Source organism: Lissotriton helveticus, chromosome 8 (genome assembly GCF_964261635.1).
Source record: "Lissotriton helveticus chromosome 8, aLisHel1.1, whole genome shotgun sequence".
NCBI lineage: Eukaryota > Metazoa > Chordata > Amphibia > Caudata > Salamandridae > Lissotriton > Lissotriton helveticus.
In genome coordinates, this window is record NC_136069.1 from 1,617,816,331 (window position 1) to 1,617,888,419 (window position 72,089).

Sequence of the window (72,089 nt, forward strand, 5' to 3'; positions counted from 1 at the left end):
CATTGATAGTGCCATGAAAAGCCACATAAAGTTGCTTTACATGGCCTTGCAAATTTGTAGGAGCACATTGCGCCATCGGAATGTAAAAAAGTGACGTTCCAGTGCCGCAAGGTTCCTCATTTACGAGGCCCTTTATGTTAAGTTTCAAGAGTAAATTTAAAAATAGCAATCGAGCAACAAAACTTCATACAAATTATCAAGAACAACTTCATAAGTGGGGGAAAGGAAATAAAGGGTATTGGTAATACATAGTTACAATAGAATACATTCAGAAATATGTCTAAATGAAAGGTAAAGCAAGTTTGGGTCATATTAAATTTAACACAAAACAAAAAGAGGGTATGGTATTATTCCAATGTATTAGTATATAGATATTGCAGAATGAGATAATAAACAGTGAGAATCCAGTATAGAGGAAGTCAATCATGCTTAGAAACTTCTTGTAGTGAAGGTTGGGATGTAAAGGATTTTTTTGCACTATCATCTAGAAATTGTGTGATAGGATACCGTAGCTGCAATCGTTTCGTGGCAAGCGGTAGTGGATGTACTAGAGTCGTGTCCAATCTTTGGTTATGATAGATAGCATACCACCAGGCAAGAAGAGGCCCTTCGTGTTAAAATCCTCAGAAAGTGATATCTCTAAGAAACAGCGTTTCAAGAGGCCTGTCACTTAAGGAAAAAAAATATGAGTTAGAAGATAAGAAAACAAGTGGCATCCAAGTAATCCACTCACTGGGTTTGCGGATGGGCAGCAGAGAGGAGACCCTGCTAGGGTGGAAGATGTCCATCCACGGGCCACAGAAGAGATCACTAGAGAGGAGCAACGCCCTAGAGACGCTGAAGATCCACTACGGCGTCTACAATATGCACAATGAAATGACATTTTCGACTGGAAGGATCCCGCCATGTTGGCAGTACCACTTTCAGCTAAAATTCCCCATCGCAGTGGCGGAAAATACTAATGGGCATATTTACGAGCCCCATTGCATCGCTCAGACTAGACCATATGACATGATCAGTCACAACATGACCCACACACCGACTTGTCACACCAGACCTCAGCTACTGTTTGATTTGCCTATGAGTCGGTCAGGGCTAGCTTTTAGGGCTAGTGCTGCAGGGAGCTACTATCTTTTTTGATGGCCCCCCTAATGACCTCCTTCTCCAGGGATTACCATACTATCACCCTACAAGAGCACACACCATCTGTCCAAAGCCCTGATTTCACGTGCATATAAATTGTTCTGTTACACTACTCAGACCAGTATGTGGTTTTGAAACACTTTGCATCACACACATATTATATGGAGACACAGAATCATACATGTGTGAATCAGTCCAAAGACAATGTTGCATAAACTTTGAGGATTACAAGGTGTAGGAGTCACCCGTCATCCACTCTAGATTACAGTATATTTTAAGAGTCTTTGGTCTGGAAAAGCACAAAGTCAAGATTTCAAATGTATCACAGTGGTTGGGGCTGGCTTTACTAATAAGACTGTATTTCTACCCAAACAACCCGTTTTCAGCAACATTTGGAAAATGAAAGACTAGGATAAAATATGTCCTATAATATGTTGTTTGCATACAGCTGTTTGATGGCAGTTCATAGGTCACCGTGCTATAGTGAGATTGTCACTTATGAACTGTAAGTACAAAAAGGATCTCTGACAAAAGCAGTAACCCACTGTCATCTGCTTGGTACACGTTCTTAACTTCAGGCACACTAACCCTCTGCGCTACTTAATGATGGATCAAACCTGCTCTTTACAAAACTCCAGTCTCTTGCCAGCAGGAACATTCATCCCCAGAGTTATCTTGACATTTTTATTATTGGCTGAAAAGTGCAGGACACACAAGGAACTCTGCAGCAGGTGCTTTTACACCAATAAAATATTCCTAAACACAGCACCCCCCTCGACCTCCGTGCCAAGGGCAGCTGAACTTGTCGAACCTCCCTAAAGCCGGCCCTGGGGCCAGTCCAACCCTGATGTGAAATACTTATAGCTTTGGAATGTTAATATTTGTATTTTTGTATTAATATTTTTAGAGCAGAAATGGCAATGTTTTGTGGTTATGCAGGTTAAAATTCACTAGTTCCCTTCCCAATACCGATTTGACAATGTAGATGTCGGACACCTCTACTCAGCTTGAGTTAAGCTGGGATTTAAAAAAATAGTTCGGACTCCTCAACCTGCCACTGTTTCATTCCTCAAATGTGATTGCAAATCCCTCCTTTGGTCGCGTTACTGTAAGAGTAGCGTCTATGGCTACACGGTCTCTGTTTATTGTGCGATCATATTCAGGTGAATGAACCATATTTTTTGTTATTGTGCCGATTGATAGCGCTCTGGGGCAGCCTTGGCGCTACCTAGCATGCCGCCGATTGGGAGGAAGACCCTGCAATCGCTACCCTATAAGCAATCTGCAGAATACGCTTTACTGTTCACAGGCGCTATACATTTACTATACACATGGAGGAGGCATGACACATACCCGAAGGTAGCCGCACCAATACCGTGGGCCGCGATAGCGCCTCAGCATGACACGCAAGTCAGGGCGCTGTACAACATAGCACGTTACCGTTTAATGTAGATGCATCTTGGCATTCGTCATTTGAGTGCCGTTATTATTCTTGATAATATTAAGACTGTCGGTGCACCTGAAGAGAATGTCCTGTGCTGGAGCTTTATTGTGCATTGCACCTTTTACAAGTGTTATTCGTAAAATAAACGATGGCCGATGATTAAAAAGCAAACATGCTTTTGTTTTAGGAAAGATTGCCGCGTGAGTGAACTGATGATGTGTTTCTTGTGCAGAGACCGTCAATGGGTCGACCGAGGCAAACCACGTGACCCCTAAAATTGCAAAAGCGACCTCTCCCAGCCTCACCTTCCCCGTTGGATAAGCATTGCAAAGTGGGATTCTCAGATTCAATGCGCACAGATATCAGTCATGTAGCATGCATACTTTAAATCCTGTGGATGTGCGTGGATCTGTGATCACGTGCTGCTGGAGGCCAGTGGTGCAGCGAGTAACCAGAGACTGACTTACTTGTCGCAAACACGAGTTCACGCAGAGGGTCATCTCACCGCCATCCCAGTGGAGTCAACAGAATGTTATCTCAAGTCCTGCCCAATGGACGGGACATCTGGTGCAGTTCCTGTCGTATCTAAAAGTAGATTGGACTGAAGCACGTTCCTTGCAGTGAATCTATGAGTGTAGCATGTTGTGGTATTTATTGAGGGCCTGATGTGTCCCTGAGGTTGTCTTCAGCAGCTAACGTGTGCTGACAGCATCACAACTCTCAGGTGAGTTAACATTCACTTCCACTTCTGCAGCAGGTGAATGCAGCCTGCTCTCCTGGTCTCAGGGGAGTGATGTGCAAGTTTACAGCACATCTTGTGTTGCCCTGTCTTATCAACTATAAACACACTGTTATGTGGAGTAAATGTAAACTGCAAAGTATAAGTTAAGCAGAAACCCCTACTGTTTGCACCTGGCTGGTTATAAGGAGAGTTCTAGTTAAACAATTGTACTGGTTATCTTTTCATCCAGGATCAGCAGGGGTAGCCAGAGCTGCCACCTGCATTACTTGTCCTGACCCTGGTTGGAAGGGTCATGGAGTCACCAACAGGAGCAGAAGGGTTCTACTACTTGCCATACTGCATGCCTCTTAGCAACAAAAAGGGGGCTAAGTGTGGGACAAGGAGTCAACGTGGTGTCAGAGGTCAAAGGGTGCATGATTTCACGCCCCCCTACAACAGGTATTTTAGAATATTGACGTCCAAAACACCCAATCTGCATCACTCAGATTGACGTTCATTTGTTTCCTCTCCATGGTGTATGACTCCATAATTATCACAAGTCACTTGAGGTATTCAGAGAGGTGTTTGGGTTCTTGTCTGTTTCTCAACTCTAACGGCCACATGCATCATTGTAGGATTTTGCGATTCCTAAATTGCGAAAATTAAGGAATCGCAAAATCCTATGCATCAAGAAATCTTAATTTTTTTGGGGATTTCTTAATTTTTGGTATTTGCGATTCCTTAATTGCGAATCCCAATTAAGGAATGGCATTACATTTATTCCTATGGGCCTAGAGGGCCATAGGAATCAATGCCTTTTTGCAATTTTTTTTTGGGCGAATTGCAATTTGTTGATGCATTTCAAGGGTGCTGAGGGGGGTCCAAAGGACCCCCCTGCACCCTTGAAATGTTTTTTTAAGTGCAAGTTTCACACACACATGTCCAGCATTTTTGAAAGATTTCGCAAATTAACATGGGGGTCAACCTCGTGTTAATTTGCACCTCCTATTTCCGAATTCGCATTTTTTTTAACATTCATGCATTGCATTTAAGGAATCGCACGAATGCGATTCCTTAAATGCAATCGCATTTTTAGGAATTGCAAAAAATTGTGGTTTGTTTCATGCATACCAAAAAAGTGATTTTGGAATCGCAAACGGCCGAATTTTCCGATTCGCACCGTTTGCGACTCCAAAATCGTTTGATGCATGTGGCCGTAAGTCTGTTAAAATTGAGAAAAGTTAAATTTCTGCATACCATATGGTGTTATGAGGGCTAAGGAATTATTAGGGAATTAATTCATGCTTACGGAGCTTGATTCGTCCACGGGCCTCCCCTCCCTGTGATTTACTGACAACGCCGTGATTCCTCAGACCGGCGACTTTGATCATCTACACAACCCGGCCATTCAATTGCACAGCCCGTTTTTCTGGAGTTAGCTTCCCTAATCCAGATCTCCATACCCAGGATCTCGTGGACCCCCAGAGTGATTCAACCCCCGTGAGTTCTCACTCCGGACCAGTGTGCTCCTTAAAAGGATTGTTTTGTCTCTTCTGCCCTTGACTGCCTCCTCGTGTTGGACCATCTAACGCCCCCCTGGCCACCATGTGTGCGGCATCCTGCATTACTCCCAAATCAAGTGACCTTTGTCCTGATGATGACCTGAAATTTACCAGGTTGAAACGCCGTCGACTACTCAGCTCAGAACACTGGCACTTTTGTGGTCAACTTATTTCACTCAATTGACTGATATTGACATATAATTTGTTATCATTGACCACGTTAATATTGTTTCTATTGCTCCGTTCATGCTGTTTTTTCACCCTTGTGTCACCGCCCACTGTCACTTGCACGTTCAGTGCACACTTATATGGTACGGTAACTGTTTTATTTAACTATATTGTAGTGCTGATATAACTACTTATATAAAATAACCCTGTTCCCTGCACCAATCCTGTTGTGGTCTCCCTTTGTCCACCCCCCTTGTGATTTCTGCTACCACCTTAGACTTGCCTTCTCTAAATGTTTTCCAGATGAGACATTGTATTTTGATATAAAATAGGGAGCTGAATGGACTCCATTCTCAAGGTTTTGTGCACATAAATGGAACTTAGAAAAAACTAAATAAAAATGTATGATAGTAAACTCCACATCCTGGTTCGCAGGTGCAGGATTTGTAGAACTTTATGTCATGCATGCATATAACACTATCACTGTCAAAGAAAAGATAAAAATATATGTTTCACACAGGAACAAATTAAATCTACAATTTAAATGAGAAAATGCACAATTCTACATGATATACTTAAGCAGTTTCTTCTCTTTGACCCACATTTTAATTAAAATATTGTGTGGGAATACCAAATTGGCATTGCCACATCTGACATTACTGATAGGAGAGTTTCTGTTAATTTCAAGATGCAGGAACAACCAAGCACTCTAAATTTGTCCTCAAGTTTTTCTTCGAACAGTAAGAGCCTGATAGGGCAGGGTAACATGGTGTATCTTGGCCACATTGTAGGAGGGTGCAAAGTGCAGCCCCTCCAAGACAAAATTTAGATAATCCTGGCCTGGTAATCCCCAAGTCACAGACAGAGGTGAAGGCCTCTCTTGGCCTCATTTGATAAAACAGGAGGTCTCTTAAGGGATATGGCACCATTGTTACCCCCTTAACTGATCTGACTTCCAAGACGCTGCTCAAAAGGGGATCTGGATAGACGCTTGTCAGAAAGCATTTGACACCCTCAAGGAGGCCTGTGTACAGCATCTGTACTCAAGGATCCTGACTTCTCTAAAGGGTTCATTGTGCAGTTTTATGCTTCAGAGCATGGCGTAGGAGAGGGAGGATTTTGCTGCGGACTGGGCACTGAAGAAGATGAGACCATACCTGTTGGGAACACACTTCTGGGTTCAGACAGATGACAGCCCCTCAGATGGCTAATGCAAATGAGGGTTGAAATATCAAGCTGTTGAAGTGGTCCTTCTTCCTAAAGGAAATAGACTTCCTGGTGGAACACCATCCTGGATCAGACCACGCCAATGCAGATGGTCTCTCCAGGATCTTCCACATTAGTGTTGAGAGCTCCCTGGAGGTGTGGTAGTTCTTCCCATTTTCAGATGGGGGAACATGTGTTAGACCTGTCAGCCTGCGGGTAGTCTTTCCCAAACCTTTTGCTTTAGTCCTTAATTTTTGCTGATCTAGTTTTTATTGGCCTTTGGATTCTGTTCACTTTTCCATTGCTATCCAGTGCTAAAGTGTGTGTGCTCCCACCCAAAAACATGGTAACATTGGCTTACACCCAATTGGCACATGTCATTTATGTGTAAGACCCTAACGAAGTGCTAATACCTGTACCGAGAGCCTTCATATTAAATGCTACTAGAGTTCCTCCAGCACTAATTGTGGCACCCGCTTAAGAAGCCTGTCAAACATGTTGCAGGCCTGCCATTGCAGCCTGTGGGTAAAGTTTTAAACTACTTTCAACCAGGCAAAATAATCCTTTTGCCAGGCCTAAACCTTTTCCTTTAGGGTAGGTCCTAAACAGCCCATTGGGCAGTACCCAGAATATTTAAAAAGTTTTACACGTACTAGCAGTGAAAAACTCTTAAATCTTACATTTGTTTTCCATTACTGAAAAGCAAGCATTATGTTACCATATTACTTTAATAACGGATAAGTTCTAATTGGGAGCAGGTATGGAATGTCAAGTTTGGTGTCTAAAGAATTGTAATTTAAAACCCTCTTTAATAGTGAAGTCTGATAAAGGCACAATTCTGAAAATGCCATGCTTAGAAAGTTGCAAAAACAACAGTTGATGGACAGAATGCAGAACAATGTCATACATTCACCCCAGTACAAATATCTGGGCCTAAATCCATCGTTTTTTTGCTCACCACACCACCCCAATTCAGACATGGCCATATGTGTGCTCACACCCAAAAACATGGTAACATTGGCTTACACCCAATTGGCACATTTAATTTATGTTAAGACCCTAATGAAGTGCTAATACCTGTACTGAGAGCCTTTATATTAAATGCTACTAGAGATCCTCCATTACTAATTGTGGCACCCTCTTAAGAAGCCTGTCAAACATGTTGCAGGCCTGCCATTGCAGCCTGTTGGTAAAGTTTTAAACTACTTTCAACCAGGCAAAATAATCCTTTTGCCAGGCCTAAACCTTTTCCTTTAGGATAGGTCCTAAACAGCCCATTGGGCAGTACACAGAATATTAAAAAAGTTTTACACGTACTAGCAGTGAAAAACTCTTAAATCTTACATTTGTTTTCCATTACTGAAAAGCAAGCATTATGTTACCATATTACTTTAATAACTGATAGGTTCTAATTGGGAGCAGGTATGGAATGTCAAGTTTGGTGTCTAAAGAATTGTAATTTAAAACCCTCTTTAATAGTGAAGTCTGATAAAGGCACAATTCTGAAAATGCCATGCTTAGAAAGTTGCAAAAACAACAGTTGATGGACAGAATGCAGAACAATGTCATACATTCACCCCAGTACAAATATCTGGTCCTAAATCCATCGTTTTTTTTGCTCACCACACCACCCCAATTCAGACATGGCCATATGTGTGCTCACACCCAAAAACATGGTAACATTGGCTTACACCCAATTGGCACATTTAATTTATGTTAAGACCCTAATGAAGTGCTAATACCTGTACTGAGAGCCTTTATATTAAATGCTACTAGAGATCCTCCATTACTAATTGTGGCACCCTCTTAAGAAGCCTGTCAAACATGTTGCAGGCCTGCCATTGCAGCCTGTTGGTAAAGTTTTAAACTACTTTCAACCAGGCAAAATAATCCTTTTGCCAGGCCTAAACCTTTTCCTTTAGGATAGGTCCTAAACAGCCCATTGGGCAGTACACAGAATATTAAAAAAGTTTTACACGTACTAGCAGTGAAAAACTCTTAAATCTTACATTTGTTTTCCATTACTGAAAAGCAAGCATTATGTTACCATATTACTTTAATAACTGATAGGTTCTAATTGGGAGCAGGTATGGAATGTCAAGTTTGGTGTCTAAAGAATTGTAATTTAAAACCCTCTTTAATAGTGAAGTCTGATAAAGGCACAATTCTGAAAATGCCATGCTTAGAAAGTTGCAAAAACAACAGTTGATGGACAGAATGCAGAACAATGTCATACATTCACCCCAGTACAAATATCTGGGCCTAAATCCATCGTTTTTTTTGCTCACCACACCACTCCAATTCAGACATGGCGATATGCATATCAGCCTTGACCCTGTGCCTCATGGGAACAGTCTAGCCCGAACTTCCAAGCCATGTCTTCCTTGGACCGGAATCAAGCATCCTGGGACCGGTTTCTGGCTATCAGCCGTCTTCAGCCAGGATAGCTTGACTCCAGTAGCGTGGAGAGCACGGGATTCACGTCTGAGCATACCCGTCCCACTCGGGGTGACAATTGCAAAAACAACAGTTGATGGACAGAATGCAGAACAATGTCATACATTCACCCCATTACAGAGATCTGGGCCTAAATCCATCGTTTTTTTGCCCACCACACCACTCTAATTCAGACATGGCCATATGCAAATCAGCCTTGACCCTGTGCCTCATGGGAACAGTCCAGCCCGAACTGCCAAGCCATGTCTTCCTTGGACCGGAATCAAGCATCCTAGGACCGGTTTCTGGCTAACAGCCGTCTTCAGCCAGGATAGCTTGACTCCAGTGGTGTGGAGAGCACGGGACTCACGTCTGAGCATACCCGTCCCACTCGGGGTGACAATTGCAAAAACAACAGTTGATGGGCAGAATGCAGAACAATGTCATACATTCACCCCAGTACAGAGATCTGGGCCTAAATCCATCATTTTTTTGCTCACCACACCACCCAAATTCAGACATGGCCATATGCAAATCAGCCTTGACCCTGTGCCTCATGGGAACAGTCCAGCCCGAACCACCCCCTTTTTGTACCACTATGCTTGGAAAGTTGGCATTTTCTTTCCCTTACCATTTGCTGCCTTTAGCCTATATACAGGGTCACGTGACTAGATGTAGCTGAAAGTTGGTCATTGTGTATTACTCCCAGACACTGAGAATAATGGGAGATAGGGTTAGGCAGAATGGGCAATCTCTCACTTGATGGTGAGGTGGACCTGTCACCTACCACACATACACACCACAAAGGCTCTGCCTCAGCACATTCACAAAAAGTTTCCTACTAGTCTTTTGTGCCTCCAGACAAGCTGGGGTCAGGGCAGAGAGGCAGAAAATTCCAGGCACCTCTGGGGGAGGAAACTTCTATAATCTTCTCCCTCTTCAAAGCTGACATCACGTATAAATATTGAACTCTCAGACCCAATTCTTCGGTAAACCTCTGAACCTGTGGTAGTCTCAGAAGGACTGTTGTGCTGCTTTTTTGCATGCAAGAACTACTGATATTCTGCTGTCCTGCTACTCTATTGTACTGTTCCCTGAGTTAAGAGGACTAGATTTACATCTTGAATCCAGAACCACCAGAGTGACTCCAAGGGCTAGGTGGCTGGCATCCTGATCAGGACATTAGGGACACAAATTGCTCCAACTACCAGGAACTCAGCACCATGACTATGTCTCCTGTGATTTTTGCCCCCCCCTGTCAAATGGTGCCTGTCCAGTCATGGGTACTTGGAAATGAGCCTGAAGGTGCTCTGCCAGCCCAGCTGTAGTCTCTTGGACATAACCGACACAGTGTGATGCATCTCCTTGCAGCCTTGCACCGAAACCGCCGCTGCACGATGAAGCCCTGACACAGGGGTCCGCATTACAGCTCCTCAGAACTGTTGCTGCATAACACGTCCCCAGTCCAGGACTTTGCATCACAAGCCTTCATCACAGGAATCCTCGAAAGCAGAGCAGGACTTTGCATCGCAAGCCTCATAAACGGCTTCATCCGTACAGCCTCTGCATGACCCATCTCCGGCACAGGACATTGCATCGCCGCACAAAGTTTCTCGGATGCATTCTCAACCCGGGATCTTACAAAGCTCCACAACCAGGATGTGAAGTGCTTTGTTCAGCAGGCCTAATATTGGTCATTGTATCCTGCCAATGCTCAATTGTGGTCAGCTGAGCTTGTGAATTTGTCCTGGTCGGGCGCAACCAGATAACCCCTGTTGGCGCTTTGTGCTTTTAAGCGCTATTTCTATCTAAAATCTTTAAAAGGGATTTTTTCAGTTCTATCAATTGGAATTCTTTCATTTTGATCACTAAACATTTATTCAATTTTACCCTATTTTAAAAAATGAGTATGGGATTTTTTCTTGGATTGTTTTTTCACATTATTACTGTTTGAAGGGCATAAATACTTAATACATTGCCTCTAAGTGAAGCCTAACTGTGTTTGTGCCAAGCTACCAGACGGTTAAGCAAAGGTTAATATGGGGTTGCTTGTGACTTCACCCTGAAAGGAAGTGTGGCTTCTGCTTGAGTAGGATTTCACCCCACTCAACAAGTAACCAGTTTCAACACATTCCAAATATTGTGGCTAGAAACATTGTCCTTCAAATACCTGACTGTTGGAAGGTGGTTTATCAATAGGTGCAGGTAGGTACCTACTGTAGGAGAGTAGGGTCTGCTATTCTATGGTCACCCCAAATTTTTGCTTTTTGCTTCACTGGTTTCTGACTTAATGTGGCTGTGGGCCTGCTAATCAGACCCACAGCCTGCTGTTCTCTCTCTAAATTGTAAACCATGCACTTTCGGTGCATAACGACATTGGAACTGGTTCACCTTATTGGCCCCTGTAACAGTGTACCCAGGTACCCAGGGCATAGGTGCTTCCAAGGCCTACCAGGGGCTGCAGCACGTATTGTGCCACCCCTGGCCTGGCCTCCATATTTGACACAACTGGCTGATCACTCAGCTGGGGTAAGTCGGTGTAACCACCCCTTACTTAGGTGTAGTATGCCTATACCTAACCTAAAATGGACACATATGTTCCTATCAGCCACTCCTATGGAAGGCCTCATCAATCGTGGAGGCAGAGTGCTTGGAAATATGTGAGATGGTGCTCTGGCATGAGCTGAGCCCGTCTGCAGCTTTTGGAACCATGTCCTTTAGCTGTTTCATGATACTGCCATACCATATACTCTTAAGTGCATTATACTCCTCGCGGTTAAATGCTATCTTAGGTTTGGCTTTATGAAAACATGTCGAGTAAGGTGTCATACGAATTGGAATACTACCCCCTCGCCAGTTCTGGCAACGGGGGTAGCATTCCACCCTTCTAGAGGGACACGACATGTACCTAACCTGAACCCCGGTTAAAGTTAAACAGAGCCTCAGCACCACAAAATGGATGCTGCCACCACAGACACAAGTCTGACCTCCTGCTGCTGGGAGTCCTTCCAGCGAGGGCAGCTTGGACAAAGGGTTTCCTGCCTTGGGAGGTGCTAGCACCACCCCAGACAGGATTTTGTGTATTGGGTAGGACAGGGCTGAATAGAATCAGACATGCCTGGGGCACACAAGGTGTCCCTGTGCGTAGGCCAGTTCAAACCGGTGCTGGGGCTTTCCTGCCCCAGTCCTGGCGCAAAACTTGACAAAGGAAAGGGGGTGTAACCACCCCCCTTCCTGGTTCCACCCAGAGGAGGGACCTAGTAGGTGATCCGGCCCCCCAGATTCGAATAAGAGTGGGAGCTGTGTCCTTAGACTTCAGATCATCCTGAATCAACTTGAAATAAAGAAGAAGACTGGACTTCGACATTCTGCTGCACAGAAGACGGAAGAGAATCTCCCTTGTGGCCAAGGAGTGACCACCCTGTGAATACAGGCACCAACCAGCAACTCGACGTCTGCTTTGCCACCGCCTCCTGCCGGAGCCCGAGCCCAGAGCCTGACAAGACCCAGACTCCCAGACTTCTCACCGCCCGATCCACAGTCCCTGCAAAGAAGGGACCCATGGAGGCACCGAGAGACGTGGGACCGGACATCTTGGAAGACCCCCGAAAAGCTGACTGCGCAGCAACAGAGGCACCCTCGACTCTGTGCTTTGGGGTTTGAGAAGCCCGAACCTCGAGCATCCCTTGCACCGAAGATCAGCCCCCCAGCATCTCCACGATCTGCGTGGGGCCCTTTTGCACCGTGCCACTCGACGCGCCATCCTGGCCACTTGCCACGTGGCTAGCGGCCATCTTGGCGACGAAACCTTCAACTTTCACTGCAGGTCTGGTTGCTCCAGACTTGCCCTTGCTCCTGTAAAAAGGAGCACCCGCTCTGACCTTGCTGATCCGAGTGACAAGCCTTTTTTACCTCCTACGTGGCTTGCATTAGCCAAGGCCTGTTTGCTTCTATCAAGTCGCCGACACTGCCAACAGCGAGAAGCCTGCGTCGGACAGCTCGTGACCGACTCCTGGACGTCTTCGACCCCTCGTGTCCACGTGGCTGCAGAGAGAAGCTACACCTCGATGCCTGTTTGCACCCGACATCGCCTGGTTCCAATCTGGTTCCACGGTAGTCACTGGCTAGTGACTTTGAACATTGTCCCCTCTGCTTTCAGGTCTTCAACTCTTCAGATCCACCCTTGGATCCACCGGAACTCTTCACTTCGAGCCGCCTGCAGCCTCTTCAGCTCCAAGCACCAACGACCAGCGTGACGAAACCCGACACTACTTCGACCCTGTGCACCCGCTTCCTGTGGGTGAGGTAACTCAGCTCCACCGGTGTTACCACACTGGTACACACCTCTAGGGCCTGTGTCTAAAGTTTCAGCTTTCTAGGTCACTCGGAAGGTTCCTTTCTAACTAACTTTGTACTTTTTACGCACCATAGACTTTGCATTGGTGAGTGCGTGCACTTTAAACACTGCACCCGAGTCCCGCGGGCCTTTCCCGACTTCATCACTGTTAGTCTCGAACAGCTCCAGCGATTCCCCAGGCCCTAGGCCTCTTCACTTTCCCCATAGTGGTTCTTATACCACTATTTTAGTATATGGTTTAGGTGGCCCCTAGGTCTCATCCATATTCGTGCAACTTTTATGTATTTTAACTGTGTTTTGTTTTAACGCTTGTGCTTCTGTGCTCATAAAGAGTATCAGGGTTACTTGTAGTAATAAATCCATATATATTTTCAATATATATCTGTGTGGTGTCCTTTCATTTGGTATTCAAGGGATTGTGTATGGTAAAACAGCTTGCTTCACACGCCTTTACAGAGTTTAGCCTAAGACTGCTTAGTCCATGCTACCCCTAGGATAGCTTGTCTATAAGGTTGACTTTACAACCTGCACCATAAGGGTTGCTTGGCATGGTACAAGGTGATCACTAGAACTAGTGAGCATCATATACCAGGCCAACTTCTCACATTGGTGAGCAGCAGATTGGGATTTGAGCTTGCTGTTGTTTTACCATTACAATCTTTGAAAATATCATTTGAAAGATCATACAGGTACCTGATAGGTACACTAAAACAAGACTAGATATACTTAAGTTCTACTGAACTTAGTTGTTGTAGAGGGTAGGGAGTAGCACACCCTGACTACAACTACTAGATAGGTTCTGTAGGAAAACAGAAGTGTAGGTAGATTGCAACACATCCACCACACTAGAGCAATGTCTGGAGCAGAGGGATCCACTGGACCCATCTCTGTTGAGAGTGACCCTCCAAGGGCACCATCCAAATTTGCTACCTTTCCATTTAAGGAACTGAGGCAACTGTGTTCCATGAGAGGAATCAAAACAGGTCCTACTCCTACAGCAGGACACCTCAGAGAGCTATTAGACCAGTCTGAAGCTCTAAAGAACCCCAAACCAGGCCCCTCAGGGACTGGTGAGGAGGTTTCTCCTTCTGAAGATGATAACCCTGATGCCCCTGCCCCTGTCATCCAGATAGATGAGGAAGACCAGACCCCTGGGAATACTCAGCCTGAGGAAGAGGAGGAGGAGGAAGACAGTGATTCTGATGATGGTAGAAATAGCCAGGTGTTAGTCAGCAGGCTTAACCAGGCTAACTTAAGCTTATTTGGGACTGAAGGTGGGTCCAACCCATTCAGACCCCCAAATGGACTTAACCAGGAGCATAGGAGGAGGAGGAATCACTCAGGTGAATCCAATACTTCCCATGTTTCTAGAGGTTCTCATGGCAACTCCAGAAGGGAGTTGACTAGCCCTCAGAGAAGGGAACATGAGGCCAAAATGAGAGAGGCTGAACTTAGGATCCAGAGACAAGAATTAGAAGTTGCCCTGGCCAAAGAGAAACTTGCTAGAGCAAGGCAGCCTAGAGAGAGTGGGTTAGAACCCACTGGTGGCAGCAATATCCTTAAGGATAAAGACAGGTCCTATGACAATAGAAACCTGAGTAAGATTGTGCCCCCCTACAAAGTTGGGGATGATATCCACAAGTGGATGACTGCACTTGAGAGAGCTTGCAAAGTACAGCAGGTTCCTCAGGAGCAGTGGGCAGCAATCTTGTGGCTCTCCTTTGAAGGTAGAGGCCGAGACAGACTCCTCACAGTTAGTGATGGGGATTCTAGAAACTACCTAGTCCTGAAGAGTGCTCTGATTGATGGGTTAGGCTTAACCACTGAACAATACAGGTTAATGTTCAGAGATACCCAGAAGACACAGACTCAGGACTGGTCTGAATTTGTTGAATGTGCCACTAAGGCTCTGGAGGGCTGGTTGCTGGGAAGTAAGGTTACAGACTATGAAGGATTGTACAATTTGCTTATGAGAGAACAGATTTTAAATAACTGTCAGAACCAGCAGTTGCATCAACATTTGGTTGACTCAGATCTAACCTCTCCCCAAGAATTGGGAAAGAGGGCAGACAAATGGGTTAGAACCAGAGTTAAGCAAAAGAACCAGAACCAGAACCAGGGTGGTGACCAAAAGAAAACAGACCAGAAGGGTGGGGAGCAGAAAGCTAAAGACCAGAAGTCTTCAACAGGGCCCCAAACTAATACTGAGGGTGGGTCCCAAACTTCCAAGAAGAAGAAGAAAGAAGGTCAAAGAAAACCCTGGTGTAGCTTTTGCAAAAACACCACTCACTGGACAAGTGATTGTAAAAAGGGTGGAGCCACCAACACTGCAGCCCCTAAGGCACCTGCACCCACTAGTACAGCTAGCAGTGTTGGACCACAGACTAAGGGGCTAGTGGGTATCACCTTGGGAACTGATGGAGATTCTGACCTAGTCAGAGTCCCCACACAGGCTGTTCTGATCTGTGATGGGGAGATTGATTTCTCCCCTACTGTCAGTCTCAATAATTTGGGCAAGTACAGGCAGACGCCTTTAATTAATGAAAAAGTGGCTCAAGCATACAGGGACACATGTGCCAGTGCCACTATGGTGACGCCTAGCTTTGTGGACCCTGGACAGTACATATCAGGTGACAATTACCTGGTGACCAACGCCAGCAATGTCACTACTACACATAGTGTGGCAATGGTGAACTTTTCCTGGGGAGGGGTAACTGGCCTAAAAAGAGTTGTGGTTAGTGCTGATCTCCCAGTAGAATGTTTGTTGGGCAATGACCTGAAGAACTCTCTATGGTCGGAAGTTGAGTACAGGACTCATGCAGAGATGTTAGGGATATCATCACATGTCCTTGCTGTGACCAGGTCACAGGCCAAAAAGTGCCTCTCTGAACCTCAGGTCTTGGATCCTGGAACAATGGACCAAGTACCTCCCAAGACAAGGAACAGGAGGGTAAAGGCTGTGCCTTCCCAAATGCCTACAAGTGAGGATCAGCCTTCACAGGAAGATGATTCTGAGACCCCTGAAGGAACTGTCCCTATAGAGCTTGAACCTGATCAGGTTGAGTTTCTGGGGACAGGGGGACCTTCTAGGGCAGACTTGGGGCAGGCTCAGCTATCCTGTCCTTCTCTTGAACCCCTCAGACAGCAGGCTTCTGCTGAGGCTGCTGGGAATGCTCAAGGTACCCATAAGGTCTATTGGGATGATGGGCTCCTTTATTCAGAGGGTCGAGACCCCAAGCCTGGTGCAACCAGGAGGTTGGTCATACCTCTGCAATTTAGGGGCTTCCTTCTTACCTTGGCACACGATATTCCCTTAGCAGGGCACCTAGGCCAGAACAAAACATGGGACAGACTTGTCTGTCACTTTCACTGGCCTCACATGTCAGAAGATACAAAGGAGTTTTGTCGCTCCTGTGTAACCTGCCAAGCAAGTGGCAAAGCAGGTGGTTCCACAAAGGCCCCCCTGATACCACTACCTGTGGTGGGGGTGCCCTTTGAAAGGGTAGGGATTGACATTGTTGGACCAATGGATCCCCCCACAGCATCTGGGCACAGATTCATACTGGTGGTTGTGGACCATGCCACCAGGTACCCAGAGGCAATTCCACTTAGGACCACAACAGCTCCTGTTGTGGCCAGGGCCTTACTTGGAGTTTTCTCCAGAGTGGGGTTTCCTAAGGAGGTAGTATCTGACCGAGGTGCAAACTTCATGTCAGGATACTTGACAGCAATGTGGAAGGAGTGTGGTGTCAACTATAAGTTCACCACTCCCTACCATCCACAGTGCAATGGGCTTGTTGAGAGATTTAACAAGACCCTAAAGGGCATGATCAAAGGATTACCTGAGAAGCTCAGGCGAAGATGGGATATCCTTCTGCCCTGCCTTCTGTTTGCTTACAGAGAGGTCCCACAAAAAGGGGTTGGCTTCAGCCCCTTTGAATTGTTGTTTGCGCACCCTGTAAGAGGACCCCTATGTCTGGTGAGGGAAGGATGGGAGTTACCTCTCAAAAAGCCCAAGCAAGACATAGTGGACTATGTACTTGGTCTCCGCTCCAGGATGGCTGAATACATGGAGAAGGCCTCCAAAAACCTTGAGGCTAGCCAGGCCTTACAGAAGGCCTGGCATGACCAAAAGGCTGTCCTGACTGAGTACCAGCCTGGACAGAAGGTATGGGTGCTGGAGCCAGTGGCCCCAGCAGCACTCCAGGACAGATGGTCTGGACCCCATACCATCATGGAGAAAAAGGGAGAGGTTACCTACTTGGTGGACCTTGGAACTCCCAGAAGCCCCCACAGGGTACTCCATGTTAACAGGCTGAAAGCATATGTTGACAGGGCAGACATGGGCTTGCTCATGGCTACAGATGAGGGGCAGGAGGAAGAGAGTGACCCTCTCCCAGACCTGCTGACTCAGAACCCTGAGGATGGCTCAGTCGATGGTGTGGCCTTAGATGGCAGCCTCACTGAACGCCAGCAACATGACTGTAGACAGGTTTTGCAGTCATTCCGACATATGTTCTCCCTGACACCCAGCCAGACTAACTGGTGTACCCATGTGGTGGACACTGGTGATAGTCTTCCTGTGAAGAACAAAATTTACAGGCAGCCTGACCAAGTCAGAGACTGTATCAACAACAAGGGGTGGTGATGGACAGAGTCTCTGAATTAAGCAGAGTACGCTCACCCAGTCAAGAGATCAGGGCTAGATCCAACACCGTTTTTTAGCTCATTGCACCATCCCAGTTTCAGAACCTGGCTGTATGCAAATTAGTCTGTCCCTGGCCCAGTGCATCATGGGAACAGGGCAGACCAGACTACAAAAGCCAATTCTTACACTGGGAAGGAAACAAGCTTCCGGGGACCGGTTTCTGGCATTTCAGCCGTCTTCGGCCCAGCTTGCTTGAATCCTGATGGTGCAATGAGCAAGGGACTCACATCTGAGTATACCCTTCCACGCTTAGGTTGGACAAAATTATTAACAACAAGGGGTGGTGATGGACAGAGTCTCTGAATTAAGCAGAGTACGCTCACCCAGTCAAGAGATCAGGGCTAGATCCAACACCGTTTTTTAGCTCATTGCACCATCCCAGTTTCAGAACCTGGCTGTATGCAAATTAGTCTGTCCCTGGCCCAGTGCATCATGGGAACAGGGCAGACCAGACTACAAAAGCCAATTCTTACACTGGGAAGGAAACAAGCTTCCGGGGACCGGTTTCTGGCATTTCAGCCGTCTTCGGCCCAGCTTGCTTGAATCCTGATGGTGCAATGAGCAAGGGACTCACATCTGAGTATACCCTTCCACGCTTAGGGTGGACAAAATTATTAACAACAAGGGGTGGTGATGGACAGAGTCTCTGAATTAAGCAGAGTACGCTCACCCAGTCAAGAGATCAGGGCTAGATCCAACACCGTTTTTTAGCTCATTGCACCATCCCAGTTTCAGAACCTGGCTGTATGCAAATTAGTCTGTCCCTGGCCCAGTGCATCATGGGAACAGGGCAGACCAGACTACAAAAGCCAATTCTTACACTGGGAAGGAAACAAGCTTCCGGGGACCGGTTTCTGGCATTTCAGCCGTCTTCGGCCCAGCTTGCTTGAATCCTGATGGTGCAATGAGCAAGGGACTCACATCTGAGTATACCCTTCCACGCTTAGGGTGGACAAAATTATTAACAACAAGGGGTGGTGATGGACAGAGTCTCTGAATTAAGCAGAGTACGCTCACCCAGTCAAGAGATCAGGGCTAGATCCAACACCGTTTTTTAGCTCATTGCACCATCCCAGTTTCAGAACCTGGCTGTATGCAAATTAGTCTGTCCCTGGCCCAGTGCATCATGGGAACAGGGCAGACCAGACTACAAAAGCCAATTCTTACACTGGGAAGGAAACAAGCTTCCGGGGACCGGTTTCTGGCATTTCAGCCGTCTTCGGCCCAGCTTGCTTGAATCCTGATGGTGCAATGAGCAAGGGACTCACATCTGAGTATACCCTTCCACGCTTAGGGTGGACAAAATTATTAACAACAAGGGGTGGTGATGGACAGAGTCTCTGAATTAAGCAGAGTACACTCACCCAGTCAAGAGATCAGGGCTAGATCCGACACCGTTTTTTAGCTCATTGCACCATCCCAGTTTCAGAACCTGGCTGTATGCAAATTAGTCTGTCCCTGGCCCAGTGCATCATGGGAACAGGGCAGACCAGACTACAAAAGCCAATTCTTACACTGGGAAGGAAACAAGCTTCCGGGGACCGGTTTCTGGCATTTCAGCCGTCTTCGGCCCAGCTTGCTTGAATCCTGATGGTGCAATGAGCAAGGGACTCACATCTGAGTATACCCTTCCACGCTTAGGGTGGACAAAATTATTAACAACAAGGGGTGGTGATGGACAGAGTCTCTGAATTAAGCAGAGTACGCTCACCCAGTCAAGAGATCAGGGCTAGATCCAACACCGTTTTTTAGCTCATTGCACCATCCCAGTTTCAGAACCTGGCTGTATGCAAATTAGTCTGTCCCTGGCCCAGTGCATCATGGGAACAGGGCAGACCAGACTACAAAAGCCAACTCTTACACTGGGAAGGAAACAAGCTTCCGGGGACCGGTTTCTGGCATTTCAGCCGTCTTCGGCCCAGCTTGCTTGAATCCTGATGGTGCAATGAGCAAGGGACTCACATCTGAGTATACCCTTCCACGCTTAGGGTGGACAAAATTATTAACAACAAGGGGTGGTGATGGACAGAGTCTCTGAATTAAGCAGAGTACGCTCACCCAGTCAAGAGATCAGGGCTAGATCCAACACCGTTTTTTAGCTCATTGCACCATCCCAGTTTCAGAACCTGGCTGTATGCAAATTAGTCTGTCCCTGGCCCAGTGCATCATGGGAACAGGGCAGACCAGACTACAAAAGCCAATTCTTACACTGGGAAGGAAACAAGCTTCCGGGGACCGGTTTCTGGCATTTCAGCCGTCTTCGGCCCAGCTTGCTTGAATCCTGATGGTGCAATGAGCAAGGGAGCACCCCCTTTTCTGTATCGTTTTTGGCCACTATAGGTGTGGCAGGGTATACTCAGACATGAGTCCCTTTCTCACTGCTCCATCAGGATTCAAGCAAGCCGGGCCGAAGAGGCTGAAATGCCAGAAACCGGTCCCCGGTAGCTTGTCTCCTTTCTGGTGAAGAATTGGCTTGGTAGTTTGGTCTGCCCTGTTCCCATGATGAACTGGGCCAGGGACAGACTAATTTGCATATAGCCAGGTTCTGAGCTGGGATGGGGCAGTGAGATAAATAACGGTGATGGATCAAGCCCTGATCTTTGGACTGGGTAAGAGTGGTCTGCTTAATTCAGACACTCTGTTCATCACCACCCCCTTTTCTGTATCGTTTTTGGCCACTATAGGTGTGGCAGGGTATACTCAGACATGAGTCCCTTTCTCACTGCTCCATCAGGATTCAAGCAAGCCGGGCCGAAGAGGCTGAAATGCCAGAAACCGGTCCCCGGTAGCTTGTCTCCTTTCTGGTGAAGAATTGGCTTGGTAGTTTGGTCTGCCCTGTTCCCATGATGCACTGGGCCAGGGACAGACTATTTTGCATATAGCGAGGTTCTGAGCTGGGATGGGGCAGTGAGATAAATAACGGTGATGGATCAAGCCCTGATCTTTGGACTGGGTAAGAGTGGTCTGCTTAATTCAGACACTCTGTTCATCAGCACCCCCTTTTCTGTATCGTAGAGACTGTATCAAGGCTGAGGTACAAAAGATGCTGGAATTAGGTGTCATTGAGCCTTCAGAGAGCCCCTGGGCTAGCTCAGTGTTTCTGGTCCCCAAACCTCACACCAAAGATGGGAAGAGAGAGATGAGGTTCTGTGTGGATTACAGAGGACTCAATGCTGTCACTAGGACAGATGCACACCCTATTCCAAGGGCGGATGAGCTCATAGACAAATTGGCTTCTGCCAAGTATTTGAGCACATTTGACTTGACAGCTGGCTACTGGCAAATCAGGTTAGCTGAGGAGTCTAAAGCCAAGACAGCATTTTCTACCCCCAGTGGGCATTATCAGTTTGTGGTGATGCCCTTTGGTTTGAAAAATGCACCTGCCACCTTCCAAAGGTTGGTGAATCAAGTCCTTACTGGGTTGGATAACTTTTGTGCAGCATATCTGGACGATATTGCTGTCTTTAGTTCCACCTGGGAGGATCACCTGGTCCACCTGAAGGAAGTGCTAGAGGCTCTGCAAAAGGCAGGCCTCACTATCAAGGCAACCAAGTGCCAGATAGGGCAGAGTAAGGTTGTGTACTTGGGCCACCTTGTGGGTGGAGGCCAAGTTCAACCTCTGGAGAGTAAGATTCAGACCATAAAGGACTGGACTCCTCCAACTACCCAGACTCAGGTCAGAGCTTTCTTGGGCCTGACTGGGTACTACAGGAAGTTTGTTAAGAACTATGGGTCCATTGTGACTCCTCTTAATGATCTGACATCCAAGAAGATGCCCAAAAAGGTTCAGTGGACAGAATACTGTCAAAAGGCATTTGATGACCTGAAGAAGGCCATGTGCTCTGCACCTATCCTGAAGAGTCCTGACTACTCAAGAGAGTTTATTGTCCAAACAGATGCTTCTGAGTTGGGAGTGGGAGCTGTGCTTTCACAACTTAATGTAGATGGTCAAGACCAGCCCATTGCTTTCATTAGCAGAAGGCTGACCCCCAGAGAGAAACGTTGGTCAGCCATTGAGAGGGAGGCCTTTGCTGTGGTGTGGGCCCTGAAGAAGTTGAGACCATACTTGTTTGGCACTCACTTCAAGATTCAGACCGACCATAAGCCCCTCTTATGGCTTAATCAGATGAAGGTTGAAAACCCCAAACTACTCAGGTGGTCCATTTCCCTACAGGGGATGGACTTTACAGTGGAGCACCGCCCAGGGACTGACCATGGCAACGCAGATGGTCTCTCCAGGTACTTCCACTTAGAACATGAAGACACAACTGGTCAAGGTTAGTCTAATGTCCCTGCGTTTGGGGGGGGTTGTGTAGGAGAGTAGGGTCTGCTATCCTATGGTCACCTATGGTTAGCTTTTTGCTTCACTGGTTTCTGACTTAATGTGGCTGTGGGCCTGCTAATCAGACCCACAGCCTGCTGTTCTCTCTCTAAATTGTAAACCATGCACTTTAGGTGCATAACGACATTGGAACTGGTTCACCTTATTGGCCCCTGTAACAGTGTACCCAGGTACCCAGGGCATAGGTGCTTCCAAGGCCTACCAGGGGTTGCAGCACGTATTGTGCCACCCCTGGCCTGGCCTCCATATTTGACACAACTGGCTGATCACTCAGCTGGGGTAAGTCGGTGTAACCACCCCTTACGTAGGTGTAGTATGCCTATACCTAACCTAAAATGGACACATATGTTCCTATCAGCCACTCCTATGGAAGGCCTCATCAATCCTGGAGGCAGAGTGCTTGGAAATATGTGAGATGGTGCTCTGGCAGGTGCTGAGCCCGTCTGCAGCTTTCGGAACCATATCCTTTAGCTGTTTCATGATACTGCCATACCATATACTCTTAAGTGCATTATAATCCTCGCGGTTAAATGCTATCTTAGGTTTGGCTTTATCAAAACATGTCGAGTAAGGTGTCATACGAATTGGAATACTACCCCCTCGCCAGTTCTGGCGACGGGGGTAGGATTCCACCCTTCTAGAGGGACACGACATGTACCTAACCTGAACCCCGGTTAAAGTTAAACAGAGCCTCAGCACCACAAAATGGATGCTGCCACCACAGACACAAGTCTGACCTCCTGCTGCTGGGAGTCCTTCCAGCGAGGGCAGCTTGGACAAAGGGTTTCCTGCCTTGGGAGGTGCTAGCACCACCCCAGACAGGATTTTGTGTATTGGGTAGGACAGGGCTGAATAGAATCAGACATGCCTGGGGCACACAAGGTGTCCCTGTGCATAGGCCAGTTCAAACCGGTGCTGGGGCTTTCCTGCCCCAGTCCTGGCGCGAAACTGGACAAAGGAAAGGGGGTGTAACCACCCCCCTTCCTGGTTCCACCCCGAGGAGGGACCTAGTAGGTGATCCGGCCCCCCAGATTCGAATAAGAGTGGGAGCTGTGTCCTGAGACTTCAGATCATCCTGAATCAACTTGAAATAAAGAAGAAAACTGGACTTCGACATTCTGCTGCACAGAAGACGGAAGAGAATCTCCCTTGTGGCCAAGGAGTGACCACCCTGTGAATACAGGCACCAACCAACAACTCGACGTCTGCTTTGCCGCCGCCTCCCGCCGGAGCCCGAGCCCAGAGCCTGACAAGACCCAGACTCCCAGACTTCTCACCGCCTGATCCACAGTCCCTGCAAAGAAGGGACCCGTGGAGGCACCGAGAGACGTGGGACCGGACATCTTGGAAGACCCCCGAAAAGCTGACTGCGCAGCATCAGAGGCACCCTTGACGCTGTGCTTTGGGGTTTGAGAAGCCCCAACCTCTAGCAGCCCTTGCACCGAAGATCAGCCCCCTGGCGTCTCCACGATCTGCGTGGGGCCCTTTTGCACCGTGCCACTCGACGCGCCATCCTGGCCACTTGCCACGTGGCTAGTGGCCATCTTGGCGACGAAACCTTCAACTTTCACTGCAGGTCTGGTTGCTCCAGACTTGCCCTTGCTCCTGTAAAAGGGAGCACCCGCTCTGACCTTGCTGGTCCGAGTGACAAGCCTTTTTCACTTCCTACGTGGCTTGCAGTAGCCAAGGTCTGTTTGCTTTTATCAAGTCGCCGACACCTCCAACAGCGAGAAGCCTGCGTGGGAAAGCTCGTGACCGACTCCTGGACGTCTTCGACCCCTCGTGTTCACGTGGCTGCAGAGAGAAGCTACACCTCGACGCCTGTTTGCACCCGACATTGCCTGATTCCAATCTGGTTCCACGGTAGTCACTGGCTAGTGACTTTGAACATTGTCCCCTCTGCTTTCAGGTCTTCAACTCTTCAGATCCACCCTTGGATCCACCAGAACTCTTCACTTCGAGCCGCCTACAGCCTCTTCAGCTCCAAGCACCAACGACCAGCGCGACGAAACCCGACACTACTTCGACCCTGTGCACCCGCTTCCTGTGGGTGAGGTAACTCAGCTCCGCCGGTGTTCCCACGCTGGTACACACCTCTAGGGCCTGTGTCTAAAGTTTCAGCTTTCTAGGTCACTCGGAAGGTTCCTTTCTAACTAACTTTGTACTTTTTACGCACCATAGACTTTGCATTGGTGAGTGCGTGCACTTTAAACACTGCACCCGAGTCCCGCGGGCCTTTCCCGACTTCATCACTGTTAGTCTCGAACAGCTCCAGCGATTCCCCAGGCCCTAGGCCTCTTCACTTTCCCCATAGTGGTTCTTATACCACTATTTTAGTATATGGTTTAGGTGCCCCTAGGGCTCATCCATATTCGTGCAACTTTTATGTATTTTAACTGTGTTTTGTTTTAACGCTTGTGCTTCTGTGCTCATAAAGAGTATCAGGTTTACTTGTAGTAATAAATCCATATATATTTTCAATATATATCTGTGTGGTGTCCTTTCATTTGGTATTCAAGGGATTGTGTATGGTAAAACAGCTTGCTTCACATGCCTTTACAGAATTTAGCCTAAGACTGCTTAGTCCATGCTACCCCTAGGATATCTTGTCTATAAGGTTGACTTTACAACCTGCACCATAAGGGTTGCTTGGCATGGTACAAGGTGATCACTAGAACTAGTGAGCATCATATACCAGGCCAACTTCTCACACCTACAGCTAGTAATAACAACACAATCATAAATAAGGACCAGTCAAGTCTCCAAAAATGTATCCTTTCTCAACCCTTTATAGCTTGGCTAATGAGTAGTTAGGCTTAACTAGACAGGTGTGTAAAATAAACAAAAAGTCCTCTTTTGTGAAACATTGAGAGTGCAGCAGGTGCCATCCTTATGAGTGCAATCCTCTCTTTGTGCAGTACAACTGTCCAGCAGGGCATCCTTTCTTCTCCAGATGTTTTAAAGCAGGGATCTGATTTGCAGTGCAGCTCACCAATATCTTTCCATATTCCATATTCTAGGCTGGAAAGAGGGGGACACCCCCAACCAATGGGGTTTAAGTTGCCACCCTCTATTATGACCACTTCCTACGAAGTGTGCCATATTTCTGTCCCAGAAAGCACATCCCCACAAAAATCAAAATAGAGAAATTCTCACCGTGGAATTCAGGCCTGGCTAACCCAACACTCAGGCGAAGCTACATTTTCCCTACTTGTTAGAAATGGGGGTCTCTGGTTGGCAGACGTAGGTACCTTGGTCCAAATAGGGACCCTTGCCTCTAGTCATGGTAAGGGTGATACACTCCTATATTTAAACCCTGCTCACCCACTTGGTAGCTTGGCATGAGCAGACAGGCTTATGTCAGAGGCAGTGTGTAAAGCGTTTGTGAACACATTCAGTAATAGAGTAAAAACACTACAAATGGATGCTACACCTATTTAGAAAAATAAATAACCTTGATCTAAACCAAAACAAGACCAAACAACAAAAATCCACACTACAGTTATGAAGATATCCTTAAAAATAGGTTATTCTCTCAAATAAAGCTTGTAGCAGCAAATAACTCCACCTGGAGTTATAACAAAGTCATGACATATGAAAATCCCAAAGTACGGCACTGAGCATGTGGTGCGCCGCGTTGGGCCCACAAACAACAGTACCTTGGAAACTATGAAAGCAAAGATGGAGCATGGCATCAGAGAGGTGATGCTTCGTTGGCGCAGAGTGGCGTCAGTTCCTTACGACCCCAGGGGAGGTGAGACCTCTGTTCCTTACTGTGTCGCAGGGGAGGTGATGTCGCAAAGGTGGCGAGGCATCTGTTCCTTACGATGGTGTGATGTCGATGGATTTGGGAGTCACCCACTTCAGAATCGGCTCCTCGTTCATGAAGCACTGGGGTCGGTGCGGTCGGGGCTACGGTGCGGGTCAGGACGTCACGAGCGGCGTCCTCGGGTCCGGTGCAGGCAACAGCCTCGATGTCGGCTTTGGAGTCGATGCGGCATAGCGTCAGCAGGCCTCTAGTTTACGGTGCAAGTCTGGGCGATGCGTTATTCTCTTCACGAGTGGCGCCCACTGCTTCAGCGCAGATTACTTTTATAAACAAAAAAATAAAAATAAAAATGCCCACACCACAATTACTCAAAAACTGATTGTGAAGGGATAAGAAACCAATTTATTGTGACTTCCCTTAGACAACGCTACTTTGTGTCCATTATTTTATACTGTTTTTTATATAGTTCAAAAGCTTATGACAGAAAAAAGAACAAATAGCTTCAAATATTTACAAGACTAAATACACTTTGTACATATACTCAAGACGAAACATTATTTACACATTAGAAACACATTTCTGCATCAGACATTACAAAAAAATTACACAAAAATATGATAACATTACTAACACCAATTATTGCAAACAAAGAATGAGAAAAATAGAGTTTGATTTTATGGGAGAACTTCGTGATCGATCTTGTGATGGTCCTGTTGCTAATTTATATAAAGGCCAAACAGGGAAGCCTTGTAATTTAGGAACTGCCGGGATGCGGCGGGTTCACATATGCGACGTAGCCATCAGGTTTGCTTCTTCCTTCCGTATTTTATTTTCCTGTCTTACGGGTGTGCAGTACCAAAATCACCGTCCTGCTCCTCAGCCGCTGCACGTCAATACTGGGGTCCGCTTTGTCTCAATCAATGCTTGATTAGCGCCTGGTCTTGAAACGCGTCCCCCTCAAACTCTATTTTTCTCATTCTTTGTTTGCAATAATTGGTGTTAGTAATGTTATCATATTTTTGTGTAAAGTTTTTGAGTAATTGTGGTGTGGGCATTTTTTTGTTTATAAAATTATTATAGGGTCTAGCCCCCACTACGTGTTTATGGACCTATCCCCTTTGTCCACATCAGTGCAGATTACAGCATCACTCACCGGCGTCGGTGTTGCAATTTCCTTCTGTGGCAGCTGACACAGCAGTTCCAGATGCAGAGAATCAGAAGGGGTGAAGTCTTTGTGTCCCTGATGCTTCAGAACAGTTCAGTGTTAAGCCCTTGTTCAGGCAAGTGCAGTTTTAAGCCCTTGGAGGAGATCTTTTCCTCAAGCAGGTGACAAAGCAAACAGCAAAGTCCCTTTTCTCCTTTCCTTGGCAGCAAGCAGCCAGTGTAGCCAACCCTAGACAGCAAACAGCACAAGTGCAGTATTCCTCCTCAGGTTCTCCGGGTCTACTCCATGGCAAAGGTTCCTCTTGATTTCCCAGAAGTGATCTAAAAGTCTGGATTCTGGGCCCCACTTTTTATACACACAAATCCTTTGTTTTCTGAAGGCAGAGAGTATCTGTACACAGCCAAAACCAGTTCAGTCCTCATTAGTGCAGCTTCCTGGCAGGAGGTGGAGACAGCATTGTTGAAGGCATACCAGGCCCATTCAGGTGAAAAGAAATCTCCTCCCCCTCCTCTAAATGCAGCCCTGGTCTATTCAGCCTAGCCCTGACTCATCCGACTTCTGGAGCCACTGCCCATCTCCAGCCCCTGTCATCCAAAAGCCATACATGCAATACACAAACGTAGCAGAGGCACACTGGATGGTTAGGCAAGAAAATACCTATTTTCTAAACGTGGTATTTTCATACATAGAATGCAAAAGTCACCTTCACTGAAAGATTCATTTTTATCATTCTGAGTTCAGGCATACTAAACTTTATTTTTCTACCTGGTTCCCAGGGTCAGTTATGTTTATAAGATTTCATAAAGAAACTCCCCATTCTGTCCTACGGGAGCAGGTAGCCTTGCAATAGTGAAAAATGAAATTTGCAGTAATTCACTATCAGGACATGTTACCCACATCAGAACATGTCCCCCCTTTCACATACAATGCACCCTGCCCACAGGGATACCGTGGTCCTACATTAGGGGTGACATATGTAGAAAAGGGAAGGTTTAGGGACTGGCAAGTGTGTGCACTTGCCAAGTCGACATGCCAGTCACAGACTGCACACAGGCTCTGCAATGTCAGGCCTGAGTTACATTTACAGGCAGCTTATATGGGTGGCACAATCAGTGCCACAGCCCACTAGCAGCATTTGATTTACAGGCCCTGGGCACACAGTGCACTATACTAGGGTCTGACCAGTAAATTAAATATCGGAAACACCAATCCATAACAGTACTTTACAAAGGGAGCACTTGGATTTTGGCACTGAACAGCAGTTCACGCCAATGGTGCCAGGTCTAACACTATACTTTCCTTCTAGCACCTTTCCTAATCTAATTAGAGGGACTCTCAACTGGCTGGGGGTACAGGAATCGGGGTGGGCCTGGTTCCTGTGCTCTCTGTGCCTCTCTCTTTGAAGACTAGTTTGGCTTGTCAGCCCCATCAGTAGATCTCCCACCAGATGCCTCTATTGTTTCAGCCCCAGGCCTCATCACACCTCATCAGGGAGCAGTTTGGCTCAGGCTGTCAAAGGCTGGACAATCAGAAGAGGCTGCTATAGAGCAGCTTTAGATAACGTCAGAAAAGTATATTCTCAAGCTACTTTCCTGAAATAGTTCAAATAAATCTGACCAGGCACTTTGTTGGATTTATTGTAACTCTTATTCGGATACTTTGAATTTTGGTGCTAGCTCATTCCTGTGAAAAAGTTAGACTTTATTAAAGTTGAATAAAGCCTGCCCATGTTAGCCTAAGGAACTAGCAGCACTACAGTGGGGAAAAATTACTTTGTTTAACATAATAAAGCCGCTCCCAGTAAAGTGTCGCTAGTGCAAGTGTTTATCAATTCGTGAGTGCAGGCATCTCACAAAAAGTGAAGGACTGGTCTCACACACAACCTGGTGTCATGCTTCATCATTGACCAGTTCTCGCCCTCTAAAAGCTTGGTTTGATAGAGGGCGGGAATACACCTGACGATGAGGATGCACTTCTAAACTAAGTGGGGGCCAGTACCAAAAGGTAGTGAGTTTAAAAAGCCATTAAAAAGTTTATGTTGGAGGCTTCCGGCTCCTAGCATCCCGTGTCTCTGGTTCCCTCATCCCAGAATTCATCTGTGTCTTGTGGTTACACCTTTTGTACAGCTGATAGCTGTGGAAACAACCTTTGGGGTATAAAATTTCACCCGAGTGTGGGTACTATACTGAATATCTCTGGCTCTCCGACCAGACGCCTCTCGAATACCAAGGAACACACGTTCAGTAATACACATACCTACTATAATTAAGTGTGTTGTGTTCAATTTTAAACATGGACACAGAACTAGCATTTTGTCAGGAGAACTATGCCGAAATACTCAGAAAACCACCCCTATTGGCAGAGACAGTGGTAGCGCAGACAGTTCAGAATACAGATAAATGGGAGGCTCTATCCACCAAAAAGAAAGAACAAATCCGGACGGCTCTAGATTAAGCATTTATGACGGAGTACTTGCGGAAAAACAGTGCAACAAGGGGACTCATAGTTACAAATGAACCTTGACTATTCCTTAACAGTAAGGAATTTCGTACCAACTGGTGAAGGATAGTCTGGAAGAGCACTAAGAACTGGCTAGTCTCATTATTAATACAGCCAGGGAACTAGCCGACGCACTCCTGGTGGAGATCCAACAAAGTCAGAGTAGACTAAAAACCATGGTTCAAATAACAGTATTCAAAAAGAAACTGGAGGAAATTAATAAAGATCATTCTGAATATCAGGAATACCTCACCCAGTCTAAACTAACCAAACTGAAGAAAGATGTATAGAAATTCAGTTAGGAGAGCGTATACCCACATACCACTGACAAATATTACGAAAGACCGCCCCAACCACAAAAAAGTAAAAAATCGCAACGCTTCAGGGCGACAACGCAAAATTGGACTTTCAGCTCTGGAGAAGAGAGGAGCTCAAAAGGAAGTGGCAGTGACGAGAGCACTGATAGCTACCAAGGGAGACTACAGCAAAACTACCACCACCAAATGATGCACCCGCCGATGTCCCAATTTGGGTTCTGGCAGCAACCGTACTATCCGCCAGGATTCTGACTCCCACAAGGCCCGCAGCCTTTTTTATACTGGGTCCGAGGCAGGGGAAAAGGAAGACAAAAAAAGGCAGAACACAAGGGTACAGGGGGAAGATCAAACTCCGGTCGCAATGGGAACAAGAAGCAGAGGGAGATGGAACGGCCCATCAACAAGCAGAGAGTAATAAGCATTTTCAACCTTAGCGACTACCCCCTCTCTGACGATGAAGAAACTGTCCTCTCTAAGGGCTTAGGATTTGTCCCAACACCAATTAATGACCCTTTCTACTTAACACTGAACTGGCACAATTCTTTAGGAAGATCAAATGCTGCAACCACTTTGGTGTATCCAATGATGATCTGAATGCAAAGACCGGCACAGGACTCAGGAAAAAGTCCACATTAGTGCCTCCTACCCAAACAATGCCCTGCCACATATTAGCTTTTGAGCAGGTGGTACTCAAGGAAGTAGAAAGAATCAACCTCAAACAAAAGAAGGGTTTTCAGAACCTCACCAATCAGGAACGAATAGCACTAGAGAAACTAGAGAAACTTAAGAACAACACAGAACTAACAGTCAAACCAGCCGACAAGGGAGGTGCAATCCTCCTGATGAATAGGTCTGGAATGCCAGGATGTTACTTTGTAAGCAGAATGGAATGATTCATGTTAGATATGCCATACAAACCATTGATGTATTAATATCAGGGTTGTTCTAGTTCACATGTTGATTACTCAATAACAAACAAACGTTGTATGATAACAACTTTGTGTTTGAAGCTTCATTTTGTTTAATTAATTACATTGTTGATTTTCATTATTGATCTAGAAAAGATTGTTTAAGTTGTTCAAACCACATTGGTAGTGCACTCAGTCATTCAGTCAGTGAGTGTTCTCTTGATTTTTGTGACATATTCTGACATGGACAAGGCAGCCCACAAACACTGCGCAGCACACATACATTTATTTATAGATTGGAATACCAGTCAAGTCTTTTGGATTAAATGTTTAAACTTTTCAAACTCAGGTGTGCTTCACTCACACACACATTTTCATTAAAATATCACACTTTACACCACACACTGGTGACGGCACAGTTAAAAGTTATTGATGGCCCATGATGAAGACTAATTACCATTGAATAATTGGGTGACTGTGATATACTAAATAAGGGCAGAGTAAGGCAGACAAACAGATTTGGGGATTAGTTCAGGTGTAATGGAAGACGTGCGTTTCAGCAATATTCTCCTTTGTCAGAAGTGAGTAGGTAGTGGTGTGACATAGTTCAGTAGGTTCACTGCAGAGATCAGTGAGTTACCCACAGGTAGTAGGTTTGGATGTCGGTACTGCCAATTCAGGGCCTCATTTATGAAGGCTCTAGCAGCACTTTTTCACCTGCTGAAATGTCATTTTTTGATGTTCCGTTGGCACAATGTGCCCCAGCATATTTGAAAGGCCACGTAAAGCGCACTTTAACGTGGCTTTTCATAGCCTTGTAAATATGTGAACCTTTCACACAGAACACTGCGCGAAAGGAGCATTCCATGGGTGTTGCTGTGGGTGGTCCCTATGAAATCGGAACCATTCCCAGATTTACGAGGAATCGTAAACCTGGAAATGCGTCAGAATTTATCACAATCCCAGGGGTGGCATTAGGGAGGCACAACGAGGAGAAATATTTGTTCCTTTTTCTATGCGTGCTGCATTCTGCAGCACACATAGAAACAAGAGATTGGCTGCATTGATTGATTTTGTGCAGAAAGGTGTCCCTTCCTGCGCAAAATCAATCAGCCCCGCAACACAGGCACCCTTGCACTATGGTGCAACGGTGCCTGCGCTGGCACATGGCAGCCCTTTGTGAGCAGGCACAGGAGAAAAGGACAAGAATGTGCCGTACCACATAGATACGGTGCATTCCTGCCCTCTCGTTTTGATACAGGGCAGTTCAGTAAGATTCCTTGCGATGCTGCCCTGTGCCAAACCCTCATAAATTAGGCCCTTGGTATCCATTCATTCCATATCAATACATCCAGTGCAATCAACATGTGATAAAGTGCATGAGACATTGATATTTCTTGTAGAGGCTGGATCTGTTATGGGTGTCCGCGCGGAAGTCTCACAGTGTATAGGGAGGCATGGGCTCTGTGCATTTGAGAGCGTGGTACATGAGGGGAAGGATGGCTGACCTGTTGGGTGCATTTTGTGAAAGTGTGTACCGGCACACTTTATCAGTTGTGCATGCTAGATGAGCCGGGCAGATCACAGGTGGAGGGCTGAGAGGAAACGGACCAGCACTACTAGCAACTGCATGCAAGGAAGAATGATTAACTATATGGCAAGTCATATGACAACTACAGGACATTTCGTAACTACATGGGAAGGGAGTTTAGGATCAAACAACTCCTTAACTGCAATAGCTGCTTTGTAGTGTATATGATCAAATGCGTTTGTGGCAGCTTCTATATAGGTAGCACGAAAAGGATGTTAAAAGAAAGGATGTTTGAACATATAAGAGCCATCAAGCACCAAGACACGCGATACAACACGGCCACTCATGTGAACCAATGTCCTAAACAAGGTAAACACAAAATGATCAGCTTCTGTGCAATAGATCAGATAAAAAATGATCCAAGAGGGGGCAATAGAGAATTGGCGTTGAGACGCAGAGAAGCTTCATGGATATTAACTATGCGGGCGGTGGAGCATGGGATGAATTCAGACCAGGAATTACACTACTATTTGGGGGATTAATCAGAACATTATGACAAACATGTATACACAACATATGTCTGATGATTCACACTGAATGAAGGATACTGATTGGTTAACCAAACATCTTAAGGCATCATCATATTATTTAATGTTGAAATTATATGTGTACCATACTGTCTAACTGTACCCGTTTTTATATTCGCTTTTTTGTGGACTTGTATTTTCGATCTATTTATAACATTAATTGTACCGTGAATTACTACATAAGTGTGGTCCACTGACTTAATGAATAATGATGTTTGCATATATTAAGATAATAACAACACAAGCTATTACTGTAACTACAGATCAATTAAGCATATATTGTATGTATAGAATACAAGTATGTAACCTCACAGTTCTATTCTAAACACTACGGTTTTCACATAACGTTAATATTGTATGCACAGACTAAAATTTAAGTCTATGCATCACACGCGTTTAGAGATAGAGTTATGAGCACCTATAGTGTTATAAATTAGGAACACATTGCGCCGGCAATGTATCCCCACCACTCCAATATGGCGGACGTGTATCGTCCACACACCAACAGACCTGTGTGCTGAACCGGATTGGAAAGCCGGTGTTTATCTATCGGGCTTCCGGGTCATAGGCGCCGGCATGCAAGATACAGCTGAATGCTCGGCGGTAACAGGGATATTTTGCCGCCACAGGACTCCTTAATATTCGGAGGTAAGCGCCACACATAGAACGTCATATCTGCTATTCAGATGTGTGCGCAATAGTTAACGACTGTAACGAATACCGGAACCTAAACGAATACATGATTTTTATCTAACAGTCGGAAAGTATCGTCTCTCCGCAAATACCGGAGGAAGGACATCATGAGTACTTATACATCCCGGGATCAGAACTAGAGATCACCGGTCACGGGGATTTTTCAGAGCTACCGATTGGAAGGTAAGCTCTTGATATTATAAAGGCGACAATCTCGAAATGAGGTTTATTTGGATCAAATTAGGTAAACACCTATGCATTTTGATTTCTAGCGATCTCGTGTGAAACGGACTAAGCCCTATCAAAGAAGTATTGCCCACGCCGCGTTAGGCTGGGCCGGAATTACAACCAGCTAGAAGGTATGTTTGTTACCTTGGTGATAAGTTTATCATGCAACTCAAGATTCAAATGGGGAACGGTTCGAGAGAGTTAATACTTTGTCTAATTTGATCTATTCAGGCACACAGGTCTCCTAATATTCAATATCAGGTAAGCCTGAGTATAGATTTACTCAGCCTCCAAATTATGAAATAGGACCCTTATATTGGGACATTGGCATTAAGGTTTCACAAATCCGGCACGACAAGGCACGTCAAATTTCACCCATTGGTTTGAGGAATACTGGGGTGAGCACAAATGATATCATTGAAGTCATACTTGCACGAGATATATGATAATCACCATCACGAACTGTGAGGTAGTCTCTTTCTGTACTAGACTCTGAAATGTCACATTCATTTTCTATGGGAGTTGCACTTCCAATCCCACCTTCTTTACCTCTCCATATGCATGTACGTGTATAACATGACGTTACTCAAGGGAAATATGAAATTTTCCAATACTGATTTTCATGTAAATAGAATGACCGATTGTATACTTTATAATAACGAGATAGTGTATCTCGCAACTCCAATATATTTTCATATTGTATCTTTTCCCAGCCCTGAGGAAGTCGTGGGTATCCGCCCAGGCGACGAAACACGTGTTGGCTGGACTGAGGGAAAGCCTTTGAAATTAAATGAATCCAATTTTCTGTCGCATTGTGTATTTATGTTGAATTTGAAGATAACCAGACAACTTCATTTAATTATCTCTGTTGGTGTGATAGGTTTTTTCTTATAAACTTTGATCTGTTGATTATTGGTGGGTTAGGATGACAACCCATACCTAAGCACCCAACAAACTTATACATAGATCAATAGAAATATCTGCCTATATATCGTTAAGCGCCAATTCCACCAAGACAAGTCATCCGTTCAAAATTCATATAGTTCAGTAGGTTTCTGTTCACTGCAGAGATCAGTGAGTTACCCACAGGTAGTAGGTTTGGATGTCGGTACTGCCAATTCAGGGCCTCATTTATGAAGCCTCTAGCAGCACTTTTTCACCTGCTGAAATGTCATTTTTTGATGTTCCGTTGGCACAATGTGCCCCAGCATATTTGAAAGGCCACGTAAAGCGCACTTTAACGTGGCTTTTCATAGCCTTGTAAATATGTGAACCTTTCACACAGAACACTGCGCGAAAGGAGCATTCCATGGGTGTTGCTGTGGGTGGTCCCTATGAAATCGGAAACATTCCCAGATTTACGAGGAATCGTAAACCTGGAAATGCGTCAGAATTTATCACAATCCCAGGGGTGGCATTAGGGAGGCACAACGAGGAGAAATATTTGTTCCTTTTTCTATGCGTGCTGCATTCTGCAGCACACATAGAAACAAGAGATTGGCTGCATTGATTGATTTTGTGCAGAAAGGTGTCCCTTCCTGCGCAAAATCAATCAGCCCCGCAACACAGGCACCCTTGCACTATGGTGCAACGGTGCCTGCGCTGGCGCATGGCAGCCCTTTGTGAGCAGGCACAGGAGAAAAGGACAAGAATGTGCCGTACCACATAGATACGGTGCATTCCTGCCCTCTCGTTTTGATACAGGGCAGTTCAGTAAGATTCCTTGCGATGCTGCCCTGTGCCAAACCCTCATAAATTAGGCCCTTGGTATCCATTCATTCCATATCAATACATCCAGTGCAATCAACATGTGATAAAGTGCATGAGACATTGATATTTCTTGTAGAGGCTGGATCTGTTATGGGTGTCCGCGCGGAAGTCTCACAGTGTATAGGGAGGCATGGGCTCTGTGCATTTGAGAGCGTGGTACTTGAGAGGAAGGATGGCTGACCTGTTGGGCGCATTTTGTGAAAGTGTGTACCGGCACACTTTATCAGTTGCGCATGCTAGATGAGCCGGGCAGATCACAGGTGGAGGGCTGAGAGGAAACGGACCAGCACTACTAGCAACTGCATGCAAGGAAGAATGATTAACTATATGGCAAGTCATATGACAACTACAGGGTGAGAAAAGTACAGGGACGGTAAGCAAAGGTGCAAAAACTTTCTCCAGAAATGGTTACGAAGAACATGTATTTATAGTTGGAGTTTTCTCAGCACTCATGCACACACACACACACACACACACGCATACACACATCCCACCCCCTCCCCACAGATTCTGCATAGGTACCCATAGTGCACAGTCCCAGCTCTGAAAGCAGCGGTGCAATCATTCTTTACACATTAAGGATGTGACAGAAGTAGTGAAAGCATCACTTACATTCACAGCACAGAGAAAACAGCAGGGCTAGCATCCCTTACACACACAGAACAGGGACAGAAACAGTACAAGCCTCCTTTACATACACAAAATAGGGACTGCAGAAGCACAAGCATTCCTTCCAAACAAAGAAGAGGGACAGCAGAGGTGCATGCAACCCTTGCACACATCGAACAGAGACAGCACACAGAAAAGGTGCAGTGGAACGGTTTCATACAGACACAGAAAAAGTGCAGATGAAGTGAAAGCATCCCTTACAGACACAGAACAGGGACAGCAGCAGTGCAAGCATCCCTTACACACATAAAATGGAGAGCAGTAGTGAAAGCATTCCTTACACACACAGGACATGGACAGCAGCAGTGAAAGCATCTCTTGCACATAGAACAGCACCAGAGATAGTAAAAGCATATCTTACACACACACAGAACAGAGACAGAAGCAGGGAAAGCATCTCTTGCACACAGAAAAGTGCCAGAGGAAGTAAAAGCATCCCTTGCACACACAGAATAGGAACCAACAGCAATGCACACAACCCGTACACACATTGAGCAGAGAGAGCACACAGACATCACCAGTGCATGTGTCACTTAACACAGTGAACAGGGACAGCAGCAGTGAGAGCATCCTTTACACACAGGGAATAGGGACAGCAGGAGTGCAAGCGTTACTTACACACACAGAACAGAGACAGCAGCAGTGCAAGCATCCCTTACACACTGAACAGGAGCATTGGCAGTACAAGAGTCACTTACAGATGCTGAACATGGACAGCAGCCGTGAAAATATTCTTTACACACACAGAATATGAACAGCAGCTGTGCAAGCATCCCTTACACACACAGAAAAGAGATAGTGGTGGGGCGGCTCCTCCATTTGAGCGGAAGAGCCTCGTCCCACAAGCCCCAGAGCTTAAAAATAAACCGTTAATAAAGTTTACTCATTACCGTTTTATTTTTCAGTACCCTGTCCTGAACTAAGTGTCAGGATGGGGCGAGGCTAGGGCTGCCGAGTAGCAGCAGCAAGGTGTTGTGAGCTTTAAAATGTGCATTTTTTGCAAATAAACATTTAGGAAACTATTAAAATGGTGGACCTATAATATACAATAATAATATGTGATCAGAAAGATTATTATTATTCCAAAATATATTCTTTTATTGTACATGATCTGATATATACATTTGTTATATTATTTATATTTTATATAACATTGTTGCTTATAAATAGACGAACAATAAAGAGCATACAAAATATGATATGAAGACTGTGCATGTCTGTTTTGCCAGCCTTCCTGGGATGGCCAGCCAGATACGCACATTTTAAAGTTCTCTAACCTAGCTGTCTTAGACAGTTGGGTTAGAGAAAGTGCAGGCGGGGCGTGGCTTACGCGCCGAAGTGACATGGCGGCTTTCCCGTGAGCTCCGGAGAGCTGTGAACTCCCGAGTGGATTTCGGACGGCTTTTCTTACGTCTGAGGCCGGAATTGTGTTTCCTCATGCGGCGGAACCTCTGCCACGACGTTTGCTCCTAAGGTGGAAGCTTTTAAAGGTGTTTCTGCAGTCCTGCGCACTCTCTCTCCAGCGCTGATGTTGGGACGCGGGCGGCCGCCATTTTGAGCTGCCGCGAACGCGTCTCTCCTCAGAAACTTACCGGTGCCTCAGGCTGCACCCAGAACTGGCCTTGCGAATGCTTCATTTTATTTGCTACCACACAAAAGGTATGGCGTTTTTTAGCTAATGGCTCCTCCCTATATTTTAGACTTTTCTCTACATAAGGCTTCTCACCTACATTAATAAAGACCGCCATTTCCTGCATATTGTGGCTAAGGCTTATTGACTTTGTACTTCTCTCAACTGTCGCAATGGAACTCCTCGTTCTCAGTTCCTGCCACACAGCTTTTTGATAACGCTTGGTGGTCACTATGTTTTTGCAACTTTCTGTGGATTTCTTCGCCTTCTCCTTTTGCGGAATCTGACTGCATCGAATTTTTTACCTCATGCTTGTATAAGGTTTACCCTGAGGTTCTGAAGTAAAGGTATCTGAGTCAGTTTATCCTTTATTGCTAAAGTTTTTTTTTTAAGCCTGGTGATTTTTTGGACTTCCTCTTTGAAATCAATATCCGGGTTTATTTATTCTCTTCTGTGTTATCGGTGTGCCTCTATTTTGGAATAATGATGCACGTACCAGCCAACTTGAAGTCGTCAAACACAGGAACCACACCCAAGCGCCTTAAGAATGATCCCCCTTCCCCGATTCGCTCCTCCCAGAATCCTATTCTGGACTCCATCCTAGAGGAAGTGCGGGGTCTACAACCCTTTATGTCTGCTACCAATGAGAAACTCAAGCAGATTGAAGAGAGATGGGTTGTTATGGAAGGCAAGGTCTTGAATCTGGAACAGCGTGTTAGCGATATTCAGGATGTCTCTACTAAGATACCCCTTCTGGAAAAGGAAATACAGCAGCTCAAACTACACACAGAGGACTTTGAAAATCGTAATCGTAGGAACAACCTACGTATTTACGGAGTTCCGGAGAATCTTGAGGGATCAGACATGGTGTCTTTCATTCGTCGTCTCCTGCATGAACTGCTGGACCTTCAACCAAATGCTCATCCACTAAACATCCAGCGCGCTCATCGTCTTGGTCGTCCTACATCTAATTCCTCAAAACCTCGGGGTATCATTCTTCTTTTCCTCGAGTTCACTGAATTAATGACTGTTCTGAAGGCTGCCAGGCTCAAACGTCGCCTTGTATGGTCGGGTCACAACATCTTCATCTCTCAAGATTTGTCAAATGCCACCAATGCTCGACGCAAGGAATTCTTGAACCTCCGTCCTCTGATGAGACAGTTAAACATTCAATATGGAATCCTACACCCTTGCCTATGTAAAATAACTCATAATGGGCGTACTCGTACCTTCGATGATCCTCAGAAGCTGCACGAATATCTACAATTTGCCTCTACTCCTACAATGGATGTTGCCACCTGATGCCCCCATAGGCATCGTTTGCTTTTGCCTTTCCTGACAACTTTTGGTTGTCTGGTTGTGATGTTTCTAGCCTCAACATGTTCTCCTTCACTATGTTGTGCCGTCCCTGACCTCTCTCTATTTCTCTCCTGACGCTCTTAGGGGTTTCGCCTCTCCTTTGGCGTCTCCTCGCTCCAGATGTTTTGGTGTTTTTGTTCTTTTCAGATCTGGTATTCTTGCCTTGATCTGGCCACTTTTTCCTCGTCCTTCTTCTATCTCTTTTCTTTCCTCTTTCTAGTATCTCTTTTTTTGTTCTATCAAGATGTCCTTTTGTTCATCCTCTTTATATCTTTTTTGCTTGTTCCATTCCTTGATTTTTGTTATCTGTTCCATGTTAGTTCGTATTTGGCATTCTTTGGCATGATTTTTCGAATTAATGTACTTTCCTTGAATGTTATTTTTCTCTCTAATGTTTGCATTTCTTATTTCTTTTATTTTAGTCAACCCCCTGCAGTGTGTTCGCCCCGGACGTTCACCCCCCTCCTCATTTCCCACCATGTGTAATTTTGTCTCGTGGAACGTTCGTGGTCTGGGTCACCCTGTCAAGCGGCAAAAGGTATTGTCTCATTTATCTAAGCTTAATTCACAGGTTGCCTTCCTTCAAGAGACCCACTGTACGGATTCTGAATCCTCCAAACTCAAGAGACAATGGGCGGGCCAAGTAGTTTATTCTCCTGCTGTTAACACCAAGGGAGGTGTTGCAATCTTATTCCACAAAAATCTATGTGCCCAGATTCTATCATCCAAAGCTGATACTGACGGTCGCTGGGTTATGGCTAAGGTTATTATTCAAAACAAAACACTGGTTCTTCTTAACATCTATGGCCCTACTCGCCCTTCTCCTGAATTTTGGAATGAAGTTAAAGTTCTTATTTCCTCTATTGACTGTCCCAATATTGTTGTTTCTGGTGATTTTAACCAATGGTTGGATCCCTTCTCTGACAGGCTCTCCTCTACTAAATTTCGTCCTGACAAAACCCATAAATGTTTCCAATCTGCCATATCCTCACGTCCCTTATATGATGTGTGGAAAACGTGTAATCCTGATACTTTGGAATACACGTTTTATTCCAATGTGCATCATACTAGATCTAGGATTGATTATATTTTAGTAAGCAAATCCCTCCTCCCCACATTACATAAATCTGAAATTGGTTCTATTTTTATCTCTGATCATGCCCCCGTCTTTGCTACCCTTGACCTTACTCTCACCTCTTCCAAATTCAGCCGTTGGAAGTTCAACACCTTTCTTCTGTCAGATGTTGTCTATATGAAGGAGGTTCAGAAGTTTATTGCTGAATTTTTTACTTTTAATGATCCTGCGGACACATCAGTCCCTAACAATTGGGATGCCTTCAAGTCTGCCTTGAGAGCTTTTACAATTTCGTATGTTTCCAAAAAGAAGAAACTTAATACGTCTAAATATTCGGATCAACTTACCTCTATTAAGAATCTGGAACATTTGTATTTCTCATCTAAAGACTCTCATGCCCTTCATAATCTTATAAAAGCGAAATCCGAACTGAATAAATTAGCCACAACTGAAGCATGTAATACTATGTTGAAGATTAAGTCTAAGTTTCATGGAGGTCAGAATAAGGCTAGCAAAATGTTGGCAAATTATCTAAAAATTAAATCTGAGCGTAAAGCTGTAGGACCTATCCTGAATGATTCTACTAATTCATTAGTTACCTCTGACGAGGATATTGCAGAGGTCTTTCATACCTATTATCATAATCTATATACTGACGATACTCACCCCTCGGATCAGAATTTATCCTCTTTTTTTGATAATCTCCCTCCACCCCCTACGCTCTCTGATGAATTTGCACTATTGGAAAAGGATATCACATCTCAAGAAAATCTCCTGGCCATTAAATCCCTCAAGAAATCAAAGGCCCCTGGCCCTGATGGTCTGCCAATTGAGTTTTATTCTGCCCTCCATTCTATTTTTGTGCCTAAATTGTTACAACTGTTTACCTCTTTTATTGCTAATGCTAAGGCCTCTGGATCTTTCTTGGATGCCCTCATTGTCATAATTCCCAAACCTGATAAGGATCACTCCCAATGTAAAAACTATCGTCCTATTTCCCTGATTAATTATGATTGTAAAATATTCGCCAAAATCCTTGCATCCCGCCTTGATTCTATCATCCCACTTTTAGTTAAAACGGATCAAGTTGGTTTTGTTAAAAGCCGGCTTGCAGCTGATAATGCCCGTATGTTTGCTAATGTCATTTCTCATAGTAAACACTTTAAAGCTCCTCTAGCTGCCTTATCCCTAGATGCGGAAAAGGCTTTCGACCGCATTAATTGGCAATTTATGTTTCGCACCCTGCATTGGTTTGGTTTTGGTCCCTCCTTTATTTCCTTGGTCAAACTCCTCTACTCTGCTCCACGTGCCAGCATTTTTGTTAATAACCAATTCTCTAGATTCTTTCCATTGGGTAGAGGAACGAGGCAAGGGTGTCCCTTATCCCCGTTACTTTTCATACTCTGCCTTGAACCCTTTCTTGAGCGAATTCGTTCTAATCCCCAGATAACTGGTTTTAAAATTTCCTCTGTTGAAACTAAATTATCTGCCTATGCTGATGATATTTTAGTGTACATGTCTAACCCTGTCACGTCCCTTCCCCCTTTTCTAGACGAGGTCCTCCTTTACTCCTCAATCTCTGGGTATAAACTCAATTTATCTAAAACTGAAGTCCTACCATTAAACTCTACCTGTTACCAATACATGTTTGCCTCTACTGACTTTGCGTGGTGTCCCTCCAAAATTAAATACCTGGGCATTTGGTTTTCCCCTTCCCTTACAGAAACTCTTAAAGCCACATTCTTGTCCCTTACCCAGAAAGTCCAAGCTCTTCTTCAAGGTTGGTCCCCTTTATTTTTATCATGGTGGGGTAGACTTGATACCATCAAAATGATGATTACGCCCCATATATTATATACGGTATCAATGCTTCCCATGAAAATTCCGAACATTTATTTCACTCGCTTAATTTCCATTTGTTCCAAATTTTTATGGAACAACAAACACCCTCGTATTGCCTTACATAAGCTCATACGTCCTAAAGCGGAAGGCGGTGTTCGCTTCCCTAATTTTAAAGTCTACCACTCAGCCTTCCTTTTTAAGCAATACTTTTCTTTAGCTTTTGATTTTCATGACTCCCCAACTCCTAAATGGGTTACCTTTGAACGATCACTGTTACAAGGTTTTTCATTTCAACATACTGTCTTTATGTCTAACTGTTCATTCTTATCGAAGCACACAGTGTTAAAATATTCACAAACTGTATTGCATGACATATTTGCTAAGGATTTATCTCCACTCCAATGTTTTTTGTCCTCTTGTGTCTGGTACAACAAATTTCTCAAATATAAGGGCAGGTCTTTCTATTACAAATACTGGAAAGAAAAGGATATTGTTTTTGTGCATCAGTTCTTTGCCAATAATGCCATTATTCCTTTTCCTGAGTTACAAGTGTTATATAACTTACCCCTGTCTTTTCTCAAGGAATATTTGATTATTACTAATGCTATCTCTTCATACTTATCAACCTTTCCTTCCTCTGTCACTTTACCTACCTTCTCTCCTTCTTCCCCTCTTTATCCTCTATTTTCCCTTCAACAACCCAAGGCTGCCCTTGTTTATAGAATATTGTCTTCGAATGTTGTGAAACGGCCTAAATCAGCTACTGAGCTTGCTTGGGAATCTGATTTGTCTGTATCTTTATCTGTGGATGAATGGGATGGTATATGGAGCAAATTGTTAAAGACCTCTGTTGCAGCCCGTATTACCCAATCCTTATATTTTATTTACCATAGATCCATTCTCACTCCTCTTAGTATTGCCAAGTTCTCACCTTCCTCTTCCCCTTTATGCTGGTCCTGTTCTTCACTCCCTGGTACCCTTAAGCATCAACTTTATGAATGTCCCCCTGTTTTAGCTTTTTGGAACTCAGTTTGGGATATTTGCATGCGTATATTTCAATGCTCTGTTCCCTTATCATTCTTGACCGTGTTTTTAGGTTCTGTTTCTGTTGACATTGATATTGTTTTTTCTAGAGTTAGGTTATTGGATCTTTTTATTGCGGTTGCATTTAAAGTAATTCTATCTTGTTGGAAGGATAATTCCAAAATATCTGTTCTTACATGGTGGAACTTCGTATGTGATGAACATAGGATTGCTATTGCTTCCTCCTCTTCTGTTTCTTCTAAAGTAAAGTCTGATCTTCTTTGGCTCCCCTTCTCCAATTATCTCTCATCGTCCCCCTCTCTTTGATATCTGAGCCTCTATATATATATTGTATCTACCCTCTCTTCTTCTTTCTTTTTCTTTTTTCTTCTTTTCCCTTTTCTCCCTCTCTTCCTTCTTTCTTGCTCTCCTTCTCTCTTATTGCTCTACCTCTCTTTTTTTTCTTTTATTCTCTTCCAATGAACCGTTTATTTCATAGTTTTTTCTTTGCCTCATTTGTGTATCTTGGTTCTAATGTACTATTGTATTACCTTTGTATTGAGTTTTATTTAAACAAAATAAAAACTTCTTAAACTAAAAAAAGAGAAAGTGCAGGCATCGCGTACTCTTTGGAGCACTGGGAGAGCCTGCTCCATCCAATCCTGGTTCTGCTTTCATGTTGTGAAAGCAGCATCAGGGTTGAGTAGTGCAGTTTCCTGCTTCAGGGGCTTCCTGGAAGGCACCCAAGGGAGGAGGACATAGAGCTGTGGAGGTAAGTGAATTCATGTTCTTTTTGTGTGCTCTCCTCCCCTGCACCACAACCCTCGATACAAGTCAGTCACCACTGGACAGTGGCAGTGCTAGAGTCAATTCTGCATTCCGAACATGGACAGCAGCAGTTCAAGCATCCTTTACACACACTGAACAGAGACACCAGCAGTGCAAGTTTCACTTATACACACTGAACAGAGACACCAGCAGTGCAAGTTTCACTTATACACACTGAACAGAGACACCAGCAGTGCAAGTTTCACTGATACACACTAAACAGGGACAGCTGCAGTGCAAAGTGTGCCTTATACATACCCAACCGAGGCAGCAGCAGTGGAAGTATTCCTAACACATAGAACAGAGGCAACAGCAGTGCAAATGTTCATTGCACGCACAGAGCAGGGATGACCCTTACACACACACAGGTTAGGGAAACCAGAAGTGCAAGTGTCACATTCATGTACAGAACAGGGACAGCAGCAATGCAAGCACCATCTACACACACCGAATAGGGACAGCAGCACTGCAGGCATCCCTTACATACACAAAAGAAAGGCTGCAGTAGTGCAAGTGTGCATTTAATACACACAACAGATGCAGCAGCAGTTTTGAACTGCATTATATTTGCATATAAGTCACCTCTAAGGTCACCTCCAAGGTCTCCCCTAGGTGCCCCAGGGGTAGGGTGCTTGTAACTAAAGCAGGGATGTTATAAAATATGTTTCATAAGTCCTGTTGAGGTAAAAACTGCCAATTTCATTTTTCCCCATTGTTGGAAATAGGCTCTATAGGCTAACATAGGAATATTTCATTTAAGTATAAATATTGACAGGAGCAAGCTAAAAATGTCCTTCAAGGACTCAAAATGAGAGTTGTGATAAATCCAACAATTTGCCACTGTTAGACTTATTATAACTATTACTGAAAATAAGTTATAGAACTTTCTGTAAATCCAGCCTTCCAACTGCCCTCTCCTGATTGGCCAGCGTCTGCCAGGCTGAGACAAGCAGTCTTAAAGAGGTGTGAAGTGGCCTGCTAGAGAGCCAAAGGACTTCATGTGGGAGGAGAACTGAAACTGCAGAAGCAGAATGCAGGATGGAGTGGTGTGGCCGAACTGGTCTTCCAAGGGAGAATGACACTTTAGGTCCTCACAGGCTCACTCCCACATCCTGCACCCCTTGCAACAAAGGAACCCCTGCAATTGCATTAGTGAAGAGGTTGGAAGAGGAGTTTTAGAGAATCCTAGGCACACCAGTGGGTTGGGTTAGCCACATCTAACTTTTCAGGAGAGACTTTCTACATTTTGGAATTACGAAGTGGCCATACACTTGGATGGAACCCTGCATCCCATTGGTCAGGAGTTCCCACCAGCTTGATGCCCAGAACCACTGAATAGATACAGGAGAGTTGCAAAGCAATTAAGATCTGAAGCCTGAAAAAACAAGGAGAAGAAAGACTGCCCAGTTGGAATCCTGAACTGCCCTCAAAGGACTGCACTGTGAAGGACAGCACCTGCTGCAAAAACTGGTTATACAGCCCTAAGGACTTTGCCTAGCTTCAAAAGAGTTAAGGAGTTGACTCCTTGCGAGCTGCAGGTTCACAGAGCCCACCTGCATCATCTCCACCAAGAAATCCCCATCCTGCAGTGTGTCCAGTGGACTTTCAAGGAAATGGCCAGGTGCATTATGGGAACTGTAGTCCCAACATCCCAAGTCTCTCAGAGCTTCTAAACCATTGGATTGGTGTTTTTCGACACTTTGAACCCAGAAGAGGAACTCTTCAGGAAGAAGTTCCAGAAGTTTGAGGAAGTTTGGAGCAACATAAAGTGACCAACTCAACATCGAGAGTCAAGCCAAGGGACATCAAATCTTGATTTTGCCTAAATTTCAAGTTTGTCCAGCTGAAAGCTCTGGAGCTCAAGACTTCCAGGAGTTGACCGGGACCTCATGCTGAGCCAAGCTGACAACATCAACGCGGAAATGGCCTGAAGAGGAGCCTGCTCAACGTCAAGAGAAAATCCTCCAATTAGGTTTCTAAGTATGAAGGTAAAGTTTTGACTGAGGCCTCACACTTGGGGGCTCATTACGATGTCTGACGGGACGCCTCCTCCCGACAGTCAGAATCTCCTCTACTGTATCAGAACCCTTCCGACCGACTCTGTTATTTTTCATTCCGACCACCCAATTATGATGTTCATGGTCGGAACGTACACAAGACAGTCATTCCGAATCGGTTCTGACCGACTCGCGGAGTATTCGTGTCAGTCAGAACCGCATCGTACAACCATATGGACAGTGTTTCCACCCTCAAGATTACGATGTTGATTTCCGACAGCCTTTCAGCGTCGGCCTATTTGACATGGAAAGGCTGTTGTAAAGTGACTTTGTGGGCCCCTGGCAGGGCCCCTTGGCCCCATGGCCTATGGTTTATGGCCGAGGGGGTACCTAAGGGACCCCCCTGTAAAACCCTGCACTGTTTAGCAGGCCCCAAGGGATACCTAAAACAGGGTGTAGAGTTTTCCACACACACCCCATTTCCACATAGGAGCTTGTGTTATGGATAGTTGCCGGGTGTAACATGAGCTCTTAAAGAAATCAATGGGAATCCGAGCGAACATTTTTCGGTCACATCATAATCTGTCAGTCGGAACTGCCGACTGCAAATCGGTCGGTCCTGATTCTGAGTTGGTTTCGGGGAGAGGCTTTGCGCACAACATGGTACTGAGCCCCTTAGTGTATCCGACCAAGGCTCCTTCGCGGTCTTCCTCAAGCTTTGACTTTGTTCTGGTAAAGCATGGCCAGATGTCCCAAAGTGTTGCTATTGGTTTTAGGCACTAGAACATTTTATTCTTTACAAATTCACATCTCTGGTATCCTGCATTGGATTTTTATTGTTCTCGTGTCTATTTGTTCATAAAATTAAACTATATTTTTATAAATTGGTCTTGGATTTTTATTATGTATTGTATCTTACTTATTTAATGTATTGGTGTTTCTAAATGCTTTCCACCCATCTCCTAATTTAAGCCTACCTGCTTGATGCCAACTACTAAGGGTTGAGAAAGAGAATAATCGATTGAAACCATGATTGATCCTTTTATTATGTTTTACTGTGTTTGTTGCATTATTACTAGTCTCAATTTACCACTGCTAATAAACAACTTTAAAACAACCACTAACACCCACTCACAGACCCACAGAGCCATCACACACCCACACAGACCCATACAGCCAGTCACACACCCACTCACACACCCAAAAACTTCTCACACACCCATGCAGCCACTCACAGAATCACTTAGAGTTCCATACAGCCACACACACACACCCATTCACAGATCCATACAGCCAATCACAGACCCACTCACAGACAGATATAGCCATTCACGCACCCAGTCTCTGACCCACACTGCTATTCACATACCCAAGAGACAGACCCATACAGCCACTCACCCACCCACAGACCCATACAACCACTCACAACCCATACTGGCACTCAAGCACCCAGTCACACACCCACTCATGCACCTATAAAACCACTCACACACCCCTAAATGGACTGATACAGCCACTCACATACTCACTCTACAGGTAGGAAATACATTTTTTTTAACTTAGAAATTCACTAAAGAAACAAAGGTTACAAGGATGTTATAATTAGGAAATTACTTTAAAAAACTGCAGACAATAGGAAATAAAAATAAATAGAAATTCACTGAAAAAAACAATAGTTACAGGAACATTGTTTTTAGCCTCAGATTTCCCTCATACAATACCAATAAAATTCAGCAGGTATAGTTACTTGAGCTAACCATAACTTACACCCTGCCATGCCCGGCTTATGACATCACATATTACATCCATCATGACATTGTCAATGACATAACTAATGATATCACTGATGACATCTCACATGACATCACTGATGGGAATATGACCCTCTTATTTTTAGGTTGAGCATTAGCAATGACCTGTTGTATCTCTCTGTGGGGCTTTGAACCCACCCATTGCCATTGGCTGTTAACTGCAGCATTCAGAAATGCTGGCTTCTTATTGGTCCACATCTGTCAAAGTCCCTCCTTTGTGTGGTTAGTTCTCTTACCGGCAAATTCACTCTGAGAACATTTTAGTTGGCCATTACACAGTACTGCATGTGATAGCCTCTCTGCCATCCTCCCATCTGGCTATTGCAGGTCAGGCATTGTTTTTTTTCTATAATTTTAAATGGCGCAAACTCGATCCAAAGATATTAGAACACTTTAAAAGAGCACCAGTTACCTAATAGACGGACTCATTCTTTTTTGTATAGGCACGGGGAGATTAAGTTATTTTCCCAGAATTACCGATGTTAAGTCGATGCCGAGGCTCGAACCTGGTTCCCCAGCTCCAAAAATGTGCATTTTGGTAGCGGTGTTACATCATTAGCCGTTTTCTATCTTTTTAATGTAATCCATGGAGCTGCGCACACTACCCTGGACTGCTCAGGAGAAGAGCGTCCTCTGCAGGTCCTATTAAGGGGGCTTGTATTTTAGCATGGTGCCTTGTTTGTGGCAGCATCCCCAGCAGTAATAACAGTTTCCTTTTCAGTTCGGTCTGGGGGGAGGCATAGGCGACCATCATGTTGTGCAGGGATGGGGTGCTAGTCTGAGATGGTTGTAGGTCATGAAGCACGGCTGGGATTGTAGAGGAATTTTGATTAAAATATCATCCGCTGCAGCTCCTGACCCAGGCAGCAGCAATGGGTGTGGGTACGACATGGCATTTAGTGCGGGCTACCATCGAGCAGCGAAAAAGAATGGCTCGTGTATATGTTTGCTTTTGTCATTGAACAGACAAAGCATACAGATTCCAAAATTGCACACTGTATATCATAGAAACATTCAAAGAGGTTCTATGCACTGGTGACATTTGCAAGGTTTTATTATGCTATGTTACTGGGTGTTTAAATAGCACAGAGACTATCAGTTCCTTGTATACCTTGGCATTTCGTGAGGGACTCAACTAATTTTAGCGGCTCATCCAGCAAAAGTTCTCCGTTGGTGCAGTTTGTACCAGAACTGAGCTGGTGTGGTAGAGTAATTTGTAGTGTGTGGGCTGCCCTCATGGATGTGACAACCCCAGGGCCCGATTGACAAATACATTTGGATTACTACTGACATGATCCAGTGTTGTTGTGAAATGACTGGAGTGGGCCGTGCTAGAAAGTATCCTAAATAAGCATTTGCAATGCAATAGGTCTCACAATTGCGAGATTTTGAGCTATTGGCATTGTAAATGGCAATGCCTTTTATTCATGTGTTTAAAAAAACTGCAATTATAAAAAGGCATTTTCGTTTACAATACCAATAGGTCAGTGTTTCTAAAATGCAAGACCTATTGCACTGCAAATGCTTGCTATAATTTCTAAAGAAAATGCTTTAGGTATAACAGTTTTGATTACATCAAGGGGACGTCAAAAATGCCAAACTTTTGTAATAAAGATAGAATACTGTGGGGAGGCACTTTTCACAGGCACAAACTTGGATAATTAAGGGTAGGGAGGAGGTTGCAGAGGCAACAAGTTGACTATGCTAGGCAGGCAGGAGGGGCAGAGACAGCACATTGGACCATGGAGAGCAGAGGAAAAGGAGGCATGGACAACAAACCAACCATGCAGGACAGGCATGAGAGGCTGTGGCAATATAACAGACCATTGAGGGCAGAAGGAAGAGGCAGCAGCAGTACAACCATACATGCCAACAGACCTGATTCAGGCAGGAGACTTTTGATGGTTTGAAGCCCAAGAGAACATTATTTTATCTGTTCCTTGGATGCTTGATTCCGGTCCAGGTAAGACATGGCTTGGCAGTTCGGGCTGCACTGTTCCCATGAGGCACAGGGTCAAGGCTGATTTGCATATGGCTATGTCTGACCTGGGGTGGGGTGGAGTGCAAAAAAAGATGGATTTAGGCCCAGATCTCTGTACTGGGGTGAATGTATGACATTGTTCTGCATTCTGTCCATCAATTGTTGTTTTTGCTTTTATCTGTTTCCTGCCTAAAATCTTTTCTTTTTCAATGTAAGTAATTGGTGAAAATCAGTTCTCCAGATTTTTGTTTTTAAATCTCCCTCTTACCAAGTTCAATCTTTTGTCACTTATGGTACATTAGATTACAGAGGGCAGAAAGGCGATGGGCAGCGGCACCAAACTGACCTTACAGGGTAGGCGTCAGGGGTTGCAGCACGACAATAAATCACACAGGGCAAGCAGGACTGCAGTGCAGCACAAAGGACCATGAAAGAAACAGGGAGGGTACAAGGCCATGTGTAACAGAGAGCATAGGGGAAGGAGGCAAGGGCAGCAAGCTGACCATACCGGATAGACATGAAGGGACAGTTGCAGTATAATGGACAATGAAGACCTGGAAGGAGGGAAGGCAGAAGGGAGAGGATAGTGACCTGCACATGGAAAACAAAGTGGAGGGGGAAAGGGCAGGATCAGCAAGCTGACCATGGAGGGCAGGCAGGATGGGCACTGGAAGCACAACACACCATGGAGGGCAACAGTGAGACTATAATGGCATACACACAGACAATGGAGGGAAGGTGGGATTGAGTCAGGGGCAGGCAAACTGACCACAGGTGGGAGGGGCTGTTGCAGCACAGAAGACCTTACATGGCAAGCAGCAGGGTTAGTGGTAGCACAATGGCCATGGTGGGCAAAAGGGAGGAGGCAGGGACATGCACAAAGGACTATGGAGAACAACATGGAGTGATAGAGGCTGGACACAGACAAGAAAGGGCTTCACAACAGACCACGCAGGGCAGACATGAGGAGCAGTTGCAGCACAACAGAGCATCAAGGGCAGAAGGTAGTGGCAGGATAATGGAACATGGAGGATGGGAGGGAGGGGATAGGGGCACAGAACTCGAAAAGGCAGGGTGGAGGTGGCAGGGAAAAGTGGCAGCTATCTGAACATGCTAGGCAGGTAGGAGGGACAGCGGCAGCTCAACAGAACACACAGAGTAGATAGGAGATGCAGTGGAAGGTTCATGGGACATGGTGAGCAAAAAGGAGAGAGCAGGGGCATGCACACAGACATCAGACAACACGGGGAAGGAGACCTTAGAGATTCACTAAAAAGCCAAAGGTTACGGGGACATTATAGTTCGGTTCAGATTTTACATGCACACAATCATAGTAATTCAGCTTTTATAGTTAGGATTATTTCAAATAATTATAGCTGGTGCCCTAAGATAACAATAACTCACACCCTCGACATGCAATTCTAATTACCCCAGATATTGCAGCACTAACTACATCTTCTATTACATTGATAATAGCATTGTAACATTTGCAGTAAACTTTTTGATAAGAAAACTGTTCATGCCGGGGATATGATGCACCATTGTAGCCACAAATGGTTACAAGGATGCATTTTCCTTTACAAAAAGCGCGGTCAAATACCATTCATGTCCTGCATACTCTGCAGTGAATACAACGTTTAATTACTGCAGAGCGCGGGTGCCAAAAAAACACTGCATATCACTTGGCACCCTTCTTAAGTACTCTGCAGTGATTACTACTTTTAATCACTGCAGAGTACGGGAGCTGATTGGTACAGTGCTTTCTAAACTTTAGAAACCACTGCATAATTTGCAATTCCACAATCGGAATTTTTAATTTATCAGTAATTCTGCATTACAATAGTAACACAGAATTGAAAAAAATCCCTCCTAATCCACCAGCAGAATTAAACATTCCACCCAGGGCCACTCTTGGTGTTCCGGGACAAGACCTACTATTGATCCAGAGCACCCATGCTAAGAACCTCTTCTGCACTTGACTCTCAAGTGTTGTTATGATGAGCTGGCAATGCCCCCTCAGGGGGGAACTGTGAATACATGTTAGTGAACAGAACTCAGAGATCAAAGAGCACACAGCAGTGTCAATAAAGCCATGCCCAGTCAAATGCTCTCTTTTATGATACAAAAGTATTTTATTGTAACTCTACACATTCCAAGCAATGTTATGACATATGTAAACTATTGATGTTCGGACTCTAGAGTTTCCCTGGCAATTTCCTGTCCAATATGACCACATCCAGGGAATACTAAATAGCATACCCACCAGGACCTGATAAGCCCATACCTGATCTCCCCCACTCTTGCAGCCTGTAGGCACTCACAATGCTCCAGTCCTATTCAGAGAGTCAGCTGCATGAGGAAGGCAACACAGCACCCTGCACAAAGGCCCTCCTTTTAGCTTATGCAGTAGGCTCCAGCAGTGATAGAAGGTGCTCTGTTTTCCCTCCTGCAATGTGCATTCTTCTCTCCCCAAAAGAGGAGGTGAGATAGATGGGTGTTGGATTCCAATTGTCCTAGTCAGTGTCCCAGTGATGTGGTGATGCACCCACAGCGTCCTCCTCAGTTCATGGGGACAGTTCCGGTCCAATCCTAGATGCTCCCTTGTGACCTAGTCGTCAGTAACTTCACAGTTTACGAGCAACAGCCCAATCCCAACAGCAATCTTGATTTGAATAGCAAGCGGGTTTCCACGACTCTACCAGCTAAGCCATCGACTCTCATCATGGTAGTCTGCACCACATCAGCCTTTCATTGCATACTGGGCCATTGTTGGGCTCCGTGCAGCCTTCAGCCCTTAGTATCTGGCAATAACTTCCAAGGAGACCCCTCTTGGCATATTGTGTTGCCACAACCTTCTCTGCACATGCTTCATTCACCACGCATGACACTTTACTCATGGCTATCTTTATAGCATCCCTCCCTGGGCATACAGGTGTTTCCAATTTGAATCTGCACATTTGCAACTACCAGTGCAACAGCTGTCTCCTCACCTCTCATGGCAGGAGTTCCCTCAGCTAGTCTCCCTATTACACTTTGCTCCCTTCCATGCTATCCTCTTTCTCACAGAGTTTAATTTGTATTGGCAAGAAGGCAGCACTGGTGCTCTGATCTCAAGAACAGGTAGTCTTAGTGTTCTTGGGTGATGTCCCTTCGTCCACCTGTGAAACTAGCAGGTCTTTGTCCCCAATCCTGGTCAGAGGAAGAAGTTTTGCACAGCTTCCCTCATCACACAGCCCATTTGTTCACTTGGTAGGTAACAACATTTTGGGGTCCCAACCTCCTCTTCTTATAGTCCATTTCCAGACACCAAATATGATTTACAGTTTTGGAAGTTTTATGTAGGGTTTCTGCTTCTCCTGAAGTATACACTTTTTCTCTCCATCTTCCATCTGTCACAGCAGGATATACTCCTGAGCTGAGAGTCTCAAGACACGGGCAATGGGAGTGACTCTGGTACATACCCAGTGTCAGCCACAGTGATAATATGGGCATCAAAAGTTTAATCCGGGGCTCCTAGCCCTACTCTTTATGATTCTCTTATCAGCCCCATCTCCTTCCAAAGATGTATCCAGGCTCCTTACTTGTGATCTCTCACTGAATCAAAAAGGACCCTTTGTACAGGGAGAGTCTTTTTCTTCTCAAGTGTGTCCCCCATCTCACAGCAATGCAGCAATACACAAATAAATCTAAGGGGATTCCTCTACCTCCTCATGTCTTCACAAGTCAGGCTGTGATTCCCCGAAATAGAACCAGTGTCCTCAATGTAATGTACCCTTGCAGGTAGACATGAATGCGTTGTATGCATACAGCACATACTAACCAGTACTGTTACCTCCTTGCATTGTGCCATCCCAGTGACAACATACATTCAGCTCACACATGTACTCTATGCACTCTGCTCAGCACTGTAGCCTTTTTGTATTATGCCAAAGTGTTCCACTTGCAAGCACACACACTACTAGCACATACATTCACCATTTGTGTACTGCATAACACTTCACCCTTCATGTATTGTACTTCTCGCAGGGAGACATAAACCTAGTGCATGCATTCACCACACAAGCACTGTACAGCACTGCATCTCTAATGTAATGTATTTCTCACAGCTATACATACACTCACTACATGCTTTCACCAGGCCCGCAATATGTATTTTCCTGCCTGCTGCGCGGGCAGGGAAACAAAATCTGCTCCCACCTGGCAGGAACATTTTGAAAGCTCCCGCCAGGTGGCAGCAGACATGTTTACCTGCTTAGCTCTTTGGGGCAGGATAACTATTAAGTCCCGGACATAGGCTTTCCGGGAAACAGTCATTGAGCCGGACCCCAAAGGTGGTGGTCCCATGGGCCTTTACAGGCTCAGGGAGAGGATCTGCACACCCCCTTACCCTTTTATGTATAAATCAGCCTAAGGGATAGGGTCACCAAGGTCCATTAGTGGCTGAAGGGAGCCCCGTGCCTTTCTCATCTATAACTATCTATGTCTGCCCTGCAGGATGGGGCTCTCGGGGCCTCGGTGTGTCTCAGGGAGAGGAGGGCCCACCCACCCACTCCCCTTTCATAATCTGCTGGGTCCCAGGGTATGGGTTCCCCAGGGCTGCAATCAGCCCATGGAGGTAGGCCACCTAGCCCCATCTCTTACTATTACATTTGGCCCGACGGGATGGGGTCCACAGTGCCTCGATGAGGCTCAATGAGGTGGGCCATGTACCCCCCCTCCTTTGTTCTACATGGAGGCCACCATTTCCATTTTTTATTTGCTTCAAGATCATGATTGTGACATTATATTATTTTGTATTTTGTCTCCAGAGCTGTTCCATCTGGGACCCCCCACAAGGACCTTATATCCTTTTTCTTCAATGCTCTCAGGGGACGATGGGCCCGATTTATAAATGGGCGGACAGCCCATTGTTCTGCCAGGGGTGCGGAGTGAATTACTCCATCCCCCTGGTGGAGGATTCGTCCACCATGTTTATAAATTACCACAGGCAGTGATTTATTTTGAATTGGCAAGAACCGCAGGCAGTTCGTGCCAATACATTTCACTGTTTGGTGCAGGGCTGACACAGCCCCGCACCAAAAAGTGTTAGTTTTTATTTTAAAAGAGAAAATCCTAAAACTGGATTTTCTTTTTGAAAATAAAAAATATAATGCTCCCCTTTCCATTGGAGTCTACTCCCATGGGGAGGGAAGCATTATTAACATTTTACTATCCCTCACCGACAGGATTTGCCTTGCGGTGACGGACAGTAAAAAAATGACTAAAGGTCTACCCATCCTGATTGGGTGGACATATTGCCAGTTCTCCTATGACAGCAGCGCCCGTCTTCTGTCTATAGCCGCAACATCTAACATCTAAATATGGCAAGCAGATGGCCGACAGTTTGATGGAGGGTTCACTGACAAATATCGACCCTCAAAATATCCCCATACCAAAATATTGTAACCAAATTATCAATGTCAAAAATATTGTCATCCTTTGTAAGTACAAAAGTATTGGGAAAAAAGTATTGATGTAATAAATACAATTGTATACATTTTTTAAAAATATTTATTAATTAAACCTAATGTACTCCCCACTCTTTACCACTCCCCACCCTTTACCACTATTAACCCCACAACCTGCACCTATAAAAATATTTACAAAATTAACATAATTAATTACCTGTTCATTAATAATATTTAACAACTAATTATTAAATAATTAAAAATAAATTACTGCTCAACGTTTACCCCTATGAACCCCACAACCTACACTTAAAAAAACTGATACAAAATGAACATAATTATTTATCAATTAATTAATATTAATTATAAACTAATTATCAATTAAATAAAAAATAATTACTTCCCACCCTTTACCCCTAAAGCCCCCACAACCCGCACATAAAATGTACATTAAAAAATGAATAGCACAATTAACATAATTAAATGTCAATGAAATAAATAATTTAAACAAAAAAAATATTATTATATCTTATAATTAAATTACTTCCCACCCTATACTCCTATAAACCCACAGCACACAACGGCACAAAAAAAATCCAATAATTCATTAAATTCAATAACTACTACATTTTCTACAAATATATTAAAAAACAGAAACAATAATTACACAAAAAATGTACATCATATACATTTAAATTATATACCAAAATACATAGCAGTTTTTGAAGCAACTATGGCCCTCATTAGGATGTCCACAGGTTGGAGGCTTTCCAACCGACAATCTTAATTTCAGTTCCAACCACCATACTAGGAAGACAGTGGTCAGAATTCAAACCAACCGGTCATTCCGGCTGGCTTCTGACGGGCCTGCCGGCCAGTCAGACACCAAGCATAATCCCGTGCGGACGTCCTTTCTGCCTTCAGGATCATGATGTCGGTTTTCAATAGGCTTCCTATGTTGGCTTTTCCGACATGGAAACACAGTTGAAAAGTGACTTTGGTTGCCTCTTGCAGGGCCCTGTCTCTCTGTAGCCTCTGTTTGGGGTTTAAGCCCTGTAAATCCCTGCACCAATTTGCAGGCACCGTAAGGTGCCTGCCACTTGGTGTAGGGATTTACATTGACTCCCATTTCTCAATGGGAGCTTGTACCTAGGCCTGTTTCTGCCCACCGCACAGGCTTCCATAGTGAAATGTGAGTCTGCGACCCCACCACATGTAGTTGCATCGTAATTGTGGTTTTGGACCACCGGCCCTAAGTCGGTCGGTCTCGAAACCCCAGGGATATCAGTTGGAGGAAACTCCGACCGACATCCTAATCAGCCCCTATATTTTTGCAAACTATATTAATGTCATCGATATTTAAAAAATCGATATTGCTTATCTTAAAATCCATTTGCTTGACAATGATATTCTTGCTGATGATATTTCCATATCACGATATTGGTATGGTGATATTTTTACTTCAATATTTTGTCTGAAGACCCTGCTCAGTTGCTTTCGATAGTAAAGGAAGTGAGCTCCGGGCAAGACCAATAACCATGCTTTGAACCCAGAGCATACTGGATGGGGCTGAAGGTTGTTCACGGGGTCCATGCAGCTCAGGAGAAGTGGAGAGAATTGGGCACAAGGCCTGACTTAAGGATAAATCATATGCCCACATTCAGATATTTTGGGCTTGATTCACAAAGATAAACTTACACATTTTTGTAAGTTTACTCTTTTTCTGTATTCAAAAATAAACAATGTAATAGTAAGTTTATGACTGCAGAGAATTTCACACATAAAATGATAAGCCCTTTGTTTGACAAGTCTAAAGTCTGCATATTTACAAAGACACCTGAAGAGGTTTACCTTTAAACCCTGTAAACTTGTCCTACTTACTGTTTTTGTAACCAACAATTATCCTTTTTGCTCTGTTTTCGCTGTTATATCACTTTTTTCACTTGTCACTTGCGCCATTCACATTACCACGAGCACCTTTGTGCAGAAAGTACTTTGGGTTACCACCAAAAATAATATAATGTAGTGCTGATACACCTACTGTTACCTTAAAAATACCATTTCTTTGGTCCTCTTTAAACCATTGTGGCCTCTCTTATTTTCTGTGTGCTTGACATTGACTTGTTATACTTGTCTTTCATAAATGATCACTGGTTTAGACATTGGTGCCTGGCACAATGTTACACCTCAGAGCATTATGTTGTCAAATTCAGGTTGATGTTAATCAACCCCTTATTTTCTTAGAGGAAAATTGGCAGAGGGGTGTATATCTTTGCAAATATGATGGTATACATGAATGCAATATTAATATATTTTACGCGGAATAGCACACATGCTCAGAGTCATCTTTTGACACATGCATAATATTAAATTTTTTATTTCTCGCATTGAGACTCCTGCCCCCGTGTGGTGGGTGGGCTGTGGCTGCAGCGGTGAAGGGGGTACATCCACTGCTCCAAACACTTGAAGCCCACCTTCCCTTACATTTTAGTTTCAGTTGTCAGTTTTTAGGTACATTCGTAAACAGTGTTTAATACTTTTAATTAAAGAAGTCGCATGTGTTGCCTTCTTTTATATTTTCAACGTCTTGTAGATAACAATACACGCTCAGCTGCGTAAATGCTGCAGTGAGTGTGACAAAGTGCTTGTCTTCATTGTAGATTTTTTGTTTTTGATATTCTGCTGCAACTTTTTGCATTTCATGTATATATATCTGTTTTTATTCTTAAAGTTTATAAACAAAAAACTAATAATGATTATTAGTAATTCATTCATTGCTCACTTTATATATTAGCGATTTGTGTCGGAAGCCATTAAAGGGAGAGCAAAGTGTTAAGACAGTTTTAGCAGAAATAATTGCATCTGCTGGGATTTAAAGGTGTCTTCTCTCTAAGTGGTTCCACTGGGCTCTACAAACTTCTATATAAGTAGCCATTCTGCTTGGGTTTTTATGTCAGTCCGGTGTGCCTTTCATTTTATACATTAAAGCTGTTCTCAGTACTTGCTTCTACGTCGCTTCGGTACGTTTTCGACAATGAATGAGTGGGATAGATTGTCCTTGAGCTGGTAGTACATCCATGGACGAAGCTGGTAGTACATCCAAGGACATTCACCGATTAGAGCGGCAGACCCTGAGGCAGAGGTTTGGCCCGGGACCAGGGTTCAATTCCCGACGCGGCAGGCTCTTGGGCTCAGTGTCCACGGAATCGATAATTCTCGCCTCGGTGCCTACTCTAATCATGGGTCCCACTCTGCAACTCTGGGCAATAGCTTGCTTAATCTCCACAATGGCCCTGAAAGCGCTAGGATGCCTGGCCTCACCTTGGAGGTGCCCAGTAAAGGGCATCTCACAGGGGAAGCCAGGAAGGGTTCCACAGCGGTATACAGCGCCAATATACCTTCTAGGTTATAGTGCACTTTACAAGTATACACACATTTACACATATGAACGTCATTCAGGAGTCCCTGGTTTTCTCCTTGCGACCCCTGGCACAACCTTTGCGACCCCTGGACTCAGAGGTGGCAAAATCAGTGCCTGGATAAAAAAAGTAAAAGTCCACATTTGTAAAGCGCACAATCACCCGTAAGGGTCTCTAGGCGCTGGGGGCCGTCGGGAATATTAAGCGAGCTATTGCCCAGAGTCACATGGTGCTGGGCTAACCTGCCGCCGGAGCTGGGGATCGAACCGTGGTCCCCAGATTCCAGCGTCAGTCGCCCTGGCCGCGGCGCCACACCTCTTCCTCACAGGGCAGCTCGTCCTGACGGACGTCAGTTGGAATTCACCACATTCCTGCATTTCTGTATTATTCACTATAAGTGTATTAAAAAAAAGGGAGGACAATTAGCTGGAATATTACCCTATTGGGCAGATAAAATAAGCAAAAAATGCTTTTAAATGTCTGTTTTATGGTGCCTGCAGGTGAGAGTGTATTTATGTGAATGTGTGTTTATATGTAAGCATGTGTGTGTGAGACAAGGCAAAGGTCAAATGGCGTGTGATGTCCCTTCTGCTTCCCCATGCATTTTGGTGAAGTGACGCACATGAGGACGACATGGCTAGCCGCCATATTGGAATTAGGCCTTTCCCATTTTAAGAACAAGTGTACTTCTGATTTGTTCTTTTTAACACTGTGCACCGACCATAGAGTTATGTAAACCAACACCAGTGTTATTCTAGGGTGTGGCCTTCCAACGCCTGAGCGCTTTTAACAGAGCCTTTGTCTACAAAATGCAAAATCAACATTACAACTTTTGCTCTGACTTGTCACACTGATTAAGTGATGGTACATGCGATGACATTTCCCGCCTGCATTCTCTGCGTTTGCCAAGCCATATGTTTGCGCTTAGTGTAGAACGCTTCAGATGACACGCGTCCATTTTCTTGCGTAGGCGTTCACGGATGGGGAATATCTGTTTTCAAGACATGCTACATTCCAAGATCCCATATCCAACTGTATAACTGAGTATATGTGTCCACTTATAAGTAAGTTATGCATTCAACTGGAAATTAGCACCCAGAGTCATTTTCCTGCATGGGATTGCATGAGCGCTTTGGTGATTGTGTTGTCTTAAAGGTCCAACCAATTCTACATTTGTACATTGTATAATTTCTTGCACCAGGGATCAGCGGCTGAAATATTGGCATCTCTGGGTACAGGGTTGGATTGGGATCAAAAAACATCCCGGGCACTCCAAAAAAAATGGCCCACATTTGCGGATTGCCTTTCCGCAAAACACTGTTTCAGCGAAGTTTTATGAAAAGAAAGAGAGTGGGGGGCATGTTTTATTAACTTCACCTTGATAAAAAAATGCACAGATTAGTTCACACTGCTGAGCCACACATGAATGCAAGTTAGACCACTTCTGCTCACGCCCCCTGCCCCGCTCAATCAGCATATAATAATGGTATGGCCCAGCAAGAGAAAGGGAGTGATACCTCTGCCCATCTGCCTCTAGAAAGGCCTCTCAGGCACCCACTCGGCCGCTGGCACCATCACCAGAGCACAGATAGCCCCCAGGCTGCACAGAAAAGCAGCCCACAGCTAGAACTCGGCTACCAGCCCTTCGCCTATTTCCTGAGTGCCAGCGTTACCAATCCGACCCTGTCTGTATAGGAGCACAAGTAAAAAAATACGTAGGGAGTATCCCAACCTTACTCCTTTCGTTGATTTAGTCCTCACTTGATCAGGAGTAAATGTGTGTTTTGGATGGGAAACTAATGCCAACATCCCCGAACTTTGAGAAGGCGCTCAAGAGACTATGCCCCCTCTGGGGAAAAATAGTCTTACAATTCTATTACATTGTAGCCAGAAATGTACTCCAAATATAGTATCAATTCTATGGGACTAAGTTTTCCACCAGGTTTTGTAAGCTTGGCCCTCTGAAGTACAGAACCAGAGGTGCTCGAAAACAGAAGTTACATAGAGCAACTTGGAATGTTATGACTTCGGAACCCTTAGTGTTGTATCTGTCTGCACAAAATTCTGCAATATAGATACTTATTTCAAAATTTTTTGGAACAAGAGGCGTATTTATATACATCCCTGCCAAGTACCACACAGCAGCTGTTAGACTAACGCATTTCAGTGTGGCGGTCCGCATCACCTCACTGAAATGCATTCTCACGCATTTATAGCACCTCCTCAGCTTTCACGCTGGAGCACTGAGCAAATACCACTGACTGTGCGAATTAGTCGCCAGCCTCTGTGCTGGAGAAGTTATTGACCCCACGTCGAGACTGAGTCCCAGGATTTAATTTGCCCAATCAACAGCCTGACTAGGGCCTGGGCCACCACACACACAGAGTTTAGTTTGCAGCTAACTCAGCCGGAAGACCGCAAATGAGCTCGCACCGCGCGCCCATTTATAAACGCAACTTTGCAATCCTTCAACAGCAACTCTAGGTCATGTCACGCGAAATAACATCTTAAGATAACTAAATACTGGGCTGCCTGACGGTGTCTGCGGCACGCCGTGCAGGAAGTTGTTGCTGCTGGGATGTGGGGCTCGCCCTTTGAGGAAGAAGCAAGAGGGTTTGCTTGTACAGCTCCAGCTGTACCCGGGTGCACACTGAGGAAGGGGACAGGCTGCCATGTGTTCAGGATGGGATTCTGCCACACCCGAGGCTGACACGATCCTGCTGGGAGGTGGGGGCACTACAGGCTGACATAAAGCCCTCCTCCTAAAGATACAGCGAAATAACCCCTGAGGCTGGGACAGAGCACCCCTGGATTGCTGGGACACCTGAAGCTGACGAAATCCTCTACCTCCGAACAGAGAAGGTGAGCACAGCTGCTGGAACCAATGCCCGAGCCTGGGCGCGAACCCCTGAATCACTATCACTCTTTCTTTGGGACTTGCTCAAGGACCTTGAGAGGATTTATTGCTTGAGAGTTAGCATGCTGGGAATTGTAGGCATTTGCTTATACCAGGGAAGTGAAACTACAAGTCTCATCATGCACCATTATTGTTTGAAAACTATTACCTTCTGAAAGTCTCACCAGTGTAATGCAGCAGTCGGTTGTTATGCCGGATAGTTCGCCCAAGTCTCTCTCTTTTTTTGTGCTGCACCACTCTCCCAGTTCAATCTCCCAGGAGGGAATTACATACACTCACTGCAGTGCTTGATTGGTTTATCATCCGCCCAGTCACGTGCAGCTCACTACAGACTAGTACATTTCACGATTACCTTCTTCAATCCTTATTTAATTTCATTTTAGTGCCTCATGCTCATGAGCTTTAGTAAACAGGGCACTAGGTGAGTACCCTTTGATTTCTGGTGCATTGCAGCATTTTTAAGAGATATTCTTAGAGTTTCTTGTTGCTCAAATGGGTGTATTTTCCAATATGTATGTGTTTCCTTCATCATCATTGCTTGATTTTGTTCGCGAGACAGTGTCCCTCATAGTTGTTGAATGTCACTCATAATCACACTGAAATTATGAAAATGTCGAAGCATCTGTGATGGCGCTGGACATGCCGGCACGGCGCGCAAAAATCTTTTCTTTGTGCCCAGAGAGAACCTCCCCCTCTCTCTCTTTTTTCCTCCTCTGTTGTTCTGCACCCTGAGGTTCGTTTGGGATGGATACATGCTACATTGATATCGGGACATTTCAATGTTCAAATTGGACTCTCGATAACATTATAATGTACACTATAGGAGAATAAAGCCTGATAATCTTACCCTAGGCTCTGTCCCAATGGATATGTATCCTAGAAGTCTACTTGGCTGTTGGTCGTTCTTAATGGAAAATCTAATAAATACAAAAAATAAAAAAATATGAAAATGTCACCCATAGGCAGGCAATCTGAAACCCTAACAGCTACGTGTATATACACCTATTAATCTGGCGAAAAGCATTGCTCATGTTTTGTTATTTTGGACTTTTAATCTGAAATAAACATTTATATGACTCTTTTAATTGCGATTGTTTGTAAAACAGGTTCTGTCCTTACCTCCCTGATGATTGTGGTTATGTGTTATCAGATCAGATGTTTGTTCCTCTAGAATTTAGCAATTAAGACCAGAGATTGTAGCAATACATCTTACTGAGCTGCTAAACAGTAGTTTAGTTTAGTTTTAGTTCTGGACATTTTCCTAGACCATGAAAAAAGGCCTCTGTGTTGCTTTTAATTAAAAAACATTGACTTAATCCACATGAAGTTAGCAGCTACGGTTTTGTTTCTTGGTTGCCTTTACCAGCCAAAATACTTGGAAAAGCTATGAATATAGTATTTACTGCTTTCTTAGATAACAACAAATTGCTTGATTCTTCTCATTTGGTTTTAGACGCGGATACGGTTCAGTCTTCTTTAGTTGTTGTGATGGGAGAGATGAGATCTATAGTTGATGCAGGCGGTAAGGCGGCACTCATCTTGCTATATTTGGCAGAAGCATACAACGCTGTCAATCACACTGTATTGATGGGCCACTGTTCGAAATGGCCCTTTCTGTTGGGTCACCCCCAAACATTGTGTCTTCCTCCTCCACTTTTTGCTGAAATTGTTTTTGTTGACCTTAGGACTCTGAGCACTTTACCACTGCTAACCAGTGCTAAAGCCACATGCTCTCTCCTCTAAACATGGTAATATTGCCTCATACACACTTGGCATATTTAATTCCCTAGTACTGAGCACTACAAAAGTGCCTAGGGCCTGTAAATTAAATGTAGGGTACCTGATTTTATGTTTTTTTTACATTTACGTCTGTATTTATCCATACATATTATTTGCTAAGTTTATCTGTATTTATTCATATTTATTTTGAGTTTCGTGAAAAATGAAACTAATATATGTCGAGATTTATTTACCTGATAAATATGCAACCATGATTGAATGCCTGGAAGGTTTCAATGATACACATATATGAAAATAGGAAAACTTCAATATCAACCATGTGCATATTTACTGCTGTTTAAGCCTTTTAAGTAAACATTTTTTAACCTTCTTACTCATCAATCCACACAGCTATTGGAATGACAGTCATGGCAAAAAATATTTAAAGGCACCCCAATCGCCATTTTCATCTACATTTAAAAATAAATACAGTCTGAAAGATACATGATATTCTGTTTGTATTTATCTGTAAAAATCAGCCAGAACTAAATCATAACTTTTTATACATATAAGTCACCCCTAAAATATGTCTTGGACAACCCAAGGAGCAGGGTTCAATGTATTTAACTAGGCAGGACATGTTTTTTAGGTCATATATGTCCTGGTAGCCAACAATTCGTTTTTCACTACTGCAAGGCCTTTCTCTCCCATGGGATAACATTGGGATTACGTTATTACATTTTATAAGTGTAATTTCCAATGGGGAAGAGATGAACAGTTTAAGTCTGGTGTCTCTGGAATCACAATTTTAAAATCCAAACTAAGCTGAATGACCACTTAAAGTGAGCACTGGGAGCGGTAAGTTAAGACACGGTCTCTGCCACAATTTTGCAAGCCTTAATTGGTTGAAGAGCTGGAGAAGATGGAAGACATCATTTACTACAAATGCCATACTACGCATTCCATTACAGCGCAGTCGTTAAAAACGACCGCATTGTTTCAACGTTAACCATTACATCGCAAGTTGTTTGAACGACTTGCTGTAGGGGGAGCGCAGGTGTTGGATTTACAATCCAACACCTTTCCTGCTGTTACACAAACTGCAAAAAACACAGTTGATGGACAGAATGTAGAACAATGTCATAAATTCACCCCAGTACAAGGATCTGGGCCTAAATCCATCGTTTTTTTGCACTCCACACCACCCTGGGTTAGACACTGGCTATATGCAAATCAGCTCTGACCCTGTGCCTCATGGGAACAGTCCAGTCCGAACTACCAAGCCATGTCTTTCCCAGACCGGAATCAAGCATCCAAGGACCGGTTTCTGGCTATCAGCCTTCATCAGCCTGGATAGCTTGACTCCAGTGGTGTGGAGAGCCTGGGACTCACGTCTGAGCATACCCAGCCCACTCGGGGTGAACATTGCAAAAAACACAGTTGATGGACAGAATGTAGAACAATGTCATACATTCACCCCAGTACAAGGATCTGGGCCTAAATCCATCGTTTTTTTGCACTCCACACCACCCTGGGTTAGACACTGGCTATATGCAAATCAGCTCTGACCCTGTGCCTCATGGGAACAGTCCAGTCCGAACTACCAAGCCATGTCTTTCCCAGACCGGAATCAAGCATCCAAGGACCGGTTTCTGGCTATCAGCCTTCATCAGCCTGGATAGCTTGACTCCAGTGGTGTGGAGAGCCTGGGACTCACGTCTGAGCATACCCAGCCCACTCGGGGTGAACATTGCAAAAAACACAGTTGACGGACAGAATGTAGAACAATGTCATACATTCACCCCAGTACAAGGATCTGGGCTTAAATCCATCGTTTTTTTGCACTCCACACCACCCTGGGTTAGACACTGGCTATATGCAAATCAGCTCTGACCCTGTGCCTCACGGGAGCAGTCCAGTCCGAACTACCAAGCCATGTCTTTCCCGGACCGGAATCAAGCATCCAAGGACCGGTTTCTGGCTATCAGCCTTCATCAGCCTGGATAGCTTGACTCCAGTGGTGTGGAGAGCCTGGGACTCACGTCTGAGCATACCCAGCCCACTCGGGGTGAACATTGCAAAAAACACAGTTGATGGACAGAATGTAGAACAATGTCATACATTCACCCCAGTACAAGGATCTAGGCCTAAATCCATCGTTTTTTTGCACTCCACACCACCCTGGGTTAGACACTGGCTATATGCAAATCAGCTCTGACCCTGTGCCTCATGGGAACAGTCCAGTCCGTACTACCAAGCCATGTCTTTCCCAGACCGGAATCAAGCATCCAAGGACCGGTTTCTGGCTATCAGCCTTCATCAGCCTGGATAGCTTGACTCCAGTGGTGTGGAGAGCCTGGGACTCACGTCTGAGCATACCCAGCCCACTCGGGGTGAACATTGCAAAAAACACAGTTGATGGACAGAATGTAGAACAATGTCATACATTCACCCCAGTACAAGGATCTGGGCCTAAATCCATCGTTTTTTTGCACTCCACACCACCCTGGGTTAGACACTGGCTATATGCAAATCAGCTCTGACCCTGTGCCTCATGGGAACAGTCCAGTCCGATCTACCAATCCATGTCTTTCCCAGACTGGAATCAAGCATCCAAGGACCGGTTTCTGGCTATCAGCCTTCATCAGCCTGGATAGCTTGACTCCAGTGGTGTGGAGAGCCTGGGACTCATGTCTGAGCATACCCAGCCCACTCGGGGTGAACATTGCAAAAAACACAGTTGATGGACAGAATGTAGAACAATGTCATACATTCACCCCAGTACAAGGATCTGGGCCTAAATCCATCGTTTTTTTGCACTCCACACCACCCTGGGTTAGACACTGGCTATATGCAAATCAGCTCTGACCCTATGCCTCATGGGAACAGTCCAGTCCGAACTACCAAGCCATGTCTTTCCCAGACCGGAATCAAGCATCCAAGGACCGGTTTCTGGCTATCAGCCTTCATCAGCCTGGATAGCTTGACTCCAGTGGTGTGGAGAGCCTGGGACTCACGTCTGAGCATACCCAGCCCACTCGGGGTGAACATTGCAAAAAACACAGTTGATGGACAGAATGTAGAATAATGTCATACATTCACCCCAGTACAAGGATCTGGGCCTAAATCCATCGTTTTTTTGCACTCCACACCACCCTGGGTTAGACACTGGCTATATGCAAATCAGCTCCGACCCTGTGCCTCATGGGAACAGTCCAGTCCGAACTACCAAGCCATGTCTTTCCCAGACCGGAATCAAGCATCCAAGGACCGGTTTCTGGCTATCAGCCTTCATCAGCCTGGATAGCTTGACTCCAGTGGTGTGGAGAGCCTGGGACTCACGTCTGAGCATACCCAGCCCACTCGGGGTGTACATTGCAAAAAACACAGTTGATGGACAGAATGTAGAACAATGTCATACATTCACCCCAGTACAAGGATCTGGGCCTAAATCCATCGTTTTTTTGCACTCCACACCACCCTGGGTTAGACACTGGCTATATGCAAATCAGCTCTGACACTGTGCCTCATGGGAACAGTCCAGTCCGAACTACCAAGCCATGTCTTTCCCAGACCGGAATCAAGCATCCAAGGACCGATTTCTGGCTATCAGCCTTCATCAGCCTGGATAGCTTGACTCCAGTGGTGTGGAGAGCCTGGGACTCACGTCTGAGCATACCCAGCCCACTCGGGGTGAACATTGCAAAAAACACAGTTGACGGACAGAATGTAGAACAATGTCATACATTCACCCCAGTACAAGGATCTGGGCCTAAATCCATCGTTTTTTTGCACTCCACACCACCCTGGGTTAGACACTGGCTATATGCAAATCAGCTCTGACCCTGTGCCTCACGGGAACAGTCCAGTCCGAACTACCAAGCCATGTCTTTCCCAGACCGGAATCAAGCATCCAAGGACCGGTTTCTGGCTATCAGCCTTCATCAGCCTGGATAGCTTGACTCCAGTGGTGTGGAGAGCCTGGGACTCTCGTCTGAGCATACCCAGCCCACTCGGGGTGAACATTGCAAAAAACACAGTTGATGGACAGAATGTAGAACAATGTCATACATTCACCCCAGTACAAGGATCTGGGCCTAAATCCATCGTTTTTTTGCACTCCACACCACCCTGGGTTAGACACTGGCTATATGCAAATCAGCTCTGACCCTGTGCCTCATAGGAACAGTCCAGTCCGAACTACGAAGCCATGTCTTTCCCAGACCGGAATCAAGCATCCAAGGACCGGTTTCTGGCTATCAGCCTTCATCAGCCTGGATAGCTTGACTCCAGTGGTGTGGAGAGCCTGGGACTCAAGTCTGAGCATACCCAGCCCACTCGGGGTGAACATTGCAAAAAACACAGTTGAGGGACAGAATGTAGAACAATGTCATACATTCACCCCAGTACAAGGATCTGGGCCTAAATCCATAGTTTTTTTGCACTCCACACCACCCTGGGTTAGACACTGGCTATATGCAAATCAGCTCTGACCCTGTGCCTCATGGGAACAGTCCAGTCCGAACTACCAATCCATGTCTTTCCCAGACCGGAATCAAGCATCCAAGGACCGGTTTCTGGCTATCAGCCTTCATCAGCCTGGATAGCTTGACTCCAGTGGTGTGGAGAGCCTGGGACTCACGACTGAGCATACCCAGCCCACTCGGGGTGTACATTGCAAAAAACACAGTTGATGGACAGAATGTAGAACAATGTCATACATTCACCCCAGTACAAGGATCTGGGCCTAAATCCATCGTTTTTTTGCACTCCACACCACCCTGGGTTAGACACTGGCTATATGCAAATCAGCTCTGACACTGTGCCTCATGGGAACAGTCCAGTCCGAACTACCAAGCCATGTCTTTCCCAGACCGGAATCAAGCATCCAAGGACCGGTTTCTGGCTATCAGCCTTCATCAGCCTGGATAGCTTGACTCCAGTGGTGTGGAGAGCCTGGGACTCTCGTCTGAGCATACCCAGCCCACTCGGGGTGAACATTGCAAAAAACATAGTTGATGGACAGAATGTAGAACAATGTCATACATTCACCCCAGTACAAGGATCTGGGCCTAAATCCATCGTTTTTTTGCACTCCACACCACCCTGGGTTAGACACTGGCTATATGCAAATCAGCTCTGACCCTGTGCCTCATGGGAACAGTCCAGTCTGAACTACCAAGCCATGTCTTTCCCAGACCGGATTCAAGCATCCAAGGACCGGTTTCTGGCTATCAGCCTTCATCAGCCTGGATAGCTTGACTCCAGTGGTGTGGAGAGCCTGGGACTCACGTCTGAGCATACCCAGCCCACTCGGGGTGAACATTGCAAAAAACACAGTTGATGGACAGAATGTAGAACAATGTCATACATTCACCCCAGTACAAGGATCTGGGCCTAAATCCATCGTTTTTTTGCACTCCACACCACCCTGGGTTAGACACTGGCTATATGCAAATCAGCTCTGACCCTATGCCTCATGGGAACAGTCCAGTCCGAACTACCAAGCCATGTCTTTCCCAGACCGGAATCAAGCATCCAAGGACCGGTTTCTGGCTATCAGCCTTCATCAGCCTGGATAGCTTGACTCCAGTGGTGTGGAGAGCCTGGGACTCACGTCTGAGCATACCCAGCCCACTCGGGGTGAACATTGCAAAAAACACAGTTGATGGACAGAATGTAGAATAATGTCATACATTCACCCCAGTACAAGGATCTGGGCCTAAATCCATCGTTTTTTTGCACTCCACACCACCCTGGGTTAGACACTGGCTATATGCAAATCAGCTCCGACCCTGTGCCTCATGGGAACAGTCCAGTCCGAACTACCAAGCCATGTCTTTCCCAGACCGGAATCAAGCATCCAAGGACCGGTTTCTGGCTATCAGCCTTCATCAGCCTGGATAGCTTGACTCCAGTAGTGTGGAGAGTCTGGGACTCACGTCTGAGCATACCCAGCCCACTCGGGGTGTACATTGCAAAAAACACAGTTGATGGACAGAATGTAGAACAATGTCATACATTCACCCCAGTACAAGGATCTGGGCCTAAATCCATCGTTTTTTTGCACTCCACACCACCCTGGGTTAGACACTGGCTATATGCAAATCAGCTCTGACACTGTGCCTCATGGGAACAGTTCAGTCCGAACTACCAAGCCATGTCTTTCCCAGACCGGAATCAAGCATCCAAGGACCGGTTTCTGGCTATCAGCCTTCATCAGCCTGGATAGCTTGACTCCAGTGGTGTGGAGAGCCTGGGACTCACGTCTGAGCATACCCAGCCCACTCGGGGTGAACATTGCAAAAAACACAGTTGACGGACAGAATGTAGAACAATGTCATACATTCACCCCAGTACAAGGATCTGGGCCTAAATCCATCGTTTTTTTGCACTCCACACCACCCTGGGTTAGACACTGGCTATATGCAAATCAGCTCTGACCCTGTGCCTCACGGGAACAGTCCAGTCCGAACTACCAAGCCATGTCTTTCCCAGACCGGAATCAAGCATCCAAGGACCGGTTTCTGGCTATCAGCCTTCATCAGCCTGGATAGCTTGACTCCAGTGGTGTGGAGAGCCTGGGACTCTCGTCTGAGCATACACAGCCCACTCGGGGTGAACATTGCAAAAAACACAGTTGATGGACAGAATGTAGAACAATGTCATACATTCACCCCAGTACAAGGATCTGGGCCTAAATCCATCGTTTTTTTTGCACTCCACACCACCCTGGGTTAGACACTGGCTATATGCAAATCAGCTCTGACCCTGTGCCTCATGGGAACAGTCCAGTCCGAACTACCAATCCATGTCTTTCCCAGACCGGAATCAAGCATCCAAGGACCGGTTTCTGGCTATCAGCCTTCATCAGCCTGGATAGCTTGACTCCAGTGGTGTGGAGAGCCTGGGACTCATGTCTGAGCATACCCAGCCCACTCGGGGTGAACATTGCAAAAAACACAGTTGATGGACAAAATGTAGAACAATGTCATACATTCACCCCAGTACAAGGATCTGGGCCTAAATCCATCGTTTTTTTGCACTCCACACCACCCTGGGTTAGACACTGGCTATATGCAAATCAGCTCTGACCCTATGCCTCATGGGAACAGTCCAGTCCGAACTACCAAGCCATGTCTTTCCCAGACCGGAATCAAGCATCCAAGGACCGGTTTCTGGCTATCAGCCTTCATCAGCCTGGATAGCTTGACTCCAGTGGTGTGGAGAGCCTGGGACTCACGTCTGAGCATACCCAGCCCACTCGGGGTGAACATTGCAAAAAACACAGTTGATGGACAGAATGTAGAATAATGCCATACATTCACCCCAGTACAAGGATCTGGGCCTAAATCCATCGTTTTTTTGCACTCCACACCACCCTGGGTTAGACACTGGCTATATGCAAATCAGCTCTGACCCTGTGCCTCATGGGAACAGTCCAGTCCGAACTACCAAGCCATGTCTTTCCCAGACCGGAATCAAGCATCCAAGGACCGGTTTCTGGCTATCAGCCTTCATCAGCCTGGATAGCTTGACTCCAGTGGTGTGGAGAGCCTGGGACTCACGTCTGAGCATACCCAGCCCACTCGGGGTGAACATTGCAAAAAACACAGTTGATGGACAGAATGTAGAACAATGTCATACATTCACCCCAGTACAAGGATCTGGGCCTAAATCCATCGTTTTTTTGCACTCCACACCACCCTGGGTTAGACACTGGCTATATGCAAATCAGCTCTGACCCTGTGCCTCATGGGAACAGTCCAGTCCGATCTACCAATCCATGTCTTTCCCAGACCGGAATCAAGCATCCAAGGACCGGTTTCTGGCTATCAGCCTTCATCAGCCTGGATAGCTTGACTCCAGTGGTGTGGAGAGCCTGGGACTCATGTCTGAGCATACCCAGCCCACTCGGGGTGAACATTGCAAAAAACACAGTTGATGGACAGAATGTAGAACAATGTCATACATTCACCCCAGTACAAGGATCTGGGCCTAAATCCATCGTTTTTTTGCACTCCACACCACCCTGGGTTAGACACTGGCTATATGCAAATCAGCTCTGACCCTATGCCTCATGGGAACAGTCCAGTCCGAACTACCAAGCCATGTCTTTCCCAGACCGGAATCAAGCATCCAAGGACCGGTTTCTGGCTATCAGCCTTCATCAGCCTGGATAGCTTGACTCCAGTGGTGTGGAGAGCCTGGGACTCACGTCTGAGCATACCCAGCCCACTCGGGGTGAACATTGCAAAAAACACAGTTGATGGACAGAATGTAGAATAATGTCATACATTCACCCCAGTACAAGGATCTGGGCCTAAATCCATCGTTTTTTTGCACTCCACACCACCCTGGGTTAGACACTGGCTATATGCAAATCAGCTCCGACCCTGTGCCTCATGGGAACAGTCCAGTCCGAACTACCAAGCCATGTCTTTCCCAGACCGGAATCAAGCATCCAAGGACCGGTTTCTGGCTATCAGCCTTCATCAGCCTGGATAGCTTGACTCCAGTGGTGTGGAGAGCCTGGGACTCACGTCTGAGCATACCCAGCCCACTCGGGGTGTACATTGCAAAAAACACAGTTGATGGACAGAATGTAGAACAATGTCATACATTCACCCCAGTACAAGGATCTGGGCCTAAATCCATCGTTTTTTTGCACTCCACACCACCCTGGGTTAGACACTGGCTATATGCAAATCAGCTCTGACACTGTGCCTCATGGGAACAGTCCAGTCCGAACTACCAAGCCATGTCTTTCCCAGACCGGAATCAAGCATCCAAGGACCGGTTTCTGGCTATCAGCCTT